We start from the raw sequence: 72,089 nt of genomic DNA, 5'->3' as shown, positions 1-72,089 counted from the left end.
CCCGTGTCTAGACTTTGGGGCCGCCTGCCCCGGGTCTAGCCCCGTTTCCGGTCTGTGGGGCACGCCCGCCCCAAGCTTGGACTGTGGGGCCCGTCCGTCCCAGGTCTAGCCCCGAGCCTGGACTGTGGGGCCCGGCCGCCCTATATCCGGACTACGGCCGCCCAGTGTCCGGACTATGGGCCCGTCCGCTCCGTGTCCGGACTGTGGGGCAACCTGCATCGGGTCTAGCCCCAGGTCTGGACTGTGGGGCCCCCCACCCGCCCCAGGTCCGGACGGTGGGGCCGCCCACCCCGAGTCTAGCCCCAGGTCTGGACTGTTGGGGCCCCCCGCCAGCCCCGGGTACGGACTGTGGGGGCCCCCGCCCACCCCGGGTACGGACTGTGGGGCCCCCCATTCGCCCCGAGTCTGGACTGTGGGGAAGCCTGCCCCGGGTCTGGACTGTGGGGCATGTCCGCCCCATGTCAGGACTGTGGGGCCCGTCCACCCCGTGTCTGGACTGTGGGGCCGCCTGCCCCTGGTCTAGCCTCAGGTCTGGACTGTGGGGCCGCCTGCCCTGGGACTAGCCCCGTGTCCGGACTGTGGGGCCCGTCCGCCCCGAGCCTGGACTGTGGGGCCCGTCCGCCCCGAGCCTGGACTGTGGGGCCCCCGCCCGCCCCGGGTACGGACTGTGGGGCCCCCCGCTCGCCCCGAGTCTGGACTGTGGGGCCGCCTGCCCCGGGTCTGGACTGTGGGGCATGTCCGCCCCATGTCAGGACTGTGGGGCCCGTCCACCCCGTGTCTGGACTGTGGGGCCGCCTGCCCCTGGTCTAGCCTCAGGTCTGGACTGTGGGGCCGCCTGCCCTGGGACTAGCCCCGCGTCCGGACTGTGGGGCCCGTCCGCCCCGAGCCTGGACTGTGGGGCCCGTCCGCCATATGTCCGGACTGTGGCTCCCCCCGTGTCCGGACTGTGGGGACCGTCCACCCCGTGTCCGGACTGTGGGCCGTCTGCCCCGAGTCTAGCCCCAGGTCTGGACTGTGGGGCCGCCTGCCCCGGGATTAGCCCTGTGTTCGGACTGTGGGGCCCGCCCGCCCCATGTCCTGACTGTGGAGCCCGCCCTCCCCGTGTCCTGACTGTGGGGCCCGCCCGCCCCGTGTCCTGACTGTGGGCCCGCCGGGGCCCGCCCGCCCCGTGTCCTGACTGTGGGTCCCGCCCGCCCCGTGTCCTGACTGTGGGTCCCGCCCGCCCCGAGTCCAGACTGTGGGTCCCGCCCGCCCCGAGTCCAGACTGTGGGTCCCGCCCGCCCCGAGTCCAGACTGTGGGGCCCATCCGCCCCGAGTCCAGACTGTGGGGCCCATCCGCCCCGTGTCCGCACTTGGGGCCGCCTGCCCCGGGTCTAGCCCCAGGTCTGGACTGTGGGGCCACCTGCCCCAGGACTAGCCCTGTGTCTGGACTGTGGGGCACGCCCGCCCCGAGCCTGAACTGTGGGACATGCCCGCCCCGAGTGGAAAAGGGGAGCCTGTCTGCCCCGGGCCTGGGCGGTGGGGCCCGTCCGCCCTGAGCCTGGACTGTGGGGCCCCCCGCCCGCCCCGGGTCTAGACTGTGGGGCCGGCTGCCCCCGGGTCTAGCCCCGAGCCTGGACTGTGGGGCTGCCTGCCCCGGGACTAGCCCCGCATCCGGACTGTGGGGCCCCCCGCCCGCCCCGTGTCCTGACTGTGGGGCCCCCCGCCCGCCCCGTGTCCTGACTGTGGGGCCCCCCGCCCGCCCCATGTCCTGACTGTGGGGCCAGCCTGTCCCGTGTCCTGACTGTGGGGCCCATCGGCCCCGTGTCCGGCCTTTGCGGCCGCCTGCCCCGGTTCTAGCTCCAGGTCTGGACAGTGGGGACCCACGCCTGCCCCGGGTCCGGACTGTGGGGCCCCCCACCCGCCCCGACTCCGGACTGTGGGGCCCCCCATCCGCCCCGATCCTGGACTTTGGGGCCTGTTCGCCCGAGCCTGGACCGTGCGGCCCGTCCTCCCCGAGCCTGGACCGTGGGACCCGTCCTCCCCGAGCCTGGACCGAGGGACCCGTCCTCCCCGAGCCTGGACCGAGGGGCCCGTCCGCCCCGAGCCTGGACCGTGGGGCCCGTCCAACCCGAGCCTGGACCGTGGGGCCCGTCCAACCCGAGCCTGGACTTTGGGGCCCGTCCGCCCTGTGTCTGGATTGTTAGGCCGCCTGTCCCGGATCTAGCCCCGGGTCCGGACTGTGGGGCCCGCCCGCCCTGGGTCCGGACTGTGGGGCCCGCCCGCCCTGGGTCCGGACTGTGGGGCCCGCCCGCCCCGGGTCCGGACTGTGGGGCCCGCCCGCCCGCCCCGGGCTACTTTCAGTAGTATGTCAGCCGATTGTGGTTTGTAGGCTTGTTTTCTTTACTGTCTCAATGCTTCATTAACTAGCAATTCTGCTGATATTGGTAAGAATGACTTCCGGGTGATAACGGCTGATCCTATCAAACAACAAGGAGGTGCCTTAATAAAGTACAGTCCTGAGGGTAGCTGGTGAGGTCAACAAATTTCCAGTCCATCCCTCATACTTAGATGTTAAAGGCAGACCTGTTCAATATGCTATCCATGTCCCAGTTTGGCGTCTTGTTGGTAGGAGGTGTAAATGGTTGCTTTAAACAGAATGAAGCTATTTTAAGTCTGATGTCGGGAGTCTCAGAATGGACTGGTCGACATTTTACTTAGCAAAATATTTATGTCCCAGTTATCCTTTTAGTTGAAGTTGGTCATGGTTGTGATTAGTAGGGGAGTAACGACTGCGGTCGCAGCAAGTCACAAAGGCCCGGAGGATCAGGGGCCCGCCGACACCAGCAGAACCTTTAATTAGATGTGTGTCCTCCTACGCACATCCAGTTGAAGTGTATTGCTGTGGACATACCTATTGGGTCCTTTAGCGACAATGCATTCTGTCGGCCAATCATAGGCCAGCACATGACGGGGCGCATGGCAGTAACGTCATGCACTCCCGTCACAGGCCGAAGTCAGCTGCCTGCTTCACAACAGGACTTGCGGAGCGGGAGTGAAGGGAAGGTGGGTAGAGTATTTAAATATTTATTTTAAATAAGTTGCCATACTACTATATGTAGCATCGGCGTCTCTGCCCCCTGCTAGGCAGAGACGCCGTCCCATTCACCTCCTCGCTCCCCGCTCTGCGTTCACCAGCGCTCCTCTTCCTGCAGCCGGCGCGCGCAGCTCCCCGGGCACTGTGCTTAGGGCGCGCTCGCTCCCTCCCTCTTAAAGGGGCCGCATGCGCCGTCCTAAGGAGTCCTCGGCCAATAGCCGAGGGTCCTCCCATATATAAGGCACCTCCTCCAAAATGGAGGTGCCCGAGCAAAAGTTGTTGCACAGTGTTTCTGACTTCTGCTTCAGTCCTCAGGTCCCGCTGCTAGCCTGACTACCAGTCTTGCCCACCAACCTGTTACCTGCCGTGCCTGCCAGCCCGCTCACCTGGGAGCACTTGCCTGTTGCCTGCCTGGTACCTGCCGTGCCTGTCAGCCCGCTCACCTGGGAGCACTTGCCTGTGACCTGCCTGTTACCTGCCGTGCCTTCCTGGAGGCTCCTGCCGTCACTTGCCGTGACCACTTGCCAGCCCACCTAGAGACTCCTGCCGTCACTTGCCGTGACCACCTAGAGACTTCTGCCGTCACTTGCCGTGACCACCTGCCAGCCCACCTAGAGACTCCTGCTCGCCAGCCTGCCTGCTGTGCCTACCTGCTATTCCGGTCAGTCCCTGCCATCTGTACCGTGAAGGTCACCTGCTCTCTTACAAGGTCATCCCCAGAGTAGCACCTGGTCCCTCGGCTCGGTCCCTCCCTGGTCATGGAGTCGTTAGCCGCCGTACGACCAGGGTCGGTCCGGGTTGATACTTAGTTACGCCCCTCTGGGTCCCTCCTTGCACCATAGCACAGAGGTTCCACCCCCCGGACCCGTAACACTATATATGACTATGAGGTGCTTTATACTACTATATATGACTACGGGGTGCATTATACTGCTATATGACTATGGGGTACATTATACTAGTATATATGAATATGGGGTATACTATACTACTATATATGGCTATAAGGGTGCATTATACTGCTATATATGACTATGATGTACATTATACTGCTATATATGACTATGGGGGTACATTATACTGCTATATATGACTGAAGTGCAATATAGTGCTATATATGACTATAGGGTGCATTTTACTACTATTTATGACTATGGTGGTGCATTATACTACTATTTATGACTATGGAGGTGCATTACACTACTATTTATGACTATGGGGGTTGTATTATACTACTACGGATGACTATTGGGGTTGTATTATACTACTACGGATGACTATAGGGGTGCATTATACTTCTATATATGACTATGAAGGTGTATTATACTACTATATATGACTATGTGGGTGCATTATACTACTATATATGACTATGGGGGTGCATTATACTGATATGACAGTTGGGTGCATTATACTACTATATATGACTATGGGGGGTACATTATACTACTATAAATGACTATGGGGTGCTTTATACTACTATAAATGACTATGGGGTGCTTTATACTACTATATATGACTATGGGGTGCTTTATACTACTATATATGACTATGGGAGGCTTTATACTAGTGTATATGACTATGGGGGTGCAGTATACTATTATATATGACTATGGGGGTACATTATACAACTATATATGACCAGGAGGTGCAATATACTGCTATATATGACTATGGGGTGCATTATATTACTATATAAACTATATGGGGGTACATTATACTGCCTTATATGACTATGGAGTGCATTATACTGCTTTATGTGACGATGGGGGTGCATTATACTTCTATAGATGACTATGAAGTGTATTATACTACTATATATGACTATGAGGATGCATTATACTACTGTACATGTCTATGGGGTGCATTATACTACTATATATGACTGGGGGTGCATTATACTGCTATATAGGACTATGGCTTGAATTATACTGCTATATATGACGATGGGGTGCATTATACTGCTATATATGATGATGGGGGTGCATTATACTGCTATATATGACTATGGAGGTGCATTATACTACTATATATGACTATGGGGTGCATTACACTACTTTATATGACTATGGAGGTACATTATATTACCATATATGACTATGGAGGTGAATTATACTGCTATATATTATGATGTGGTGCATTATACTACTATGTATGACTGTGGAGGTGCTTTATACTTTATTGAAAACTATGGGGTGCATTATACTACATGTATGACTAGGAGCTGTGCATTATACTTTATGGACGACTATGGGCTGTACAGTATATTATATAGAGGAGAATGGGATGCATTATACTATATGGAGGACTATGGGATGCATTATACTATATGAAGGACTATGGGGAGTGCGTTATACTTATGCTCTGGAGCCCCATGACTTGAATGTACACCCCTGGTGAGTATAATGGCTTAGTTTTTTTTTTATACAATAAAGAACAGCGGCAGAATAGGGGACATATTCGGGATATATATATTCAGACTCTAGTTAAGCCACTGGTCATAAGACACATGAAATCATTGTAAGTTCAATTAATATTCGGGGTCTGGAGTCATAAATTGGACTGGTTGGCGTTTAAGTTGGTTAACCATTTAGTTTCCAGGTTATCCTTTAAGTTGGATTTGTAAGTTGGGTATGGCTGAGCTGAGCAAAACCAGTGTAAGTCCAGCTGCTCCTCCTGGTCCGGTGTCATAGGATGGACTGCTCAGCATTTAAGCTGATAAACATCTACATTTCAGTTTACTCTCCTTGTTGGAGGTGCAAGCTGGACATGGCTGCAATAAGCTGAATAAAACCACTGTAAGTCCAGTTAAGGCTCCTAGTTGGAAGAGATGGCCTTGTGGACACAAAGTGATTAAACTGTAAATGCCCCAATCTACCCTCCTGGTATGGAGTGGTAAGATGAGCTTGATGGTGTCATGTTGGACAGCACTACAGTGGAGAAAATAAGTATTTGATACACTGCCGATTTTGCAAGTTTTCCTACCTACAAAGAGTGTAGAGGTCTGTCATTTTTATCGTAGGTCACTTCATCTGTGAGAGACAAAATCTAAAAATCAGAAAATCACATTATATGATTTTTAAATAATTAAATTGCATTTTATTGCATGAAATAAGTATTTGATCACCTACCAACCAGCAAGAATTCTGGCTCTCACATACTTGTTAGCTTTTCTTTAAGAAGCCCTCCTACTCTGCACTCATTACCTGTATTAATTGCACTTGTTTGAACTTATTACCTGTATAAAAGACACAAGGCTGGGATGGGCTACAGGACAATAAGCAAGCAGCTTCACGAGACGCCAACAACTGTTGGCGCAATTATTAGAAAATGGAAGAAACACAAGATGACTAAGTCTTCCTTGGTCTGGGGCTCCATGCAAGATCTCGCCTCGTGGGGTAAGGATGATTCTGAGAAACGTCAGGAATCAGCCCAGAACTACATGGGAGGACCTGGTCAATGACCTAAATAGAGCTGGCACCACAGTCTCAAACATTACCATTAGTTACACACTACGCTATCATGGATTAAAATCCTGCAGGGCACACAAGGTCCAGTGCTCACCCCAGCACATATCCAGGCCTGTTTGAAGTTGCCAATAACCATCTGGATGATCCAGAGGAGGCATGGGAGAAGGTCATGTGGTCAGATGAAATCAAAATAGAACTTTTTGGTGTCCACTCCACTCACCTTGTTTGGAGGAAGAACAAGGATGAGTACAACCCCAAGAACACTCTCCCAACCATGAAGCATGGCGGGGGAAACCTCATACTTCGGAGGTGCTTTTTTTTGCAAAGGGGACAGGACGACTGCAATGTATTGAAGGGAGGATGGATGGGGTCATGTATCTTCCTTCCCTCAGTAAGCACGTTGAAGATGGGTTGTGGTTGGGTCTTCCAGCATGACAATGATCCGAAACACACAGCCAGGGCAACCTAAGGCGTGGCTCGATAAGAAGCATTTCAAGGTCCTGTAGTGGTCTAGCCAGTCTCCAGACCTGATCCCAGTAGAAAAGCTTTGGAGGGAGCTGAAACTCAATATTGCCCAGCAACAGCCCCGAAACTTGAAAGATCTGGAGAAGATCCGTATGGAGGAGAGGGCCAAAATCCCTGCTTTATTATGTGCAAACTTGGTCAAGAACTACAGGAAACGTCTGACCTCTGTAATTGCAAACAAAGGTTTCTGTACCAAATATTAAGTTCTATTTTTCTATTGTATCAAATACTTATTTCATGCAATAAAATGCAAATGAATTATGTAATGTTAATCATACAATGTGATTTTTCTGGATTTTATTTTTAAACTTGGTCTCACACAGGTGAAGTGACCTACGATAAAAATTACAGACCTCTCCATTCATTGTAGGTGGGAAAACTTGCAAAATCGGCAGTGTATTAAATACTTCTTTTCCCCATCGTATACCAGTCTGCCCTCCTAATGGAAGTTGAATCTGGATTCGCCAGTGTGGGGCTGATAAACCATCAATGTCCCAGTCTATCCTCCTAACTGGAGGAGCATGATGGACGTAGTTATACCGGTTCTAGTGAAAATATTCCAAGACCAGCATATCCTCTTCGTTGAAGTTGGAAAATGGACATATTAGAAATTAAGTCGGTGGAGCCATTATACCCAATAAGTATTTCAGGATTGAAGTCCTAAAATTGCTAGATTGAACTAAGTGGTGAGTTGGTTAAATATCCGGTCAATGTGCTTTTTGGGTGATTAAAACGGCAATTCTGCAATAAATCTACAAGGGGAGGAATTGATGGATGAGATAAAATGTCCACTTACCTGTCAGACTCCTGTAGCAAAGGAGTAACCTCTCCGCTAGTCAAGACGAATGCCTTCTCACTGCGTTTCTTCAGACGACTTAACGTTCCGCCCTATGGGACAAACCAAAAAAAAAAAAGATTGGTGAAGTTTGATTGAAATAAGGTATTAAATATTCTGGTTTCTGGATCCCCTCTGGCATTCTGGGATGCTCAATCTACACTTTATAGCAAAAAGTGGGGTAGATATTTTTGAACCATTAGGTGGTCATTGACACTGGAAGGGTTTCTTACTGTCCAGACCTTCGCCTTAGGGGGGCCTTACTTCAATGGAAAATATCAACAATATTGTGTTTGTGATCCAATTCTCTCGCATGCGAGATTCGGATCACAGGTGTGGAGAAGATGGAGCATTTAATTTCTCCATCTTCTCAATTGTGTGAGTCAGCCGGCGTATATTGGACTGCACTCAGATGACATCTGAGTGCAGTCCGATGTTTTTCACGTATCCATAGACTTGTATGGGTGCGTCGTCTGATATACTCTGCCAATTGCAGCATGCAGCAATTTTTTTCTCATGCCGACTTGGCATGAGAAAATAAACACTAGTTGGCACTGCCCCATAGTATAACATTGGAGTGAGTGCTATACTCATCCGAGTTATATGCCGGCTACTCAGCAGTGTCAGCGATCCCTAAAGGCATCACCTTGACAATCACAGCAATAAGCACATGACACAGACATGTTGGCTCTGATTTTTTGGGGGGCAAAATGGTGCAGTGCTGAACTTCACCACAGACACCCCCAGCTACATGATGTGTAAACAGGACCCCAAGATTGTGTGAAGAGACGCTTACCTGGACCAGTCTCCTTCAAGCTGTCCGGGGTTAAAGACATAAAATGATTCAGGTTTAGCAATGTGCACATTCTATTTCATCTGTGATGTCATGGGATGTCGATGATGTCACGCGCCCGGTGATGTCATTAAAACTCTCACTGCTTTTTATGGATCCAGTTTACAACATCAACAAAAAATTAATTCAATAAAAAGACAAAACCCCGACCTCATTTTATAATTCTATGAGGCACATTTAATAGGAGCCTTTTATTTTATCTATATTACCTACTGCTCTATGTACTAAAATACCACCCAGGACCCCATACTGCCAGTCCTGACCCCAGTAACTACAACTCCAATGTCCCCCCCCCGAATTCAACAGGAACAAAAGAGCTGACAACAGAGAATGATGGCATACGCTACTAAATTTCTGTTACAAAGTGCTGTAATTCTACCACGTCAATGGCAAAACGATCCAAAAATGGAGCCCCATAAAGATGTCCCAACTTGAGCCCCCCCTATCTACATGCCTTACTAGAGCATAGGGGTGACATAGGGGGCGAGCGCCATTGTAGTCTGCCATAGTGGGGAGCCAGTGCAAAGAGCTGGAAGACCCCCAACAAATATGTATCATCACATTGTCATCCTCCTGCTATAGGGGGCATGGAAAACGCTGCTTCCCCAGCAATATAGCAGCTCATTGCTGGGGGTTTAGCTGCCATACTTGTTAATATCAACAGATCATCAGTGACTCCTCATTTAGGTAAGGGGTGGTCCTGAAAATGTCTTATTACAGAGTGTTTCTGGCGATCCATGATAAATCCGGGGGATACGCTATAAGTATACCAAAGCTTAAAAGTAATGTGCCCCCTACCTGGACTCGTCCCCTTCCAGCTGTCAGATCCTAGTGACACAAGATGGCTCTGGTGCAGAGCTTCATACATTCTACTCCAGCTGTCATGTCTATGATGTCATGTGCATTGTGATGTCATCATGGCTCTCACTGTTATTTCACATTTACAACCACAAGAAAAAGTTGATTTTAATTGTTTAATAAAACAAAACTAAAAAACATTGTGGGTAATTGCAGCCTGTGATTATTTTACACACTATCATTAATATTTGGGGGGATTAGTCATGTCCTTCGCCTTCCCCTCCTGCACTGCACTTTATATGTTGTATATTATAATAATGGACAATCCACAAGCCCTGCTTGTAGAATATGTAATATATATACAGTACAGACCAAAAGTTTGGACACACCTCATTTAAAGATTTTTCTGTATTTTCATGACTATGAAAATTGTACATTCACACTGAAGGTATCAAAACTATGAATTAACACAGGTGGAATTATATACTTAACAAAAAAGTGTGAAACAACTGAAAATATGTCTTATATTCTAGGTTCTTCAAAGTAGCCACCTTTTGCTTTGATGACTGCTTTGCACACTCTTGGCATTCTCTTGATGAGCTTCAAGAGGTAGTCACCGGAAATGGTCTTCACTTCACAGGTGTGCCCTGTCAGGTTTAATAAGTGGGATTTCTTGCCTTATAAATGGAGTTGGGACCATCAGTTGTGTTGTGCAGAAGTCAGGTGGATACACAGCTGATAGTCCTACTGAATAGACTGTTAGAATTTGTATTATGGCAAGAAAAAAGCAGCTAAGTAAAGAAAAACGAGTGGCCATCATTACATTAAGAAATGAAGGTCAGTCAGTCTGAAAAATTGGGAAAACTTTGAAAGTGTCCCCAAGTGCAGTTGCAAAAACCATCAAGCGCTACAAAGAAACTGGCTCACATGAGGACCGCCCCAGGAAAGGAAGACCAAGAGTCACCTCTGCTTCTGAGGATAAGTTTATCTGAGTCACCAGCCTCAGAAATCGCAGGTTAACAGCAGCTCAGATTAGAGACCAGGTCAATGCCACACAGAGTTCTAGCAGCAGACACATCTCTACAACAACTGTTAAGAGAAGACTTTGTGCAGCAGACTTTCATGGTAAAATAGCTGCTAGGAAACCACTGCTAAGGACAGGCAACAAGCAGAAGAGACTTGTTTGGGCTAAAGAACACAAGGAATGGACATTAGACCAGTGGAAATCTGTGCTTTGGTCTGATGAGTCCAAATTTGAGATCTTTGGTTCCAACCACCGTGTCTTTCTGCGACGCAGAAAAGGTGAACGGATGGACTCTACATGCCTGGTTCCCACCGTGAAGCATGGAGGAGGAGGTGTGATGGTGTGGGGGTGCTTTGCTGGTGACACTGTTGGGGATTTATTCATAATTGAAGGCATACTAAACCAGCATGACTACCACAGCATCTTGCAGCGGCATGCTATTCCATCCGGTTTTCGTTTAGTTGGACCATCATTTATTTTTCAACAGGACAATGACCCCAAACACACCTCCAGGCTGTGTAAGGGCTATTTGACCAAGAAGGAGAGTGATGGGGTGCTACGCCAGATGACCTGGCCTCCACAGTCACCAGACCTGAACCCAATCGAGATGGTTTGGGGTGAGCTGGACCGCAGAGTGAAGGCAAAAGGGCCAACAAGTGCTAAGCATCTCTGGGAACTCCTTCAAGATTGTTGGAAGACCATTTCCGATGACTACCTCTTGAAGCTCATCAAGAGAATGCCAGGAGTGTGCAAAGCAGTCATCAAAGCAAAAGGTGGCTACTTTGAAGAACCTAGAATATAAGACATATTTTCAGTTGTTTCACACTTTTTTGTTAAGTATATAATTCCACATGTGTTAATTCATAGTTTTGATGCCTTCAGTGTGAATGTACAATTTTCATAGTCATGAAAATACAGAAAAATCTTTAAATGAGAAGGTGTGTCCAAACTTTTGGTCTGTACTGTATATACTAGATGGAGGCCCGATGCTATCGCATCGGGAGGGTGGTAATGTCACGATGGGGGCAGGCTTTGCACAGTTGAGAATCTCTCCCCCCCATGTGCTCACCCACCTATCCACTCTCTTTCCCCCATGTGCTGACTTCTCCCGTCTGGGCTCTCTTCTTTGACCTATCTTCTCCATGTGCTCTCCCCCTTGTCTGCTGTCTCTCTCCTTCCTGTGCTGTGTTCTCCCTTCATGTGCTGTCCCGTTTGAGCTGTCTCCCCCCTGTGCTCTGTCTCTTTCCCCTCCGTGCACTTTCTCTCTCCCCCATCTGCTGTCTTCTCCTCTCATGTGATCTCTTCTTTGACCTGTCTTCTCCATGTGCTCTCCCCCTTGTCTGCTGTCTCTCTCCTTCCTGTGCTGTGTTCTCCCTTCATGTGCTGTCCCGTTTGAGCTGTCTCCCCCCTGTGCTCTGTCTCTTTCCCCTCTGTGTGCTTTCTCTCTCCCCCATCTGCTGTCTTCTCCTCTTTTGTGCTCTCTTCTTTGACCTGTGTACCCCATGTGCTATCCCCCTTGTCTGCTCTCTCTCTCCACCCCTGTGCTGTCTTCTTCCCTCATGTGTTCTCTCGTTTGAGCTGTCTCCCCACGCAGTAAATCAGATCGCCGCCATCTTTGTGCAGGCAGATAGCGGCGGTCACATTAAAACTGCACATGCGCTCCTCCTGTACAAAGATGGCGGCAGTCAGTGAATCATTCGGCTGATCCCGGCGGCGGCATGTTTGCGACAGTGTTCTGCTGGTGGTACCACGCAAGAGGCTGCGTACGGCGTATACCGTGTGTGTGGTGCGTACGGCGTATACAGAGTGTGTGTGTGTGGTGGTGCATATAGCGTATACAGAGTGTGTGTGTGTGTGGTGGTGCGTACGGCGTATACAGAGTGTGTGTGTGGTGCGTACGGCGTATACAGAGTGTGTGTGTGGTGGTGCATATAGCGTATACAGAGTGTGTGTGTGTGTGGTGGTGCGTACGGCATATACAGTGTGGTGTATACAGTGTGTGTGTTGTGCGTACGGCGTATACTGTGTGTGTGGTGTGTGCAGCGTATACAGTGTGTGTGTTGTGCGTATGGCGTATACAGTGTGTGTTGCATACGGCGTATACAGTGTGTGGTGCGTACGGCGTATACAGTGTGTGATGCATACGGCGTATATAGTGTGTGGTGCGTAATGCGTATACAGTGTGTGATGCGTACGGCGTATACAGTGTGTGTGGTGCGTACGGCGTATACAGTGTGTGTGTGTGGTGTGTATGGTGTATACAATGTGTGTGGTGCATATGCCGTATACATTGTGTGTGTGGTGCGTACAGCGTATACAGAGTGTGTGTGGTGGTGCGTACGGCGTATACAGAGCGTGTGTGGTGCATATAGTGTATACAGAGTGTGTGTGTGTGTGTGGTGGTGCGTACGGCATATACAGTGTGTGTGGTGTGTACAGCGTATACAATGTGTGTGTTGTGCGTACGGCGTATACTGTGTGTGTGGTGTGTGCAGCGTATACAGTGTGTGTGTTGTGCGTATGGCGTATACAGTGTGTGTTGCATACGGCGTATACAGTGTGTGGTGCGTACGGCGTATACAGTGTGTGGTGCGTACGGCGTATACAGTGTGTGATGCGTACGGCGTATACAGTGTGTGTAGTGCGTACGGCGTATACAGTGTGTGTGTGTGGTGTGTACGGTGTATACAATGTGTGTGGTGCATATGCCGTATACATTGTGTGTGTGGTGCGTACAGCGTATACGGAGTGTGTGTGGTGGTGCGTACAGCGTATACAGAGCGTGTGTGGTGCGTATGGCGTATACAGAGTGTGTGTGGTGGTGCATACAGCGTATACAGTGTGTGCGGGGGGGTGCGTACGGCGTATACAGTGTGTGTGTGGGGGGTGCGTATGGCGTATACAGTGTGTGTGGTGTTGCATACGGCGTATACAGGGTATGTGCGGTGAATACGGCGTATATAGTGTGTGTGTGGTGCTTACGGCATATACAGTGTGTGTGTGTGTGTGTGTGTGTGTGTGTGTGGTGTGCAGGGTGTATACAGAGTGCGTGTGTGTGGTGGTGCATACGGCGTATACACTGTGTGTGTGTGTGTGTGTGTGGTGCGTACGGCGTATATAGTGTGTGTGTGGTGCGCAGGGTGTATACAGAGTACGTGTGTGTGGTAGTGCGTACGGCATATACAGTGTGTGTGTGTGTGTGGTGCGCAGGGTGTATACAGAGTACGTGTGTGTGGTGCGTACGGCATATACAGTGTATGTGTGTGTGTGGTGTGTACGGCGTATACAGTGTGTGTGTGTGTGGTGGTGTATATGGCGTATACAGTGTATGTGGTATGTACGGCCAGGGGCATACATAGGAATCATGGGGCCCCATAGCAGAAGCTCTAATTGCCCCCCCCAAAAAAAAAATAAATAAATAATTGTCGGGGTCACCAAAGATCAAATCTCACAACTTTCCATCTTTACATAGTAATTTTCCTCCTGCTGACGTCCTAGATCTCTTTCATTGCCCCATAAAGTGTGATGCCAATAAAAGGGCCCCCCAAACACAGTATAATACCCCCATGGTGAATTCCGCCACATGCACAGTATAATGACCCTACTGTACCCCACCTCAACTCCCAGGGTAAAGTATGCTGACCCCAACACAGTATGATCCCCCAACTGTGAGCCGCTTGAGAGGATGGTACATAATAAGGGAGGGTGTTATACATAATAAAAGAGGAAACTATATAACTAAGGATGGCGCTATACATAATAAGTGAGTACACTATATACTAAGGGACTGTGCTATACATAATAAGGCTACATTCCTGCATCTGTGTGCAGTGTCGGTGTGCTGCCCTGCATTGAGCATGTCCTATTCTAATCCTCAATATTGGATCAGAACAGGACATTCTCTGACCCTCTTAGATCTCATTCTCAGATCCGTGATTTTCATGGATGTGTGAATGGATCTATAAAACTGTACGAGTCCGTGAACCATCCGATAAAAAGATCTGGCAGCACACGGACATTTCACACAAATGTGAGAGTACAGCCTAAGGGATTTTACAGATAACATTATCACTCCAAGTCACACAGTGCAGATATAGAATAATATTTACATCCAGGCACTTACCGCTGACGTCTCATCTGATCAGAGTCGGTTTCTGCTGCTTCTTCTCCATCTGGTCAGACCTTCATGTCGACATCTCCCAGCCACGACTCGTCTTGTCACGATGATCTCCAGCCTAGAAAATAACAAGGTCACATATTGTATGTATACATGTGTCTCCCCCGCTCTGCGTCCTCGAATACAGATATGTAACCCCCCCATTAATATACTATTAACCACCTAGTAATCAAAATATAAAGTGATAAGCAGCACTGTGCCCCCCATTAACTATAATCTGCACCGGCCAATAATATAAATTATTCAGTCTCTGTGACTCTCCCCAATTAACTGTAAGGCTATGTGCACACGGAAAACATACAAGGCTTAACAGTACAAGCAAAGTGAAACCCCCATAATTGCTCTCTCCCAGCACCCCCATCATTGCTCTCTCCCAGCACCCTCATCATTGCTCTCTCCCAGCACCCCCATCATTACTCTCTCCCAGCACCCCCATCATTACTCTCTCCCAGCACCCCCATCATTACTCTCTCCCAGCACCCCCATCATTACTCTCTCCCAGCACCCCCATAATTGCTCTGTCCCAGCACCCCCATCATTGCTCTGTCCCAGCACCTCCATCATTGCTTCTCCCAGCACCCCCATCATTACTCTCTCCCAGCACCCCCATCATTACTCTCTCCCAGCACCCCCATCATTACTCTCTCCCAGCACCCCCATCATTGCTCTCTCCCAGCACCCACGTCATTGCTCTGTCCCAGCACCCTCATCGTTGCTCTCTCCCAGCACCCCCATCTTTGCTCTCTCCCAACACCCCCATCATTGCTCTCTCTCTTAGCACCTGCATCATTGCTCTGTCCCACCACCCCCATCATTGCTCTCTCCCAACCCCCATCATTGCTCTGTCCAGCACCCCCATCATTGCGCTGTCTCAGCACCTCCATCATTGCTCTCTCCCAGCCCCCCATCATTGCTCTGTCCCAGCACCTCCATCATTGCTTCTCCCAGCACTCCCATCATTGCTCTCTCCCAGCACCCCCATCATTTCTCTGTCCCAGCACCTCCATCATTGCTCTCTCCCAGCCCCACATCATTGCTCTCTCCCAGCCCCCCACCATTGCTCTGTCCCAGCACCCCCACCATTGCTCTCTCCCAGCACCCCCATCATTGCTCTCTCCCAGCACCCCCATCATTGCTCTCTCCCAGCACCCCCATCATTGCTGTGTCCCAGCACCCTCATCGTTGCTCTGTCCCAGCACCCTCATCGTTGCTCTCTCCCAGCACCCCCATCTTTGCTCTCTCCCAGCACCCCCATCATTGCTCTGTCCCACCACCATCATTGCTCTCTCCCAACCCCCATCCTTGCTCTGTCCAGCACCCCCATCATTGCGCTGTCTCAGCACCTCCATCATTGCTCTCTCCCAGCCCCCCATCATTGCTCTGTCCCAGCACCTCCATCATTGCTTCTCCCAGCACTCCCATCATTTCTCTGTCACAGCACCTCCATCATTGCTCTCTCCCAGCCCCACATCATTGCTCTCTCCCAGCCCCCCACCATTGCTCTGTCCCAGCACCCCCACCATTGCTCTGTCCCAGCACCCCCACCATTGCTCTGTCCCAGCACCCCCACCATTGCTCTGTCCCAGCACCCCCACCATTGCTCTCTCCCAGCAACCCCATCATTGCTCTCTCCCAGCAACCCCATCATTGCTCTCTCCCAGCACCCCCATCTTTGCTCTCTCTCTTAGCACCTGCATCATTGCTCTCTCCCAACCCCCATCATTGCTCTGTCCAGCACCCCCATCATTGCGCTGTCCCAGCACCTCCATCATTGCTCTCTCCCAGCCCCCCATCGTTGCTCTGTCCCAGCACCTCCATCATTGCTTCTCCCAGCACTCCCATCATTGCTCTCTCCCAGCACCCCCATCATTTCCTCTCAGCACCCCCATCATTACTCTGTCCCAGCACCTCCATCATTGCTCTCTCCCAGCACCCCCATCATTGCTCTCTCCCAGCACCCCCATCATTGCTCTCTCCCAGCACCCCCATCATTGCTCTCCCCTTCCCCACCATCCCCATCATTGCTCTCCCCAGCTCTATCCGCCCCATTATTGCTCTTCCCAGACCCATCCCCTCCCCAGCATTTCAGTAAAAAAAAAAAAAAACTTACCTCAGCTCGCTCCCCTGCAGCAGCATCCTCCTGGTTGCCGGCAGCTTTCTTCCTGACCCAGGCGCGCGCTGCATGATGACGTCATCAAGCTGCGCGCGCCTGGGTCAGGGAGGAAGTAGAGGACGAACCCTGCATCTCCGCTGCTATTCTCCTCCTGACAGCAGCGGAGCTGTAGGGATCACTCCCTGACCGCCGCGTGCAGGGAGCAGCTGCACCTTGTGGGCCCCTTGGTGCAGCTGCATGGTGGGGACCCCGCGCAGCTGCACCGGTGGCGGTATATCCACCCCTGGACTGCTATGGGCCCCCTCGGCTCACGGGCCCCATAGCAGTCGCCTGGTCTGCCGCCATTGGCAGTACGCCACTGTGTACGGCATATACAGTGTGTGTGTGGTGTGTACGGTGTATACAGAGTGCGTGTGTATGGTGCGTACGGTGTATACAGAGTGCGTGTGTGTGTGGTGGTGTGTACGGTGTATACAGAGTGCGTGTGTGTGGTGCGTACGGCATATACAGTGTGTGTGTGGTATGTACAGCGTATACAGTGTGTGTGTGGTGTGCACGGCGTATACAGAGTGTGTGTGTGGTGAGTATGGCGTATACAGTGGATGTGTGGTGCGTACAGCGTATACAGTGTGTGTGGTGCGTACGGTGTATACAGAGTGCGTGTGTGTGGTGCGTACGGTGTATACAGAGTGCGTGTGTGTGTGGTGGTGCGTACAGCGTATACAGTGTGTGTGGTGTGTACGGCATATACAGTGTGTGTGTGGTATGTACAGCGTATACAGTGTGTGTGTGGTGTGTACGGCGTATACAGTGTGTGTGTGGTGTGTACGGCGTATACAGAGTGTGTGTGTGGTGAGTATGGCGTATACAGTGGATGTGTGGTGCGTACAGCGTATACAGTGTGTGTGGTGCGTACGGTGTATACAGAGTGCGTGTGTGTGGTGCATACGATGTATACAGACTGCGTGTGTGTGGTGGTGCGTACGGCGTATACAGTGTGTGTGTGGTGTGTACGGCGTATACAGTGTGTGTGGTGGTGCATATGGTGTATACAGTGTATGTGGTATGTACAGCGTATACAGTGTGTGTGTGGTGTGTACGGCGTATACAGTGTGTGTGGTGGTGCATATGGTGTATACAGTGTATGTGGTGTGTACAGTGTATATGTAGCACCCTGAGGATTCGGCTGCTACAGGGGTATTGCACCTCAACCCAGAGGTGTGATATTCCACTCCCGGGTAAGGATGGAGTGTGGAACTGAGCTCGGTAGGCTGCATGCACTACATACATCCCATTTCCGAGGAACAGACCAACGGTACTCCCACTTAGAAATGTGCAGGTACGACCGAGTCTGTTCCTGGCTGGAGTGGGAGGGGGGTGGTACATCCCATGTAGTGTAGGGGCAGATAGGGGGAGCAGTCTGGGTAGTGATAGGAGCTCATTGGGTGCTGGTCACCTGAGCTCACACATAGAGGGATATATAAGGTGGGCACCAACTAGAATCAGGGTCAGTTGTAGAGAACAAGTCAGTTGGAGAGGAGCCTGTCTGATGCAGAGAACAAATCGGCAGAGAGAAGGAAACAGCAGCCCTGGAGAGAGAGAGAGTGGAGCAGAGAAAGACCCAGAGGGGGAAGACTGAAGGGACCCAAGAACCCAAATTAGAGCACCGGGTGAGGAGTCAGCAAAAGGGTACCGGAACCCAAACTGGTGGGGGTAAAAACAATCCCCAGCCAGAGACCGGAGGCCGTGGGCAGCATCTGCCACGGCCACCCACCACATTCACCCCGAAGGCACACCACATGAAGGGTCAGGGAACCCAAGGCCAAGGGTGTCCCAACAGAAGGCCCGAGGGAGCTGGACCTAGGTGGATCACTGGTGGGGACGGCTGAAGAAAGGACAGAGGGAGAGCTCAGGGCCACGCTCCGGACTTGTTTGGGGGTTGGCTGGATCCAGGACCTGGTGGACGCAGCACGGCTCGGGTGGTCACTAGCAGCTGGAGTGACCAGTACAACATCTGCAGTAAGTAAACACCCTTAACTGCACAACCCGACTCTGTCTTCATTGCCGTCTGCACTGCACCACCACAACCCCCATCCTCTGCACCTGTCCTCCCTGAGGCTATACCCCTCCCGTTGGGGGTTATCCCACCAAGCTGCGCACCCACCATCAGCCTCAGCGGACCCTGCTGCAGCGGCGGCCACAGTGACCGCATCACAACGGGTGGCGTAGTCGACACAAAAGAACTCTTAATAACATCTGTAGGACTGCCACATAACACTGAGCTTGACGCCCTGGGCACGGGCCGGGTCACAGCCGCTCGGAGACTACAACCCCCCATCTGATCCGGTGCCGGGTATTCCCCTCAAAAAGGAATATGTCCCAGGGGGCGCGTCAACTTTGGCGTAGTCGGCAGGATTACGTGCCCGCAACACCCGGGTACTGCGTGCCTGAAGAAAAGTGCAAGTTTACCTCAGAAAGAAGTCTCCCGCCGGTTCCGGAGGGTCCACGCCATCGGACTCCATCACCAGTCGTTTCCCGCCGATTGTCCGCCATTTCCAACTTGTTCCCGCCATCTGCAGAGTTTCCCGCCACTGGGCGACGCTTCCCGCCAAAACCGCAGATTTCCCGCCTTGGAAGAGCAGCGGACGCCATTATGGGCGTGCCAAAGGAGGGCAAGAGGCCACCTCCCATCGTGGGCCAGGACAGAAAATGGCGCCAAAAGTGGAAACCGCCCCCACCAACAGAGACTGTGATGCTGGAGGTGTCTGTCAGCGTGAAAGAACTACCCCTGGAGCTGACAGTCACCGAGTTGCCCCGGGACCGCCCTCGAGGTGGGAGGAGACGAAAGAGAAGAGAAAAGATGGGTGCCGCTTGGAGGAGTCTGGAGCGAGCGCACCCGGAGGCAAGAGGTCTAACGAAGAATATCGGAGAAGCTCACCCGGAGATGGCGAGAGAGCAGAGCAGCACCGGCCCGCTGGCCAGGAGCCTGCTGGAAGAAGAGCAGAGCAGCACCGACCCGTTGGTCAGGAGCCTGCTAGAAACCACGACCCCACTAGGCCTAGTGGAGGTCCTTGCACAGCTCCCCCAAGACCGGGAGTGTGCACAGACTGCCCTGGAGGGCCTCGCACGGAGGATGGCCCGGGTACAGCGAGAGACATTGGCGGAGTGGAGCCGAGAGATGGCCCAGCAAACCAAGACCCGGAGCACGCCAGCCAAGATGAGGAGACAGACCGCCTCTGAGGACGGCGCGGGAGGACCCAAGGCCGGAGACGGCGCCGAGAAGGGAGCCGAACGCATGGAGGCAGGTAAAGGGGACGCCTATACCCCAAGCCGTGACACCGCTTACCTGCCCCAGCTCCCCGTCGCAGAGCCCGAAAGTCCCCCTGCTGTGCCCGAAAACGCCATGTCACCGACGCAGACTAGGCCCCAACCGGAAGCCGCCGCCGCGACCCCTGTGACGTCACACGCACCGACCCCGAGCGTGACCAAGCAGGAAGTACCACCAGCCTGGTCGCAGGGCCTAGAATTCCCGGGCGTCGCATCACCAACAGCGCCCCCTACCTCCGCGGAGCCTCCGGCCTGGCCGCAAGGCCAGGCAGCCCAGGGCGCCGCCGTATTAACGGTGCCCTTCACCTTCCAGGTGCCCCAGGCCTGGCCGCAAGGCCTGGGCAACCCGGGCGCCACCACCACAGCGCCCATAAGACCAAGAGTGCCGCATCTGGGAGGAGCAAGAGGACCCGGACGGGTCTGAAGCAACACCATATCACCAAGAAAAAGCAGGAGGGAGCCGTCGTTGAGGACGGGAGTAGAGACTGTATATAGTTGCCCGTCGGGGCACAGTGAACCGTTGCTGCTAAAATAGTCCCCGTTGGGACCAGTGAACTGTTTACCCGTTAACCCCTTCATCCTACAGGCTGAGGACTGTGAGCAGCCATTCCCTTTCCCTCCTTAACTGGCCGAGGACTGAGAGCGGCCATATTCCCTGTATATAGTTGCGCTTCCTAAAGCGCCCCCTACCGGTTTTATAGAAAACCAGTTTTTCTAAGAGACTGTCGCACTTTTCCCGGACACACGTTGCACAGTGTCCGGAGGAGGAACCTGAAACAAGAGACGACGAGAATGTTATATGAAAAGTTTTATATATATAATGTTTTATATGTTTTATTATGTTTATATGAAAAATTTTGTATGTTTTGGTGTTTTTGTCTTTACAGCCCGAGGACGTGCTGTGATTTACCAGGGGGGAATGTAGCACCCTGAGGATTCGGCTGCTACAGGGGTATTGCACCTCAACCCAGAGGTGTGATATTCCACTCCCGGGTAAGGATGGAGTGTGGAACTGAGCTCGGTAGGCTGCATGCACTACATACATCCCATTTCCGAGGAACAGACCAACGGTACTCCCACTTAGAAATGTGCAGGTACGACCGAGTCTGTTCCTGGCTGGAGTGGGAGGGGGGTGGTACATCCCATGTAGTGTAGGGGCAGATAGGGGGAGCAGTCTGGGTAGTGATAGGAGCTCATTGGGTGCTGGTCACCTGAGCTCACACATAGAGGGATATATAAGGTGGGCACCAACTAGAATCAGGGTCAGTTGTAGAGAACAAGTCAGTTGGAGAGGAGCCTGTCTGATGCAGAGAACAAATCGGCAGAGAGAAGGAAACAGCAGCCCTGGAGAGAGAGAGAGTGGAGCAGAGAAAGACCCAGAGGGGGAAGACTGAAGGGACCCAAGAACCCAAATTAGAGCACCGGGTGAGGAGTCAGCAAAAGGGTACCGGAACCCAAACTGGTGGGGGTAAAAACAATCCCCAGCCAGAGACCGGAGGCCGTGGGCAGCATCTGCCACGGCCACCCACCACATTCACCCCGAAGGCACACCACATGAAGGGTCAGGGAACCCAAGGCCAAGGGTGTCCCAACAGAAGGCCCGAGGGAGCTGGACCTAGGTGGATCACTGGTGGGGACGGCTGAAGAAAGGACAGAGGGAGAGCTCAGGGCCACGCTCCGGACTTGTTTGGGGGTTGGCTGGATCCAGGACCTGGTGGACGCAGCACGGCTCGGGTGGTCACTAGCAGCTGGAGTGACCAGTACAACATCTGCAGTAAGTAAACACCCTTAACTGCACAACCCGACTCTGTCTTCATTGCCGTCTGCACTGCACCACCACAACCCCCATCCTCTGCACCTGTCCTCCCTGAGGCTATACCCCTCCCGTTGGGGGTTATCCCACCAAGCTGCGCACCCACCATCAGCCTCAGCGGACCCTGCTGCAGCGGCGGCCACAGTGACCGCATCACAACGGGTGGCGTAGTCGACACAAAAGAACTCTTAATAACATCTGTAGGACTGCCACATAACACTGAGCTTGACGCCCTGGGCACGGGCCGGGTCACAGCCGCTCGGAGACTACAACCCCCCATCTGATCCGGTGCCGGGTATTCCCCTCAAAAAGGAATATGTCCCAGGGGGCGCGTCATATACAGTGTGTGTGTATGTGTGGTGCGTACAGCGTATACAGTGTGTGTGTGTGGTGTGTACGGCTTATACAGAGTGTGTGTGTGTGTGGTGTACGGCATATACAGTGTATGTGGTGTGTACGGCGTATACAGTGTGTGTGGTGTGTACGGCGTATACAGTGTGTGTGGTGTGTACGGCGTATACAGTGTGTGTGGTGTGTACGGCGTATACAGTGTGTGTGGTGTGTACGGCGTATACAGTGTGTGTGTGGTGTGTAAGGCGTATACAGTGTGTGTGTGGTGTGTAAGGCGTATACAGTGTGTGTGTGGTGTGTAAAGCGTATACAGTGCATGTGGTGCGTACGGTGTATACAGTGTGTGTGTGGTGTGTACGGCTTATACAGAGTGTGTGTGTGTGGTGTACGGCGTATACAGTGTATGTGGTGTGTACGGCGTATACAGTGTGTGTGGTGTGTACGGCGTATACAGTGTGTGTGGTGTGTACGGCGTATACAGTGTATGTGGTATGTACAGCGTATACAGTGTGTGTGTGGTGTGTACGGCGTATACAATGTGTGTGTGTGTGGTGCGTACGGCGTATACAGTGCATGTGGTATGTACGGTGTATACAGTGTGTGAGTGGTGCGTACGCCGTATACAGTGTGTGTGTGTGGTGTGTACAGCGTATACAGTGTATGTGGTGCGTACGCCGTATTCAGTGTGTGTGTGTGTTGCATATGGAGTATACAGTGTGTGTGTGTGTGGTGCGTACGGCGTATACAGTGTGTGTGTGTGTGGTGCGTACGCCGTATACAGTGTGTGTGTGTGGTGTGTACGGCGTATACAGTGTATGTGGTATGTACAGCGCATACAGTGTGTGTGTGTGTGTGTGTGTGGTGTACGGTGTATACAGTGTGTGTGTGTGTGGTGTGTACGGCTTATACAGAGTGTGTGTGTGTGGTGTACGGCGTATACAGTGTATGTGGTGTGTACGGCGTATACAGTGTGTGTGTGTGTGTGGTGTGTACGGCGTATACAGTGCGTGTGTGGTGTGTACGGCGTATACAGTGTGTGTGTGGTCATGCGTACGGCGTATACAGTGCATGTGGTATGTACGGTGTATACAGTGTGTGAGTGGTGCGTATGCCGTATACAGTGTGTGTGTGTGTGGTGTGTACAGCGTATACAGTGTATGTGGTGTGTACGGCGTATACAGTGTGTGTGGTGTGTACGGCGTATACAGTGTGTGTGGTGTGTACGGCGTATACAGTGTGTGTGGTGTGTACGGCGTATACAGTGTATGTGGTATGTACAGCGTATACAGTGTGTGTGTGGTGTGTACGGCGTATACAATGTGTGTGTGTGTGGTGCGTACGGCGTATACAGTGCATGTGGTATGTACGGTGTATACAGTGTGTGAGTGGTGCGTACGCCGTATACAGTGTGTGTGTGTGGTGTGTACAGCGTATACAGTGTATGTGGTGCGTACGCCGTATTCAGTGTGTGTGTGTGTTGCATATGGAGTATACAGTGTGTGTGGTGCGTACGGCGTATACAGTGTGTGTGTGTGTGGTGCGTACGCCGTATACAGTGTGTGTGTGTGGTGTGTACGGCGTATACAGTGTATGTGGTATGTACAGCGTATACAGTGTGTGTGTGTGGTGCGTACGGTGTATACAGTGTGTGTGTGTGTGGTGTGTACGGCTTATACAGAGTGTGTGTGTGTGGTGTACGGCGTATACAGTGTATGTGGTGTGTACGGCGTATACAGTGTGTGTGTGTGTGTGGTGTGTACGGCGTATACAGTGTGTGTGTGGTGTGTACGGCGTATACAGTGTGTGTGTGGTCATGCGTACGGCGTATACAGTGCATGTGGTATGTACGGTGTATACAGTGTGTGAGTGGTGCGTATGCCGTATACAGTGTGTGCGTGTGGTGTGTACAGCGTATACAGTGTATGTGGTGGTACGCCGTATTCAGTGTGTGTGTGTGTTGCATATGGAGTATAAAGTGTGTGTGTGGTGCATACGGCGTATACATTGTGTGTGTGGTGCGTACGCCGTATACAGTGTGTGTGTGTGGTGTGTACGGCGTATACAATGTGTGTGTGTGTGTGGTGCGTATGGCATATACAGTGCATGTGGTATGTACGGTGTATACAGTGTGTGTGTGTGGTGCGTACGGTGTATACAGTGTGTGTGTGTGTGTGGTGCGTACGGCGTATACAGTGTATGTGGTGTGTACGGTGTATACAGTGTGTGTGTGTGTGGTGTGTACGACGTATATAGTGTATGTGGTATGTACAGCGTATACAGTGTGTGTGTGTGGTGGTGCGTACGGCGTATACAGTGTGTGGTGTGTATGGCGTATACAGTGTATGTGTGTGTGTGTGTGTGGTGTGTACGGCGTATACAGTGCATGTGGTGCGTACGCCGTATTCAGTGTGTGTGTGTGTTGCATATGGAGTATAAAGTGTGTGTGTGGTGCATACGGCGTATACATTGTGTGTGTGGTGCGTACGCCGTATACAGTGTGTGTGTGTGGTGTGTACGGCGTATACAATGTGTGTGTGTGTGTGGTGCGTACGGCGTATACAGTGCATGTGGTATGTACGGTGTATACAGTGTGTGTGTGGTGCGTACGCCGTATACAGTGTGTGTGTGTGGTGTGTACGGCGTATACAGTGTGTGTGGTGCGTATGGAGTATAAAGTGTGTGTGGTGCGTACGGCGTATACAGTGTGTGTGGTGTGTACGGCGTATACAGTGCATGTGGTATGTACGGTGTATACAGTGTGTGTGTGGTGCGTACGCCGTATACAGTGTGTGTGTGTGGTGTGTACGCCGTATACAGTGTGTGTGGTGCGTATGGAGTATAAAGTGTGTGTGGTGCGTACGGCGTATACAGTGTATGTGTGGTGCGTACGCCGTATACACTGTGTGTGTGTGTGTGTGTGTGTGTGTGTAAATTAACCTTAAAGAGTAAATCAACTTTTGGGATGTTTTTAATGTGGTTTAGGGTCATTAATTCTGAGCAGATTTGTGGGGACCCCAATCCTTTGCTCCTTTGCTTAAAAGACCCCCTAGAAGAGCGCAGCTCAGTAGATAGGAGAGTACACTGAGCGGAGCAAATGCAGCAGAAAGTCATAGTCATGTCTCCTCACCTCTTCACTTCTAAGAGATCTTCTGAGTGATCAGGGTCTCAGATTCGCACTAATCTGCTCAAAATTATAGGACCTAAATCATGTAATATATATCCCAAAATGTAAGTTACTTTTTAAACGTTTAATAGTTCCACTGCTTGCATCTAATCAGTACATTGGTTCCTATATGGTCCACAGTCTGATGATGACTGGTAACAACTCCCAGTATCTCCTTACCATTGCTAAGGACATACTGGGAGTTGTAGTTAAGTCCTCCATTCTCTGGAATTCCTATTGTTAGCAATGCCCTTCCTCCACCAATTGCAAATACAAAGGATCCATCCATGGGGTGAGATCTTGGGAATAATTGAATCGTACCTACATTTAAAAAAAAAATAAATCTCCTATTCTTAATAATTACCGTATTTTTCGGACTATAAGATGCACTTTTTTCCTCCAAAATTTTGGAGGAAAGTGGGGGGTGCGTCTTATAGTCCGAATACTATATTATTGTATGGCCGCATGGTGGTGGGTGTGGGGGAGCCGCAGGGGTGGATTAAGAGTAGCAAGTGCCCCGGGCAGTTTAGAAGGCACGGCCCCCCACCCCACCACACACACACATACACACACATACACATACCTGTATGTATGACATGTCACATGATCCCCTGTGATAGATCATGTGATAGTTCACGTGAAATTAATTTGGCACAATATTAATTATAATCATTTTCTTTATGCTGTGTGCCCACTACGCGTTTTTTAAGCTTTTCCGCAGCGGCAATTCCACTGCAGAAACGCTTAAAAAACGCTTGGTAGAAGGTCTGCCATGTTCCCCAATGATAATCCGCATGTGCTGTGCACATGCTGCGGAAATTTCCGCTGCGGATTATCATTGCGGAAAAATCCGCAGCAATAACAATTATTTTGCGGAAGCGTGGGGCTTTCGCCGCCATTGACTTGCATTGGAACACATGGAATCCGCATCACTGCATCTGTACATGCAGATTCCATGCGTTTCAATGTGCGGATGGTACCCGGGTTTGGAGAAGAGGAGACTCTCCTCCGGACCCAGGTACCATAGAACCTGTAAAAAAAGAATAAAATAAAAAATAAATATTATACTTACCTTCTGATGGCCCCCGGTGTCTTTATCCGATGCGTCCTGGCTTGCCGGCAGCTCGCGATGGTCTGAAAAGGACCTGGCGTGATGTCATTTAGTCATGTGACGGATCACGCGACCGCTGACGTCGACAGGCCATCAGAAGGTAAGTATATATTTATTTTTTACCATTCTTTTACGGTCACACTATATACAGTTATATGAAAAAGTTTGGGCACCCCTATTAATCTTAAGCTTAATGTTTTATAAAAATTGGTGTTTTTGCAACAGCTATTTCAGTTTGATATATGTAATAACTGTTGGACACAGTAATGTTTCTGCCTTGAAATGAGGTTTATTGTACTAACAGAAAATGTGCAATCTGCATTCAAACAAAATTTGACAGGTGCATAAGTATGGGCACCCTTATCATTTTCTTGTTTTAAATACGACTACCTACTTTTTACTGACTTACTAAAGCACTTTTTTTGGTTTTGTCACCTCATTGAGCTTTGAACTTCAGAGCCAGGTGTATGAGAAAAGCTACTTAAAGTGGCCACTTGCAAGTTGTTCTCCTGTTTGAATCTCCTCTGAAGAGTGGCATCATGGGCTCCTCAAAACAACTGTCAAATGACCTGAAAACAAAGATTATTCAACATAGTTGTTCAGGGGAAGGATACAAAAAGCTGTCTCAGAGATTTAACCTGTCAGTTTCCACTGTGAGGAACATAGTAAGGAAATGGAAGAACACAGGGACAGTTCTTGTTAAGGCCAGAAGTGGCAGGCCAAGAAAAACATCAGAAAGGCAGAGAAGAAGAATGGTGAGATCAATCAGGGGCAATCCTCAGAACAACCCCAGAGAGCTGCAGCATCAACTTGCTACAGATGGTGTCACTGTGCATCGGTCAACTATACAACGCACTTTGCACAAGGAGAAGCTGTATGGGAGAGTGATGCGAAAGAAGCCGTTTCTGCAAGCACGCCACAAACAGAGTCGGCTGAGGTATGCAAAAGCACATTTGGAGAAGCCAATTTCTTTTTGGAAGAAGGTCCTGTGAACTGATGAAACCAAGATTGAGTTGTTTGGTCATACAAAATGGCGTTATGCATGGCGGCAAAAAAACACAGCATTCCAAGAAAAACACATGCTACCCACAGTAAAATTTGGTGGAGGTTCCATCATGCTTTGGGGCTGTGTGGCCAATGCCGGCACCGGGAATCTTGTTAAAGTTGAGGGACGCATGGATTCCACTCAGTATCAGCAGATTCTTGACAATAAAGTTCAAGAATCAGTGACAAAGTTGAAGTTACGCAGGGGATGGATCTTTCAGCAAGACAATGATCCAAAACACCGCTCCAAATCTACTCAGGCATTCATGCAGAGGAACAATTACAATGTCTGGAATGGCCATCCCAGTCCCCAGACCTGAATATCATTGACCATCTGTGGGATCATTTGAAGAGGGCTGTCCATGCGCGGCGACCATCAAACTTAACTGAACTGGAATTGTTTTGTAAAGAGGAATGGTCAAAAATACCTTCATCCAGGATCCAGGAACTCATTAAAAGCTACAGGAAGCGACTAGAGGCTGTTATTTTTGCAATAGGAGGATCTTCTAAATATTAATGTCACTTTTCTGGTGAGGTGCCCATACTTATGCACCTGTCAAATTTTGTTTGACTGCAGATTGCACATTTTCTGTTAGTACAATAAACCTCATTTCAAGGCAGAAACATTACTGTGTCCAACAGTTATTACATATATCAAACTGAAACAGCTGTTGCAAAAACACCAATTTTTATAAAACATTAAGCTTAAGATTAAAAGGGGTGCCCAAACTTTTTCATATAACTGTAAATCCATGCCGGTTGCATGGATTTATATAGTGTGACCAAGTTGTCAAGTACTTTCCAAGTGATGCTAAAATCGCTTGGAAAGCGCTTGTCAACCCGCATGCGGAAATGCATGTGAAGAACGCTTCACATCCGCATGTCCCTGGCAGGTAATTTTATGACTCAATATTGAGCACACGTAACCATCTATACACAGCAGGAGGCCGCACTGCGCCATCTATACACAGCGGGAGGCCACACGTAGCCATCTTTACACAGCAGGAGGCCGCACGTAGCCATCTATACACAGCGGGAGGCCACACGTAGCCATCTATACACGGCGGGAGGCCGCACGTAGCCATCTATACACAACGGGAGGCCACACGTAGCCATCTATACACAGCGGGAGGCCACACGTAGCCATCTATACAAAGCGGGAGGCCGCACGTAGCTATCTATACATAGCAGGGAGCCGCACGGTGCCAACTATACACAGTGGGAGGCCGCATGTAGCCATCTATACACAGCGGGAGGCCGCACGTAGCCATCTATACACATCGGGAGGCCGCAATTAGCTATCTATACACAGCAGGGAGCCGCACGGTGCCATCTATACACAGCGGGAGGCCGCACGGTGCCATCTATACACAGCGTGAGGCAGCACGGAGCCACCTATACACAGCGGGAGGCCGCACGGCCCCCCCCCAGAGAGAGCAGGAGGCCACGCAGTGCCATCTATACTCAGCAGGAGGCCGCACGCAGTCACGCACACACACATATACAGACATATACATACACGCATAAACACATTTGAAACACAAAAATACATATAAACCAACATCACACAATGATATCTGCCTGCACACACATACATACATACACATACACACAGACTCACACACTCAGACACACACTCACCATCCCCCGCCTCGGCTCCAGTCCTCCTGGCTCCTGCTCCTCTCCGGTGGTAAGTAGCAGTGCAGGCCGGGCACGCACTGCGTGACGTCACAGCTAGGAGACACGGCCGCGCACAGGGTCGTGTCTCCTAGCAGTGACGCGGCCGGGCCAGCACAGGGAAGTTAACTGCTGCAGTGCTGGCCCGGCCGAAGAAGAAGCAGCGGCTGTGCACCGCTGCTGGGGGAGTGGTCCGGGGCCTCCCCCTGCCACTGTCTGCCGGTATGTGCCGCGGTGCTGCACATATAATGAGGGCAATCCGGCCACAGAGACCCGAGGCCCCGGGCGGTAGCCCGGATTGCCCTCATTATAATCCACCTATGGGGAGCCGCAGCGGGGGATCAGCGGGGCGCAGGATTTTACAAATCGCAGAAAACCCTTTTGATGTTAATTGTTTGGGCTTTTCTCATGCGCCGAGCATCACTCACGAGGAAAACAAGCTTCAAAGAACAAATGAGAGGAGACAGTCCATGCATTATGTATCACGGTGGCTTGTCATTACCAACCCCCTTGCTGCAGCGCTCCCTAAATTCCTGACAATGTAGAAAAACCTTGTCCACACGTCACGGCTCTGAGCTGACTAGTCCTGGAGGATCGTGAGGTTCCTTCCTTACATCTCTCCTCAATTATCTCGGCTTCTGTAAAATAGGCCGAGTCTAATGGGATGAAAACTGCGGCTGCAGAATAAAGGTTCTCTGGCATTTATCTACTCTGTGATCACCGTTCCTAATCCAATCATGGAGGCGTTCCTGGCTGTTACAAGGAATTAGTAGGATTTCTAAAGTGTGACAGGCGAGGGTACAGCGCCTGTGCCGGTCATGGATTCTCAATAGAGGTGGCTGGGAATGGTCGCTGTCCACTGAAATGATCGGGAGGTGCACATACTTCCCACAAGAAAGCACTTGAATTGTCAAGGTCAATCTATGCTATAGCTGTAACTTTAGCCTTAAAGGAATTGATACAGTGGGTTACATCTGGTGCCCGGGGGGCAGTGTTTGGTATACTCTGTGACCCTCTGAAGAAGCTAAAAAAGTGAAACGCGTGTTTAGGAGAGTGGCAGGCACATAATGGGTAAGGATCTCCTCATTACTGGTACTCAGGCGCAAAATACGTAGAATTTACACTACACTAGGGATGAGCGAACCCCGTGGATGTTCGGTTTCGACCAAACTTTAGTCCAAAGTTTGGTTCGGGTACCAGAACTTGAACCCGAACCCCATAGAAGTCAATGGAGACACAAACTTTGATGCTGTAAAATGGTCGTAGTAAGGGCTAGGAGGTCTCTCACTCTTAAAACGGACTTGTCAGTGTTCGGAGTTCAGCATTGGACACTAGGTGTCCGGTATGAACCCCAAACTTTACAGTTCGGGTTCGCTCATCTCTACACAACACTCGTTATACTGTTGTACTGATACATTACACGTCTAGTCCTTGTGATTGACTATATATTCATTGCTGAGGACGCTCTTGCAGATGGGTCTAATCTCTGATGTCACGCCATCTGGAGGCTGAATCTTGAACTAAGTGCTCTTGTAATACAGGTTTTAATATTACGCTAATAAAATATATACTGTACAATAGCTTTCCGACCCCGTTACACAGTTTTTGAGCACTTGAGCTGAAGTTGTTAAAGCTCAATTGGTGTTTTGCATAGTCTGAGGGGGCTATAGGTGTAATTCTGCTGAGATTTTGACTTCGATGCGTGTTGCAGTTACATTGGCATAATACTCTGTTCCATGTACAATATTATGTAGAACAGAGTTTTGATTCTAAATGGACTGTAGATAAAACAGTATGTCCTGGAACAGTACCAATACACATGCTCTGTAACTTGCCATCCACTCTTTTGGAGTGGACGATTGCTCTTTATCAGCATTCTGTCAGCACTATAGGTCCTGGGACATCCCTTCTCTCATTACTCAGCACGTATTGCTTCCGCCATTGCTTAATGAAATGCCTGCAATTAACTGAAAGACTGAATCTCTGTTAAGCCTGCATATACAGTTTGACAGGCAGGAGCAAAGAGACGAAGGCCAAGCCCCACTTCCGGTAATCCATATAGGGGAGTTTCTGCTGCTAGAGACAAATTACACTTAGACAGAAGGGAGACCCTACCGGCCGACACTTTTAGGTTATCTAACCCCTGAAAAGTAACTCCAACTTAATTGAACTTTATAAAGGGATTTTGCACATTATCTATCAAATGAGATCAAGTACAGGGACCATTTAATTTGTATTAAGGTTCAACTCACCTGCAAACACCATGGGTTTCGCAGGCTTAAAGCCGGGCAGAGCCACTGGCTGCTTCAGTAAATGCAGAGTGTCTCCTATTTGTGCTTCCTGTACGTCCTTCATCCCAGCCATTAGATAACCTACTTGCCCAGCATATCTACGAAACAATGAGAGTAATATATATTCACAATTAGTGCAGATTCATCAAATTCTACATTGAATATCGGGTACAAATCAGCCATAAAAGAAGGTAGCAACGGCTCTGAGACCCAGCACTGCATGAGTTCACTACAGCTATATACAGCTGGCACTAGAGGGCGCTCACTGGAGACAGACTTCTACTGCTGCGGTTGGGTACAATACTAGCTGTACATAATCACATGTCAACAGCTCCCCCTGGTGGTGGCTGCATGCAGCAAAAATAGTATTTCATCTAGTTACATTCATTTAAGTCAGAAATGCTGTGACATTAGTCAGCACTGAATTTTGGATGTAAAACTATTTTGGATTTATCAACATATATGTTATAACTTCCCAGAGCCTAAATACCACATCAGAGAGCTCTGCTAATCGCACTGTAACCAGCTGAGAACCATCATGCGGCCACAACAGATTTGTATTGAATGGCAATAAAAACACAAAATTGTATTTTAATTTGCAGAACTTTCCATAACACAATATTGACATTTTATTTGCTTTAATAACAGAATCCCCTTTCAGCTCTGCTCTCTCCTGGGCATCAAACATCCATGTATATTCATAGAAAGCAGCAGACAGGAGCATCAGTACTGCATGCAGGATTAGAGCGCCATCTAGTGGCACTATAAGAATATTCCTAGTGTGCTAAAATGTCGCTCTATTATATCCTGCACAGGGTCGTACACTATTTTAAATGCTTTGGATATCGGAAAAAATGACTTTAAAAAAATGATGGAAAAACCCTTTTAAAAAGACACAGAAAGCAATAAGGAAAAAGAAGAAACAAAAGAAGTGGTGCTGAGATGGGCGGCTGCAGTTTATGCAGATCCTTGGGTGACAAAGTGCATGTGGGATAATCTTCACTTTTACAATTTGTTTTTATCCTTGCCTTCTAAAAGCTATAAAACTTTTTTTTCCAGTAGATTCGTTGTATCTGGGCTTTTTTTCCAGTAGATTCGTTGTATCTGGGCTTTTTTCCAGTAGATTCGTTGTATCTGGGCTTTTTTTCCAGTAGATTCGTTGTATCTGGGCTTTTTTCCAGTAGATTCGTTGTATCTGGGCTTTTTTTCCCAGTAGATTCGTTGTATCTGGGCTTTTTTTCCCAGTAGATTCGTTGTATCTGGGCTTTTTTTCCCAGTAGATTCGTTGTATCTGGGCTTTTTTTCCAGTAGATTCGTTGTATCTGGGCTTTTTTTCCAGTAGATTCGTTGTATCTGGGCTTTTTTTTCCAGTAGATTCGTTGTATCTGGGCTTTTTTTGCAGTAGATTCGTTGTATCTGGGCTTTTTTTCCAGTAGATTCGTTGTATCTGGGCTTTTTTTCCCAGTAGATTCGTTGTATCTGGGCTTTTTTTCCCAGTAGATTCGTTGTATCTGGGCTTTTTTTCCAGTAGATTCATTGTATCTGGGCTTTTTTCCCAGTAGATTCGTTGTATCTGGGCTTTTTTCCAGTAGATTCGTTGTATCTGGGCTTTTTTCCAGTAGATTCGTTGTATCTGGGCTTTTTTTCAGTAGATTCATTGTATCTGGGCTTTTTCCCAGTAGATTCGTTGTATCTGGGCTTTTTTTCCCAGTAGATTCGTTGTATCTGGGCTTTTTTCCAGTAGATTCGTTGTATCTGGGCTTTTTTTCCAGTAGATTCGTTGTATCTGGGCTTTTTTTCCAGTAGATTCGTTGTATCTGGGCTTTTTTCCCAGTAGATTCGTTGTATCTGGGCTTTTTTTCCAGTAGATTCGTTGTATCTGGGCTTTTTTCCAGTAGATTCGTTGTATCTGGGCTTTTTTTCCAGTAGATTCGTTGTATCTGGGCTTTTTTTCCCAGTAGATTCGTTGTATCTGGGCTTTTTTTCCCAGTAGATTCGTTGTATCTGGGCTTTTTTTGCAGTAGATTCGTTGTATCTGGGCTTTTTTTCCAGTAGATTCGTTGTATCTGGGCTTTTTTTCCCAGTAGATTCGTTGTATCTGGGCTTTTTTTCCCAGTAGATTCGTTGTATCTGGGCTTTTTTTCCAGTAGATTCATTGTATCTGGGCTTTTTTCCCAGTAGATTCGTTGTATCTGGGCTTTTTTCCAGTAGATTCGTTGTATCTGGGCTTTTTTCCAGTAGATTCGTTGTATCTGGGCTTTTTTTCAGTAGATTCGTTGTATCTGGGCTTTTTTCCAGTAGATTCGTTGTATCTGGGCTTTTTTCCCAGTAGATTCATTGTATCTGGGCTTTTTCCCAGTAGATTCGTTGTATCTGGGCTTTTTTTCCCAGTAGATTCGTTGTATCTGGGCTTTTTTCCAGTAGATTCGTTGTATCTGGGCTTTTTTTCCAGTAGATTCGTTGTATCTGGGCTTTTTTTCCAGTAGATTCGTTGTATCTGGGCTTTTTTCCCAGTAGATTCGTTGTATCTGGGCTTTTTTTCCCAGTAGATTCGTTGTATCTGGGCTTTTTTTCCCAGTAGATTCGTTGTATCTGGGCTTTTTTTCCAGTAGATTCGTTGTATCTGGGCTTTTTTTCCCAGTAGATTCGTTGTATCTGGGCTTTTTTTCCAGTAGATTCGTTGTATCTGGGCTTTTTTTTCCAGTAGATTCGTTGTATCTGGGCTTTTTTTCCCAGTAGATTCGTTGTATCTGGGCTTTTTTTCCCAGTAGATTCGTTGTATCTGGGCTTTTTTTCCCAGTAGATTCGTTGTATCTGGGCTTTTTTTCCCAGTAGATTCGTTGTATCTGGGCTTTTTTTTCCAGTAGATTCGTTGTATCTGGGCTTTTTTTCCAGTAGATTCGTTGTATCTGGGCTTTTTTTCCCAGTAGATTCGTTGTATCTGGGCTTTTTTTCCCAGTAGATTCGTTGTATCTGGGCTTTTTTCCAGTAGATTCGTTGTATCTGGGCTTTTTTTCCCAGTAGATTCGTTGTATCTGGGCTTTTTTTTCCAGTAGATTCGTTGTATCTGGGCTTTTTTTCCCAGTAGATTCGTTGTATCTGGGCTTTTTTTCCAGTAGATTCGTTGTATCTGGGCTTTTTTTTCCAGTAGATTCGTTGTATCTGGGCTTTTTTTCCCAGTAGATTCGTTGTATCTGGGCTTTTTTTCCAGTAGATTCGTTGTATCTGGGCTTTTTTCCCAGTAGATTCGTTGTATCTGGGCTTTTTTTCCCAGTAGATTCGTTGTATCTGGGCTTTTTTTTCCAGTAGATTCGTTGTATCTGGGCTTTTTTTGCAGTTAGAGTTGTAGTTTTTATAAATATTTTCTGATCTTTTTATTACTTTTCTTGGTGAGGCAAAGTGAACAAAATCCAGAGATTCTGCCGTTTCATCTTTTTTCTTCTTTTTCATTCCATCATCCTCCCGATAGGATTTCTATAAGGTATTTTTTTTAGTTTTAACACGAACAGATGTGGTGAAGCCAAAAATGATGTAACGGGAGAATTTAACTTTTCAGGCTCAGGTCACCGAAAACATCCAATGGCTTTACCGCTACAGTGTAGAGTAAAATGACCAATCTCATATTAATCCCAGTTATGGGATGGGCTTCATAGTTGTACAATCATGGAAGACATGGAGGCCTTCAGTAGGATCCTTGGCTGTCAAGACAATGCCATTGCCACATAACACTCATATGATTGATGACATGACATGGCTTTATAACTGATGGGGGGCCGTACCCCTTCAAGCCCACTGATTCTCAGAAAGAGGGGGATGTTGTCTTTGCCTGCACAGCGGCACTCTAAGGCTATGTGCCCACGATGCAGAAATGCTCCGTTTTTTTCCTGAACGTTTCTGTATCTCCCTGGCATGCGGATTTTACATGCGTTTTTTTCAGCCAGGGACAAGCGTTTGTCACGCGTTTTGCACATGCGATTTCGCATGCGGGTTGTCAAGCGCTTTCCAAGCGATTTTAGCATCACATGGAAAAGTGCTTGACAACTTGGTCACACTATATAAATCCATGCAACCGGATTAGCAGGATCCCCCAACAATTTCTTAAGCAATGAGAAAATGCAGTCCCTAATGATGTCCTCTGACAATAAGCGGATCATGGACAGCAGATGCATTGGGTTCTGCATTTCTTGGAGAATGGGATGGGGCAGCTTCTGTCTTCTCAGTGATACAATCAGGAAGGAGATGCAGCGTGAGACAATCCCTGTCTAGATCTTTGATCTGATCATCAATACAGAGGGCTGATTGGTGAAGACAGAGGGAAAGGCTAATAAAATTATTAAAAAAAACCTTAGTTTTTCGGCTGCCACTTCCTCTGGGGACAGTATGCCAACCTCATTGACTTCATAGCACTTGCCAGAGTGGGCAGACACGATTTTATTGCCTTTACACACGTCACCTCCACACAGGGCGATGCTGCTACGACGCCTCTGTAGTGATCAAACGTTGAGTCAAACAGCAGGGCTTTAAGAGAGCTGCCCTTTTCAATCTTGGGACTAAAACACAAAAATAAGACATCCTGTTAAGGGGGATAAAGGTAAGTAACAGCGTTCAGTCCAGAGTGATGAATTCCAAAAGACAAAGTTTATTCCGCCATCACATAATGTTTCGACCTGTTATAGGTCTTTATCAAGTATATACAAAGACATACAGGGATACTGATCCCCTTTAAGGAAAATCAGTGGCCAGAACCCTTTAAATTCCCCTTAAATGGTCCAAAACTGAAACTGTGGGAACAATATAATCCACTTAGGGTTCAGCAAACTTACAGTCAAGGGTTTGATAAAATTATCTACACCCTTGTGTCTCCAGAAAGCATAGCGGACGTTCACGTGCTGAAAATGCCGACCAGTGCTGGAGTGAGCAGAGGTCCGCAGCTTGTGACACTCCTGCTGTAGTGAAACTACAGGTCCCAGCAGACTGACGGTCTCTCATCAAGTTATGCTGGGAGCCGCAGGTGCACAAATAGCGCTAGAGGATCCATGTCAGAAATATGAGGCTGCCACTAGGGTTTCTCCCACAAATATGTAATCGGACGTGGAGCAGATCCGCACGTGGATGAGCCATATTCTCTATCTGTGAACATACTACTCCTTCACTCAGATTCTAAGTGGTTCTGCAGCGCATCTGTGCAGAGCAAGCTGTCAATCAAAATCCGGGCCGGGTTTACAGCCGTCGCCCCTGATATAGCGAGCGGTGCTGTGATCCAAGACTGTAGCCGCTCCGTGCACAACGATGAGTGAAGGCCGGCGGCTGCAGGGAGGAAAGAAGTTAATTTTCTCCCGATACCTACACTATCAATAAGGCAGCCGGGCAGCACTGTAACAATATTTATCTGCAGATTAACCCTATACCTGCAGGTACATAGCATTTTCCAAGGTGACAGGTTCCCTTTAATAAAGAGAAGATGGATAGAGCCGCATTAGTCCGTACTCACGGTGGAAGCCTCCTGACAACTTCTTGAAGAACACTTTCCACATTTGTTCCAAGCTTCCCCGACATCTAATAGAAATAAACAGAGAAATGAATTTCTTAATACAGTTTAGAACTCGGCTACAACGAATCAGAAGAAATGAAACCTGTTTGAAGCTGACAAGCAATCAAGCCCCTCCGTAAGCCACACAGAACATGGCTACTTATGTCATCTGCAGGTGATTAAAGGAACCTGTCATGCTGAAATGGTATAAGATCTGTAGGGGGATGTTGTAGAGCAGAGAAGTTGATCAGACTGATAGACAAATCTGTGGGAAGAGAGTCAGCAAAACTGGCATTTTATGCAGTGAAAAGTCCTGCCGTATGTACACTAGTCCAGTGGGCGGTCCTACTATGTGATTGACAGTTCCCTGTATGACCATGCAGGCAAAGATAGCTGTCAATCACTAGTAGGACCGCCCACTGGACTCATCTGTACAAACAGCAGGATTCCACTGAATAAATTGATACAGGAAAAACATCTATCTTTGTACCGTATTAGCCAGTAGATAGAAGAGTATTTAGATTTGAGAGTCCTCAGTGGTTGATACCATCTTTTCCGTTAGCCATTAAAAGGTAACAAATTGCAAGCTTTCCAGACTACTCAGGTCTCAGGTCTGCCTGATGAAGAAGCCGGAGCAGTCTGGAAAGCTGGCAATTTGTTACCATCTTTTCAGTTAGCCATTAAAGGTATCAACCACTGAGGACTCTCAAATCTAATGAATAAATTACAATTTATACTGAATCTTCTCCCACAAACCTATATATCATTCTGCTCAGTTTCTCATGGATAAAACCTGTACATCTGAATGGGGCTTTAATGTTGTTATTACAATCATGTAAACCCAGATCACAAAATCTTTCATACGATCATTTTTTTAACACGTAAAACCCCAATGGGTCGTTCTTAGACCTGTGTAGCTTACCAAGCCCAATTTCTAAAAGTTGCAAGAGTGCTGTAAAATAGGAAGCTGCACATTTTTGCACAAAAATGATGCATCACAAAAGTTGTTTTTTTTTTTTTTTTTTAACACCAAAAATTGATGTAAATTCCTCGCTACATTGCTCCTTTTCCAGCCACATTTTGTAGAAAAAAATAAAAAGACAAGGTACAGACAGCGGAGTTAAATTTGCCTACAGGAATGATTTTGATCTGGAGCGCATCGTACCCGGATACAGTCACTAGCGGGAACGTCAAACATCTTCTCAATTTGTTTCTCCACCCTTTCCGGATCTGCGTTCTTCAAGTCTATCTAAAAGCAAAAGTATAAATACTAATTATTTATCAAAGCTGGACAACATCTAGAAACCATAGAATAAAACTGGCTTAAAATATAGTGTGAACAAGAGTTTAGGGAGAGATGTACAACTGGCACTGGCCTTTAAAAGGGATTGTGTAATCGTACAAAACTAGCAAAAATGTAAAGTGCCCGGAAAACAAGGAACGTGCAATTTACCTCTTAGTAAAATCCTATGCTTTCTCAAGAACAGAGGAATTTTAATTTCATTTTTTTTTTTAATCAAATCATTTTTATTGAAAAACTCCAAATACAAATATTCCATCTTTCAAGTAACATACATGACATAGTAATTCCATAGTAAAAATATGAACAAAGTATCTGAACTTCAATTCCCATAACCCACCCTAAACCCAAATCCCAACACTCCAGAGAGAACCATTTTCAGAGCAGTTCTAGAATAACGGACTATAGCATTCGTAGAAGGGGAAGAAGATAAAAAAGTGACTAACAAAGGGGTAGCAGCGTTTTAATGTTATCATTTACTGCTTGATGCCTGAGCCGGGGAGTGCACGCTGAAAACTGTTGCAGGCTGCTGTAATCACAGGACACAAGCAAACAGCATGGCATTTCCTATCAGCAGGGAGGAAGTAAAGGGAACAGTAATGAAAGTCTCCTCCTACTCCGCTCCATATTGAAATGAATAGTGTGCATCCTACAAATGAGATGCATACAGCAAACAATTGATTTTCCATACATAGGTTTTGAGTTGACCACTGGATATACACATGTGTATCACTAATTACCAGAACTGGAAATCGAAAAAAAAGAAGAGCAAGTTTGGGGTGAATCCAGCCTTCATTACTGCACAGCCGCTCAGAGGGATCGGTACTAGAAACAGCAGGAGTGCCGGCGATGTTCACAGATTTACCTGCTGCGGGACTGAAGGAGTCTGATCGCGCTCGGCTCGAAGCTTTTTACCTGGTTTACGACAGGAATAATTGAAAGCTGTGCTTCAAAGGCGAGGAAGAAGTTTGCCACCGTCTATTAGAAAATAGACAAACTTAGGATAGAAACAATATGAACATATACCCTGCTATAAGTAAGTAAAAAGCAATAGGAAATATATATAATATAGGGTACTTAGTAAACATGTTTATTGATTAAAAAAAAAAAGCCATCCTACCAGCACCAAGGTGTACCCAGTCAGTTATGTGAAGTATATAATAAAATACACTTTAGTACAATATTAGTATCTTGTCCCTTTAAATCTGCAGCTACTTCTGTCACCATGGTAACTGCATTCATACTCAGCCAATAGGATTGCTCGGTTTGAATTAGAAGAAAAAAAAAAAAAGTCCTATATGGTCAGTTTGTTCCATCTCATGTGAGTGTGAAGACAGACACCTGCGATCAGCGAGATTATAGGTATAAGACGTGATATAATATAACGGACGGAGCCACATCCCATCACACGCACTCAGCGACCACAACTGACAGGAATCAGCACATTTATCAGAGGAGAAGTCATTATTCCCCAACACATGATAAGTGACAACTTCTAGATCTGCTGGGAACCCAACTAATCCCTGCTAGACCCTCCCCGGACCACCGCTCCATTCATTCTCTATGCAGGAGAAAGCTGAGTACAGCGCCCCCCATAGAGAATGAACGGACCGGCGGTTGAACATTTGCACTTCGCTCACTTCTATCTATAAGTGCTGTTCTGCTGATTGGGTCATAGCGGCCAAACCCACCGATCTAAGAGTCATCACCTATCCAGAGATCAGTGAGAACTTCTTCCAACTAGACATCCCCTTTAATGGAAGAGATCACATATCTAACAGCCAATCCTATTCATTCCCAATCTTCCCTGTGCCCAGTAATGTCCCTGGGTATATCGCCGATATGAGCCAATCACCAAACCCTCTGCTGACTGTTCCCCATGTTTTATAGATTTTGGATCCGTTTCTACAAGAGAAGATCTCAGCGGCCACCATGGGGATGGGTTACTCTGCCAGCGATGGAGCAGGTAGTATCCACCAGCCTGTGATATCTCACCTTCCTCCATATTCTGCTGTTACATGCGTTTCTTCAGCTTTACCCCTTCCCAACAGAACCAATTGATGTTTTTTTCTGTTTTTTCCTTGGCTTTTTCCAAGGGCTATAACTTTTTCATGTCTGTCCACATAGTGTGAGGTCTTGTTATTTTGTAGGATGAGCGGTACTTATAAATCCCACCATTCATTTACCACATAGTACTAGAAAACGGGAAAAACATTCCAAGTGCAGTAAAAGTGCGAGGAAAAAAAAAGCCTGACCCTGTTTTTCTGGGAACGGTTTTAACGGCGCACATAGTGTGGTGAAAATGACCTGGTAATAGGATCCTACTCCTCAGTGTGATCACAGCAAAACCAAACTTCTCCAATAGTTTTGAGAAAAGAAAAAACTTTTTTTTATGGTGTCACCATTTTTTCTGAGACTCGTAACATTTTCATTTTTCGGGTTGATGGAGCTGTGTGGAGCTTATTTTTTGAAGGGCAAGAGGACTTTATTGATAACATTTTGGGACACATATGACACGGTCATCGCTTCTTACAGGGTTTTCTGTAGTATTGTGGCGAACGAAAAAAATGTAATTTTGTCTTTTTGAATTTTTTTCTGTGTTCACTGATAGTTTATTTTTTTTTATATTTGGATAGATTGTATTTCTCTGAAAGAGACCATACCACAAATGTGTATATTTTTATTATCTTTATTTTTAGTGGGAGGTGAGTTGAACGTGTGGGGTTTTAATATTTTACACTTTTTTTTTTTTTAATTTTCACTGTATTTGTATACATTATCTGATTGCTTGTGCTATATACAGCGATACCACAGTAAAGCTCCATATAGCAAAATCACGGTCTTCTTTACAGCCCAAATGAAGCTTTATGATGACAGGCACGGAGGCTTCAGCAGACCCCCGGATGTCATAGCAGTCCATCTGCGCCCTGTGATCGCGTCACAGGAGCGCCGGTGAGCGCATGGAACGATGCGTCCCAATGCCGGCGCGCTGTTAATGCTGCTGTTAGAGATTGACAGCAGCACTGAACAGGTTAACAGCGGTGCGCAGATCTTCGCTCCACTCGCAGCTCTTAGCGGCAGGTCCTGGTTGTTTGTCACAGCCATTATCTGCCATGTACGGGGCGAGCTGACTCTGCTCCATACACCCGCTACTGACTTATACCAGACATGTACGGCAGATGTTGGTAAGGAGTTAAAGCGGTTGTCCAGCTTTGGGGCCATTTGTTTTTTTTACTTTAATGCAAGTATTTGGGGCTAAAATTGATTTCTGTCATTGAGTTTCATTAAAAATGTTGCGTTCTGTAGCATCTGTGCTGCACTGTCTATTCCTGGCTGCAAAATGAGCTAACTGAGAATCTATCAGTGAGCTCCTCCTGACAGTCTTAAGGGAGAGTGTGTAGATCTTTCATCTGTTTTTTTTTCCTGAGTGCCTTTTAGCTGATCTATGCCCAAAGAAAACATGAAACTTGAATGTGCAGGGAAGCAATAAGTCTGTAATAACCAATGAAAAATGAAATCTAAATGTAAAAAATTACTTTTAGTAGTAAATACATGGACATAAGAAAATACACACTGCTCAAAAAAATAAAGGGAACACTTAAACAACAGAATATAGCTCCAAGTAAATCAAACTTCTGTGAAATCAAACTGTCCACTTAGGAAACAACACTGATTGACAATCAATTTCACATACTGTTGTGCAAATGGAATAGAGAATAGATGGAAATTATTGGCAATTATCAAGACACACTCAAAGGAGTGGTTCTGCAGGTGGGAACCACAGACCACATCTCAGTACCAGTGCTTTCTGGCTGATGTTTTGGTCAATTTTGAATGTTGGTTGTGCTTTCACACTCGTGGTAGCATGAGACGGACTCTACAACCCACAGAAGTTGCTCAGGTAGTGCAGCTCATCCAGGATGGCACATCAATGTGAGCTGTGGCAAGAAGGTTTGCTGTGTCTGTCAGCGTAGTGTCCAGAGGCTGGAGGCGCTACCAGGAGACAGGCCAGTACACCAGGAGACGTGGAGGGGGCCGTAGGATGGCAACAACCCAGCAGCAGGACCTCTACCTCCGCCTTTGTGCAAGAAGGAACAAGAGGAGCACTGCCAGAGCCCTGCAAAATGACCTCCAACAGACCACAAATGTGCATGTGTCTGCACAAACGGTTAGAAACTGACTCCATGAGGGTGGTATGAGGGCCCAACGTCCACAGATGGGGGTTGTGCTCACAACCCAACACCGTGCAGGACGCTTGGCATTTGCCACAGAACACCAGGATTGGCAAAGTCGCCACTGGCTCCCTGTGCTCTTTACAGATGAAAGCAGGGTCACACTGAGCACATGTGACAGACGTGACAGAGTCTGGAGACGCCGTGGAGAGCGATCTCCTGCCTGCAACATCCTTCAGCATGACCGGTTTGGCAGTGGGTTAGTAATAGTTTGAGGTGGCATTTCTTTGGAGGGCCGCACAGCCCTCCATCTGCTCGCCGGAGGTAGCCTGACTGCCATTAGGTACAGAGATGAAATCCTCAGGCCCCTTGTGAGACCATATGCTGGTGCGGTTGGCACTGGGTTCATCCTAATGCAGAACAATGCCAGACCTCATGTGGCTGGAGTGTGTCAGCGTCATTTTGACTTGTTTTAAGGACATTACATCAAAGTTGGATCAGCCTGTAGTGTGTTTTCCACTTTAATTTTGGGGGTGACTCCAAATCCAGGCCTCCATTGGTTAATAAATTTGATTTCCATTGATGATTTTGTATGAACATTTGCTAAAGAAGAACTGCGCCCAGCGGAGTCAAGCTGAAGGAAGAGAATGGACTTGATCTGTCTTCAGACATTTTTTCAAGTTTCCCCTCAGGAGGGGGCCAGTTCACTTTTTAGCTGGGTTAAAATACACTGCTCAAAAAAATAAAGGGAACACTCAAATAACACATCCTAGATCTGAATGAATGAAATATTCTCATCGAATACTTTGTTCTGTACAAAGTTGAATGTGCTGACAACAAAATCACACAAAAATCATCAATGGAAATCAAATTTATTAACCAATGGAGGCCTGGATTTGGAGTCACCCCCAAAATTAAAGTGGAAAAACACACTACAGGCTGATCCAACATTGATGTAATGTCCTTAAAACAAGTCAAAATGAGGCTCAGTATTGTGTGGCCTCCACGTGCCTGTATGACCTCCCTACACCGCCTGGGCATGCTCCTGATGAGGTTGCGGACGGTCTCCTGTGGCATCTCCTCCCAGACCTGGGCTAAAGCATCCGCCAACTCCTGGACAGTCTGTGGTGCAATGTGATGTTGGTGGATGGAGCGAGACATGATGTCCCAGATGTGCTCAATCGGATTCAGCTCTGGGGAACAGGCGGGCCAGTCCATAGCTTCAAAGCCTTCATCTTGCAGGAACTGCTGACACACTCCAGCCACATGAGGTCTGGCATTGTCCTGCATTAGGAGGAACCCAGGGCCCACTGCACCAGCATATTGTCTCACAAGGGGCCTGAGGATCTCATCTCGGTACTTAATGGCAGTCAGGCTACCTCTGGCGAGGACATGGAGGGCTGTGCAGCCCTCCAAAGAAATGCCACTCCACACCATTACTGACCCACTGCCAAACCGGTCGTGCTGAAGGATGTTGCAGGCAGCAGATCACTCTCCACGGTGTCTCCAGACTCCGTCACGTCTGTCACATGTGCTCAGTGTGAACCTGCTTTCATCTGTGAAGAGCACAGGGAGCCAGTGGTGAGTTTGCCAATTCTGGTGTTCTGTGGCAAATGCCAAGCGTCCTGCACAGTGTTGGGCTGTGAGCACAACCCCCATCTGTGGATGTCGGGCCCTCATACCACCCTCATGGAGTCAATTCTAACCGTTTGTGCAGACACATGCACAGTTGTGGCCTGCTGGAGGTCATTATGCAGGGCTCTGGCAGTGCTCCTCCTGTTGCTTCTTGCACAAAAGCGGAGGTAGCGGTCCTGCTGCTGGGTTGTTGCCCTCCTACGGCCCCCTCCACGTCTCCTGGTGTACTGGCCTGTCTCCTGGTAGCGTCTCCAGCCTCTGGACACTACGCTGACAGACACAGCAAACCTCCTTGCCACAGCTCTCACAGATGTGCCATCCTGGATGAGCTGCACTACCTGAGCATCTTCTGTGGGTTGTAGAGTCCGTCTCATGCTACCACGAGTGTGAAAGCACAACCAACATTGAAAAGTGACCAAAACATCAGCCAGAAAGCACTGGTACTGAGATGTGGTCTGTGATCCCCACCTGCAGAACCACTCCTTTATTGACGATGTCTTGATAATTGCCAATAATTTCCATTTATTGTCTATTCCATTTGCACAACAGCATGTGAAATTGATTGTCAATCAGTGTTGCTTCCTAAGTGGACAGTTTGATTTCAGAGAAGTTTGATTTACTTGGAGTTATATTCTGTTGTTTATGTGATCCCTTTATTTTTTTGAGCAGTGTATAAAAAAAAAAAAATTACTGCAGCTTTAATGCTATTTATTACGTCTCACCAGTAAGAACATGGCATAAGCGTAATTTAAAGGAAGAGGAGGACATTATTCACTCCAGTTTCCTGCGGCCCCTCGGGAGTATAGGTTGCTGCACAGTAGTCCGCATTCTGCGTAAAACAGGAAAAAACACTTTTACTTAGTGGGATGAGGGCAGCACGGTGGTCAGTAGTGGCACTCTGTCAGTTGAGCATTGCTCCTAATATCTGGTTGTGTTTCCTGAGAAGAGGGGACCCACCAAAGAGGGGACCCACCAAAGAGGAGTTCCACCGAAGAGGAGTTCCACCAAAGAGGAGTTCCACCAAAGAGGAGTCCCACCGAAGAGGAGTCCCACCGAAGAGGAGACCCACCGAAGAGGAGACCCACCGAAGAGGAGACCCACCGAAGAGAGACGAAGAGGAGTCCCACCGAAGAGGAGACCCACCGAAGAGGAGTCCCACCGAAGAGGAGTCACACCGAAGAGGAGACCGACCGAAGAGGAGACCCACCGAAGAGGAGTCCCACCAAAGAGGAAACCCACCGAAGAGGAGTCCCACCGAAGAGGAGTCCCACCGAAGAGGAGTCCCACCGAAGAGGAGACCCACCGAAGAGGAGATCCACCGAAGAGGAGTCCCACCGAAGAGGAGACCCACCGAAGAGGAGACCGAAGAGAAGTCCCACCGAAGAGGAGACCCACCGAAGAGGAGTCCCACCGAAGAGGAGTCCCACCGAAGAGGAGACCCACCGAAGAGGAGTCCCACCGAAGAGGAGTCCCACCGAAGAGGAGACCCACCGAAGAGGAGACCCACCGAAGAGGAGACCGAAGAGGAGTCCCACCGAAGAGGAGTCCCACCGAAGAGGAGTCCCACCGAAGAGGAGTCCCACCGAAGAGGAGACCCACCGAAGAGGAGTCCCACCGAAGAGGAGACCGAAGAGGAGTCCCACCGAAGAGGAGTCCCACCGAAGAGGACTCCCACCGAAGAGGAGACCCACCGAAGAGGAGACCCACCGAAGAGGAGTCCCACCGAAGAGGAGACCCACCGAAGAGAGACGAAGAGGAGTCCCACCGAAGAGGAGACCCACCGAAGAGGAGACCCACCGAAGAGGAGTCCCACCGAAGAGGAGACCCACCGAAGAGGAGACTCACCGAAGAGGAGTCCCACCGAAGAAGAGTCCCACCGAAGAGGAGACCCACCGAAGAGGAGACCCACCGAAGAGGAGTCCCACCGAAGAGGAAACCCACCGAAGAGGAGACCCACCGAAGATGAGTCCCACCGAAGAGGAGACCCACCAAAGAGGAGACCCACCGAAGAGGAGTCCCACCGAAGAGGAGACCCACCGAAGAGGAGACCCACCGAAGAGGAGTCCCACCGAAGAGGAGTCCCACCGAAGAGGAGACCCACCGAAGAGGAGTCCCACCGAAGAGGAGTCCCACCGAAGAGGAGTCCCACCGAAGAGGAGTCCCACCGAAGAGGAGACCCACCGAAGAGGAGACCGAAGAGAAGTCCCACCGAAGAGGAGACCCACCGAAGAGGAGTCCCACCGAAGAGGAGACCCACCGAAGAGGAGACCCACCGAAGAGGAGTCCCACCGAAGAGGAGTCCCACCGAAGAGGAGACCGAAGAGGAATCCCACCGAAGAGGAGTCCCACCGAAGAGGAGTCCCACCGAAGAGGAGACCCACCGAAGAGGAGTCCCACCGAAGAGGAGACCCACCGAAGAGGAGACCCACCGAAGAGGAGTCCCACCGAAGAGGAGTCCCACCGAAGAGGAGACCGAAGAGGAATCCCACCGAAGAGGAGTCCCAAAGAAGAGGAGTCCCACCGAAGAGGAGACCCACCGAAGAGGAGTCCCACCAAAGAGGAGACCCACCGAAGAGGAGTCCCACCGAAGAGGAGTCCCATCGAAGAGGAGACCGAAGAGGAGTCCCACCGAAGAGGAGACCCACCGAAGAGGAGACCGAAGAGGAGTCCCACCGAAGAGGAGTCCCACCGAAGAGGAGACCCACCGAAGAGGAGTCCCACCGAAGAGGAGACCCACCGAAGAGGAGTCCCACCGAAGAGGAGTCCCACCGAAGAGGAGACCCACCGAAGAGGAGTCCCACCGAAGAGGAGACCCACCGAAGAGGAGTCCCACCGAAGAGTCCCACCGAAGAGGAGTCCCACCGAAGAGGAGACCCACCGAAGAGGAGACTGAAGAGGAGTCCCACCGAAGAGGAGTCCCACCGAAGAGGAGTCCCACCGAAGAGGAGACCCACCGAAGAGGAGACCGAAGAGGAGTCCCACCGAAGAGGAGACCCACCGAAGAGGAGACCGAAGAGGAGGCCCACCGAAGAGGAGACCGAAGAGGAGTCCCACCGAAGAGGAGTCCCACCGAAGAGGAGACCCACCGAAGAGGAGTCCCAACGAAGAGGAGACCGAAGAGGAGTCCCACAGAAGAGGAGACCCACCGAAGAGGAGTTCCACCGAAGAGGAGACCCACCGAAGAGGAGACCCACCGAAGAGGAGTCCCACCGAAGAGGAGTCCCACCGAAGAGGAGACCGAAGAGGAGTCCCACAGAAGAGGAGACCCACCGAAGAGGAGACCCACCGAAAAGGAGTCCCACCGAAGAGGAGTCCCACCGAAGAGGAGACCCACCGAAGAGGAGTCCCACCGAAGAGGAGTCCCACCGAAGAGGAGACCCACCGAAGAGGAGTCCCACCGAAGAGGAGTCCCACCGAAGAGGAGACCCACCGAAGAGGAGTCCCACCGAAGAGGAGACCCACCGAAGAGGAGACCCACCGAAGAGGAGACCGAAGAGGAGACCCACCGAAGAGGAGTCCCACCGAAGAGGAGTCCCACCGAAGAGGAGTCCCACCGAAGAGGAGACCCACCGAAGAGGAGTCCCACCGAAGAGGAGTCCCACCGAAGAGGAGACCCACCGAAGAGGAGACCCACCGAAGAGGAGACCCACCGAAGAGGAGACTGAAGAGGAGACCCACCGAAGAGGAGACCCACCGAAGAGGAGACCGAAGAGGAGGCCCACCGAAGAGGAGTCCCACCGAAGAGGAGACCCACTGAAGAGGAGACCGAAGAGGAGTCCCACCGAAGAGGAGACCCACCGAAGAGGAGTCCCACCGAAGAGGAGTCCCACCAAAGAGGAGACCCACTGAAGAGGAGACCCACCGAAGAGGAGACCGAAGAGGAGACCCACCAAAGAGGAGTCCCACCGAAGAGGAGTCCCACCGAAGAGGAGTCCCACCGAAGAGGAGACCCACCGAAGAGGAGTCCCACCGAAGAGGAGTCCCACCGAAGAGGAGTCCCACCGAAGAGGAGACCCACCGAAGAGGAGACCCACCGAAGAGGAGACTGAAGAGGAGACCCACCGAAGAGGAGACCCACCGAAGAGGAGACCGAAGAGGAGGCCCACCGAAGAGGAGTCCCACCGAAGAGGAGACCCACTGAAGAGGAGACCGAAGAGGAGTCCCACCGAAGAGGAGACCCACCGAAGAGGAGACCGAAGAGGAGGCCCACCGAAGAGGAGACCGAAGAGGAGTCCCACCGAAGAGGAGTCCCACCGAAGAGGAGTCCCACCGAAGAGGAGTCCCACAGAAGAGGAGACCCATCGAAGAGGAGTCCCATCGAAGAGGAGACCCACCGAAGAGGAGACCCACCGAAGAGGAGTCCCACCGAAGAGAAGTCCCACCGAAGAGGAGACCGAAGAGGAGTCCCACCGAAGAGGAGACCCACCGAAGAGGAGACCCACCGAAGAGGAGTCCCACCGAAGAGGAGTCCCACCGAAGAGGAGACCCACCGAAGAGGAGATCGAAGTGGAGTCCCACCAAAGAGGAAACCCACCGAAGAGGAGTCCCACCGAAGAGGAGTCCCACCGAAGAGGAGTCCCAACGAAGAGGAGACCCACCGAAGAGGAGATCCACCGAAGAGGAGTCCCACCGAAGAGGAGACCCACCGAAGAGGAGACCGAAGAGAAGTCCCACCGAAGAGGAGACCCACCGAAGAGGAGTCCCACCGAAGAGGAGTCCCACCGAAGAGGAGACCCACTGAAGAGGAGTCCCACCGAAGAGGAGTCCCACCGAAGAGGAGACCCACCGAAGAGGAGACCCACCGAAGAGGAGACCGAAGAGGAGTCCCACCGAAGAGGAGACCCACCGAAGAGGAGTCCCACCGAAGAGGAGTCCCACCGAAGAGGAGTCCCACCGAAGAGGAGACCCACCGAAGAGGAGTCCCACCGAAGAGGAGACCGAAGAGGAGTCCCACCGAAGAGGAGTCCCACCGAAGAGGACTCCCACCGAAGAGGAGACCCACCGAAGAGGAGACCCACCGAAGAGGAGTCCCACCGAAGAGGAGACCCACCGAAGAGAGACGAAGAGGAGTCCCACCGAAGAGGAGACCCACCGAAGAGGAGACCCACCGAAGAGGAGTCCCACCGAAGAGGAGACCCACCGAAGAGGAGACTCACCGAAGAGGAGTCCCACCGAAGAGGAGTCCCACCGAAGAGGAGACCCACCGAAGAGGAGACCCACCGAAGAGGAGTCCCACCGAAGAGGAAACCCACCGAAGAGGAGACCCACCGAAGATGAGTCCCACCGAAGAGGAGACCCACCAAAGAGGAGACCCACCGAAGAGGAGTCCCACCGAAGAGGAGACCCACCGAAGAGGAGACCCACCGAAGAGGAGTCCCACCGAAGAGGAGTCCCACCGAAGAGGAGACCCACCGAAGAGGAGTCCCACCGAAGAGGAGTCCCACCGAAGAGGAGTCCCACCGAAGAGGAGTCCCACCGAAGAGGAGACCCACCGAAGAGGAGACCGAAGAGAAGTCCCACCGAAGAGGAGACCCACCGAAGAGGAGTCCCACCGAAGAGGAGACCCACCGAAGAGGAGACCCACCGAAGAGGAGTCCCACCGAAGAGGAGTCCCACCGAAGAGGAGACCGAAGAGGAATCCCACCGAAGAGGAGTCCCACCGAAGAGGAGTCCCACCGAAGAGGAGACCCACCGAAGAGGAGTCCCACCGAAGAGGAGACCCACCGAAGAGGAGACCCACCGAAGAGGAGTCCCACCGAAGAGGAGTCCCACCGAAGAGGAGACCGAAGAGGAATCCCACCGAAGAGGAGTCCCAAAGAAGAGGAGTCCCACCGAAGAGGAGACCCACCGAAGAGGAGTCCCACCGAAGAGGAGACCCACCGAAGAGGAGTCCCACCGAAGAGGAGTCCCATCGAAGAGGAGACCGAAGAGGAGTCCCACCGAAGAGGAGACCCACCGAAGAGGAGACCGAAGAGGAGTCCCACCGAAGAGGAGTCCCACCGAAGAGGAGACCCACCGAAGAGGAGTCCCACCGAAGAGGAGACCCACCGAAGAGGAGTCCCACCGAAGAGGAGTCCCACCGAAGAGGAGACCCACCGAAGAGGAGTCCCACCGAAGAGGAGACCCACCGAAGAGGAGTCCCACCGAAGAGTCCCACCGAAGAGGAGTCCCACCGAAGAGGAGACCCACCGAAGAGGAGACTGAAGAGGAGTCCCACCGAAGAGGAGTCCCACCGAAGAGGAGTCCCACCGAAGAGGAGACCCACCGAAGAGGAGACCGAAGAGGAGTCCCACCGAAGAGGAGACCCACCGAAGAGGAGACCGAAGAGGAGGCCCACCGAAGAGGAGACCGAAGAGGAGTCCCACCGAAGAGGAGTCCCACCGAAGAGGAGACCCACCGAAGAGGAGTCCCAACGAAGAGGAGACCGAAGAGGAGTCCCACAGAAGAGGAGACCCACCGAAGAGGAGTCCCACCGAAGAGGAGACCCACCGAAGAGGAGACCCACCGAAGAGGAGTCCCACCGAAGAGGAGTCCCACCGAAGAGGAGACCGAAGAGGAGTCCCACAGAAGAGGAGACCCACCGAAGAGGAGACCCACCGAAAAGGAGTCCCACCGAAGAGGAGTCCCACCGAAGAGGAGACCCACCGAAGAGGAGTCCCACCGAAGAGGAGTCCCACCGAAGAGGAGACCCACCGAAGAGGAGACCTACCGAAGAGGAGTCCCACCGAAGAGGAGTCCCACCGAAGAGGAGACCCACCGAAGAGGAGTCCCACCGAAGAGGAGACCCACCGAAGAGGAGACCCACCGAAGAGGAGACCGAAGAGGAGACCCACCGAAGAGGAGTCCCACCGAAGAGGAGTCCCACCGAAGAGGAGACCCACCGAAGAGGAGTCCCACCGAAGAGGAGTCCCACCGAAGAGGAGACCCACCGAAGAGGAGACCCACCGAAGAGGAGACCCACCGAAGAGGAGACTGAAGAGGAGACCCACCGAAGAGGAGACCCACCGAAGAGGAGACCGAAGAGGAGGCCCACCGAAGAGGAGTCCCACCGAAGAGGAGACCCACTGAAGAGGAGACCGAAGAGGAGTCCCACCGAAGAGGAGACCCACCGAAGAGGAGTCCCACCGAAGAGGAGTCCCACCAAAGAGGAGACCCACTGAAGAGGAGACCCACCGAAGAGGAGACCGAAGAGGAGACCTACCAAAGAGGAGTCCCACCGAAGAGGAGTCCCACCGAAGAGGAGTCCCACCGAAGAGGAGACCCACCGAAGAGGAGTCCCACCGAAGAGGAGTCCCACCGAAGAGGAGACCCACCGAAGAGGAGACCCACCGAAGAGGAGACTGAAGAGGAGACCCACCGAAGAGGAGACCCACCGAAGAGGAGACCGAAGAGGAGGCCCACCGAAGAGGAGTCCCACCGAAGAGGAGACCCACTGAAGAGGAGACCGAAGAGGAGTCCCACCGAAGAGGAGACCCACCGAAGAGGAGACCGAAGAGGAGGCCCACCGAAGAGGAGACCGAAGAGGAGTCCCACCGAAGAGGAGTCCCACCGAAGAGGAGTCCCACAGAAGAGGAGACCCATCGAAGAGGAGTCCCATCGAAGAGGAGACCCACCGAAGAGGAGACCCACCGAAGAGGAGTCCCACCGAAGAGGAGTCCCACCGAAGAGGAGACCGAAGAGGAGTCCCACCGAAGAGGAGACCCACCGAAGAGGAGACCCACCGAAGAGGAGTCCCACCGAAGAGGAGTCCCACCGAAGAGGAGACCCACCGAAGAGGAGACCGAAGTGGAGTCCCACCGAAGAGGAGACCCACCGAAGAGGAGACCCACCGAAGAGGAGACCGAAGAGGAGTCCCACCGAAGAGGAGTCCCACCGAAGAGGAGACCCACCGAAGAGGAGTCCCACCGAAGAGGAGTCCCACCGAAGAGGAGACCCACCGAAGAGGAGACCCACCGAAGAGGAGTCCCACCGAAGAGGAGTCCCACCGAAGAGGAGACCGAAGAGGACAGAACTGCACCTTAAGATCCCTAGGGGGAAAGGGATGGCCAAAGGCCAGAAAAGACAACAATCGATCCTACAACAAAAAGGAAGAAGCAGAACCAGAACAACGTCCGCCATTACATCAACCGGTATTTGAGAGGAAAAAGGAACATCATGTGGACCATCCTGCTGGGACCTCTCTGCCGATAACATCATACGGCAATACCGGCTGGTAAGTATAAATCCACCAAAGTAATAATAGTAGGATAGTAGTTATATAGTGGTAGTATATGAGTATTAGTGTAATTTGAGTAATAATACTAGTGATAATAGTAAGAAAGTAATAAAATAACAATAGTAATAGTAGTAGGTAGAATAGCAGTGTGATCCAGGGTTCTAGGACTGATCGCCTTTTCCTGGGGTCAAGAAGGAATTTTTCCGCTGTGACACAAATTGGCTGAAGGTGTCCTGAGGTTTTTGCCTTCTTTTGGATCAACACTCTAGGTATAGGGTAGTATTAGTAGCAATAGGAAAGAAGAATAATACCGTAATAAGACATCAGGTTATTATTATTAATAAATATAAACTAGTTATATCTATAGAAAGAACAAAGAGTAAATAAAAATAATTATAGACGTAGTTCAATCAATACTGTAATATTAAATAGTTATAGAAAAGTTAGAGTAGTACTTTAATAAGAAAGCAGGACATAAGACAAAATATATAAAAAACTATATTAAAAACAACTGTAGTAGTACATTTAGTACAGTAATAGTAATTACATAACTAGTAACATAATTAGGTTTGATCCGGGGTCCTAGGACTGATCGTCTTTTCTCAGGGTCAAGAAGGAAATTTTTCCCTGTGACACAAATTGGCTGAAGGTGTCCTGGGGTTTCTGCCTTCTTCTGGATCAACACTGTAGGTATAGGGCAGTATTAGTAGTGATAGGAAAGAAGAATAATACTGTAATAAGATAGCACAATGTTAATAATAACCATATCAAATAGTTAGATTTATAAAAACAAATTAAAATAACTCCAGTAGTACAATAATTAGTGTAATATATAACTTGTAATAACATTATTAGGTTTGATCCAGGGTCCTAGGACTGATCGCCTTTTCCCGGGGTCAAGAAGGAATTTTTCCCGTGACACAAATTGGCGGTAGGTGTCCTGGGGTTTTTGCCTTCTTCTGGATCAACAGCTTTAGGCATAGGGATTTTAGTAATACCATTATTAGAATCACAAGAATAATAAAAAAATTTGAATTAAATTTTTTAATTAGTTTTATAACAGTTACAATTAATTGGATTAATGCAATAATAATAAATAGTAAAAATGGTGGTAATAACAATAAAAAAAACTAGTCCCAGTTACTAAGTTAGTGTAGTGTTAGTGTAGGGACCCATCTGAAGAGGTCGCCTTGACGTTGGCAGATGGGCTCGCACAATTTGCTCAAAATGTGTGCTAAGAACCTCATATTTCTATGTACAGGAGATCTAGCAGTAATTCCATTCAGGAGATAGATATCTGTGTACACACACACTTTGTTATATACTTTTGTGCAGCACACAGGGCAGGTATACAGGTACAGGGCGAGAGTGTTACAGTGATATTATAACTCGGCCTTAAGGATAAAATGCTGACAACTACAGAACCTGGAAACACATCCGAAACTAGACCTTGTAAGTAGCTGGTTCTCAGCTAGTGGTGAATATGTACAGGGCAGTCCGGTACCAGGACCCGCTCTATAGGACACATTATCATCAGGCAGGTCCTGTCAGGGCTCTTACAAGATCTGCGGCAGAAGTGTGGCTGTATAACACATTCCTGCTCCTGCCTCAGCCTCCGACAGTGGAGCCAACCCTGACCCTGGCAGTTTAATCCACTGTATGACACAGTAGGGGGCTTCCACAGCATTTAGGCACTTTAGACAGGAGAGGGAGGCGCGATCATGGTGCCGATGAGTTTCTATGGCAGCCGAGATCTAACAATAGACCCCATGACGGCCATCTTACTGCTCCTATTAGACCCCGGCTGAGCAAAGGTCTATGAGGATGCCGGTGAGACTTATGTCGCCTGCTCTGCACATATTAGAAATGCCTAGGGCTGATTAGTTTTCCATTTGTAAATCTGATCCAGCAGCGCTGGGCTACCACTGACGTGATCAGGGCTATTGAGCTCCTAGATTGGGCAGAGGAGCTCAGTCTTCAGCAGGAGCTGGCCGAGGAGAGCGGAGCAACTTGCATGGGGCAGCTGCACAAGAAGTAACTCAAAAGGTGGAGATTTACCCGGAGACGTGGTGCCCGGGCTGTGATCTGCTGTGCAGGCTGCATAGTCGATGCCTCCTAGGACCCGAACTTCTGACTCGCCCCCTGGGCCGTGGGGCACGCGGAACCGGGCAATAGGGAGACTCTGGGAGTAGTAGTGGTGGCCCGGTCCCGCGGCTCAGGGTGGTCAGACCAATGGTAGTCTGCTGCTGTACTTTAGATAATGTCCGACTACGCCACCCGTGGATTGCGGTTATTAGGAACCGCCGCTGCAAGGCAGTCTGCTGGGGCTGATGTTACTCCCCACGGGAAGAGTGCGGCCCCAGGGCAGTGTAGTGGATGGTGGGAGTAATGGTAGTGAGAGTCCCAGTACCGGTAGTGCTGGAGGAGCGAAAGAGCACACAAACAACGTCCAATGTCTTTTACTCACAGCAACCAATGGGCTCCTACCTACACTCAGGAACCAACCCCTATCTGCCCCTACAGCACTGGGTGTTCCACCGCCCTCCCCACTCCAGGCAGGGACATAATCGGTCGTGCCTGCACTACTGTCTAGTGGGAGCACCGTTGAGCTGTCCCTCGGAAATGGGGTGTGTGTGCTGCATGCAGCTAACTGAGCCCTGGTCCACACTCCATCCTTACCCGGGAGTGGAATATCACACCTCTGGCAGAGGTGCAATACCCCTGTAGCGGCCGAACCCTCGGGGCGCTACACTTCACCCCTAACAGGCACAGCAGAGCTCGGACGGCTGCAAGTGAACGGAGAACGGCTGATTAGTAACTGCTGCGTCTCCTGCAGCTCAGATAAGAGCCGTACAGAGCGAGGGCTCAGTAATGATGAATACGGGAAGTGTCCGTCCCTCACATATCCTATATGCGGCCTCCAGAGGTAAAGTCTCCCCTGTAACCAGCGCCTTCTCCCACCTTCTCTGCTGGCATGCTCCATTGCTTAAAGGGGATGTCTGAAGAAAACAAGTTATCACTTATCCACAGGCTCGGTGATCACTTACTGATCGTGGGGGTCTGACCGCTGCGAACCATCGTCTGATCGGGAAGGAGTGGAAAGTCAGGATTCAACTGCAGCTCCATTCATTCTCTATGGGGCTCCAGAAAAGCCGAGCTCAGGGCTTGAATGCCACATAGGGAAGGAATGGAGCGGATCCTGGAGTAATAACATGTCCTCCTCTCCTCAGCTTTCTGTCTGTGTAAGTGGCTCAGCCCTTGTCTCCCCTTCTGCACCGGCTTCTGTACTGGTCCCTGTAGACTTTCTCCTATGAGGAAGAGGAACCCCTCTGCCCTTCTGTTCTCAGTCCTCTGCGGCTTTTCCCCATCGCTCAGTGCAGCCATTATATATAATAAGGATCATTCTTGTCCGGCTTTCATCCCGCCCAGCTGACAAGGTAATAAACATGTGAGGTGGAAGGTTCACAATTATTAGATGTGTTGTGAAAAGTCTCCACAGCAAATTCAGAGAAAACTGCAGGGTGACCGCTTGTGAAACCAGCACAAAATCCAGCGGACAGCGCCTCCCTGCCCCCCGCCGGTCTCTGTATCCTGGCATTCAGCTATTCCATTTGGTGCTTATTCAGGGAGGAAAATAAAAATGTGATGTTCTTACACAGACGCCTGAAGACGCGACGTTCGCTGCGGTGACACCCAGCTGCGCTTGGTATCACAGATCCTAGAAGTGTGCATTGATGGATTCCTCCACAAGAGGCCCTCATAAGCATTCACACACCTCCACCTTCCACCTCAGACCACCAGAGGGAGACCGTTAGGGATATATAAAGGGAAGGTGGAGCCAGGCAGCCCAGAAAGTGATTCAGCAGTTTCCTGCTCAGACACAGAAGGACTCAGTTCAGTCGAGCCAGAGCCTAGCAGTTCCTGCAGAAAGAGTTCAGTACAGTCTGTAGAGTGATTCCAGACTAGAACTCACAGAGCTCAGGATAGAGAGCTAGGAGTGTGCCGACGCTCTGAGAGCGGCGAAGAAGAGCAGTGTCCCGGCTGCAGTGTGTGTAGCCTAGTGAGGGCCCCGAGAGGGGCCGAAGGCGAGTGGAGAGTGAGTACATAGGGGGCAGAGGAGCTTAATTAGCTCACCCTGAAGCATTTACCGGACACTGGGTCCGAAGCTTACCGGGATCTCTACGACCCAGTAAAGCATAACCGGAATCCCTGGAGAACTACAGGTCCCAGGATCGCTAGAGTGCTGATACGTAACAGAGCCAGGAGACACATAGGCCTCGCAAGCTGAGGAGCGTGTACTCCAAGAAAAGGCCCTACCACAAGGTCAGCCAGCGCAGGACAGAGACAAAGTTAGGCCTAGCTCCAGGCAGGTCAGAAACTTACTACGCAGAGGCAAGAAACAGGAGGCCCTACACCCGCTCATTGGGGAGGATCCTGATATTCACCCTTCACCCTACAGTGCTCCAGGATGTGCCTGACTTTCCATCAGTAAAAGGTACTGAAGTGACTACCGTGTCCGTCCCCGTTCTTGCTCTGACCCGGCTGGGTCTCGCCTGTCCTGCATTCCCCTTGCATACGCTGCCCTGAGGCCTAGCTCCGCCTGTGGGGAGCTATACCATCGAGCTGCCTCATCACCGGCCTCAGTGGACTGCCGCAGCGCTGGTGATTATCATCAGAAACCACAGGTGGCGTCACGAACTTTCATAAAATGAACAAACAACCACCCTTTTAAAGAGTGACCCCAGGGTACGGGCCCAGGAGCCGACCACCGCGACATCCCCAAGGCCAGGCAAAGGCCCGGGTACCGAGTCATCCCCATCCCCTGGGCTGGTCACTGCTTTTCATCATCCATGTTGGGCAGTTGTACGACGTGTGGACTACTCTGCTTGTTGGATTCTTGCATTACCACAAACACTGCCTTTATTTTGTGATTTCTGTGCCGCTTCCCATTTCTATTGGCAGCGTGATATACCAGCACGTGAGTGCTGCCACAATCATGTGTCAATAGGTTATTGATGGAGGCCGTGATACAGAGACCGTCCTGGACCAGGGAGGAGTTGGTACAGAAGCACCTAGAGAGGGGGGTACAGGGACTTCATTTCAATTTTAAAACTTAGCTGGATTGTGTTTAGCTACAAGACTGGAAAGAAAAATAGAAAAAAAAAATTAAGATTTTATTATTTGGCAAAATCGTCCATCAGAGGTTTGGCCACTACCAAAAAGTTTTTGATGAACTTACAGTAGCAGCTGGCGAAACCCAAAAAACTTTGTAATGCCTTTAAGTCCTGAATATAATACCAATCCAGTACCGTCCGGACTTTTGCCAGATCCATGCAAAAACAGTGAATGATAAGAAATAACCCAAAAAAGGGACCTCCTGAATGGAGAACATAAATTATTTGTCAAACCAGAGAAATGTATTATCTTTGAGTATCTGTAAGACCTGCCTGACATGTACCTGATGTGATACGAGGTGAATAAATTAGACTGTGGGGACCCCCAACCAAACCCCGACGCTCAGCCCCCCTACCGCCACCCCTTCCTTAACAATACAATAATGTAACTCTTACAACTGGATGGGTGAGGATCGGTCACAGCTTTATTAACTCTTTAACTCATTCCATTAGAAAGGCATTTTATTTCCAAAAATAATTCCGCTTGTTGCAGCATGCCCTGTGTCTCCACACCGGCAAGTTGGCCAACAAGAGTAACTTTCCAACATGTCCTTTCTATTTCAGGCCAAGGAGGATCCTGCGTACTCGTATGCAGGACTCAGACCCCCACCCATCATCATTAACGCTTGCTCCACTCCGTCCTGGAGTCCTGACAGGAATATGTCCAGTCCAATATCCGTTAAATGAACACCGTCGGGCCATATGAGGCCAGCTTTATTTCCTTCCAGTTCTCGGTGTCTTATCACTACACCACCTCTTTCCTTTAAAAATCTTGCCATCCGAATATTTATTAGCCGCCTTGTCCGTTCGATGGCTGCACTGTCTCGCGCACCTCGCCATACCGTTCTCGGCACAATCTCTGACCATATTATAGTTAGTTTACTAAAAAATGCTCTGAAGCGCTCAGTGTCTAGCTTCATTATTGCCATTAGTTCTGCGCTCTTGTAATGACCGAAGTCGTTTCCCCCAGCGTGTATAACTAAGATAACCGGACCTGTTGCTTCTCTCCCTATGTTGATTACCTCCATTAGTACCTGTGGCCATCGCAGGCCTCTAATACCTCTCCAGTTGAAATATGTGTCATGAAACCCCATATTCCTCCCGCCTGGGCGGACTGTCGCCCTTTTTTCTGCCCAGTATATGTACGAGTGGCCTATCACCCACACTGTTGGCTTATCGTCACCTATAAAAGAAACAAACCACGTTAGGATAACAAGTCCTGTCTTATATATCTCGCAAAACACGCGGATCGCCATCTGCCTATCCTCTGCACTTCCGTTTCTGACAGTCCTGCTCTAGCTGCTTCCGTGGCCGCGCCTATGCGGAATGAGTGTGTCCCGTAATCTTTGGGGTGGTTCCCTGCTGATGTTAGGCATTTATTAAATATAAATTGGAACTGGCATCTTGATAATGGAGTTCCATCAATGTGTGATAGGAAGAAATTACTTTGTGGCCTGATGGCTGCATATGTTTTTTCTATTGTTACCGGACACAGTGTACTGTTTGTGGGTTTTAGAAGCACCCAAGTGCCCTTGCCCGCTGGGTCTGTTTTGGATTTGCGTATGCGTAGGCGTATTGCATTATTGGCTATGACTACGTCCTGGTGTAATAAGCCTCCACTGGTGGTGATTTTGGATCGAGGGACTAATTCGCTTATGCGTAGCGCCCTGAAAAAGGCGATCACAAATGCAGTAGACAGTAGTGTTGCTTCAAATTGTGAGTGGCATGTTAATGGTGTTAGGGATATGATTTTTGAGAGCAGATTTAGTGACACAGGACGTCTGCACTCCTGACTTGGCTGACCTCTTTTCCACCCTTTTAAGGCTTGACTGATGATGAATCTTTTTGTCACATCTCCCCAATTCAGTAGTTGGAAATGAAATGCTACTCCGGTCCGCCACCGCTGCGCTGACGCCCCTGATATGCCCCTCATCATTAGCTGGTGGAGAAATTCTATGGTTACATCTAGTCTGGCTTGTTCACATTGGTTAACCCGTCTGCCTGCTACTAGTCGTATCCAGTCTTCCCATGCCTTACCGTATGCTTTCCATGTTGACGGGGCGACTGACGCTCTGATTAATGGCATCAGCTGTTCGCCACTAGATCCCATAGGGAGGGTGGGCAACTGGTGCCCAACGGGTGGGCGTTGGGGAGGAGCTCTCTGAAAACCTGCCAATTGAATTGTGATAAAGCGTTAGCAGCAGCGTTAGATCCCCCCTCCACATTGTGGCTAGCGCGGACCCATACATTGTGTTTTAGGCACAGGAATGCTAGCCGGCGTAGTAGGCCTAGCACTGGGAGAAACGATGATGCCATCTTATTAATGCAGTGCGCTAGGCTGGTGTTATTTGTTATGAAGCGTATATTTTTGTTCGCTAGGTACGTGCCCCATATTTCTATGGCTACCACTATTGGGAAGAGTTCCAGGAGTGTCTGTTTTTTTGTTAACCCTTGTTCAGACCAATACGGAGGCCATAAGCCTGTGCACCACTAGTTATCTAGTATCGCTGCATATCCGCCCGCCTCTGCTGCCCCGGTGAATAATTTTAGTTCAATGTTGGACTGTTCTGCTGACATAAATAACGTGTAACCATTGAATGATTGTAAGAAGGTTTTCCACACCTCTAAGTCCGCCCGAAGCTGCCTGCTGATTCTGATTCTATGACTCGGTTTTAATGCACGTTTTGTTGCAAGGGATAAACGACGAGAGAAAACCCTTCCGACTGGCATCACCCGGCTCGCGAACACGAGGAGACCTAGTAACACTTGCATCTGTTGTAGTGTTACTTTCCGTACTGTGCAAAATCCCTCGATGAGGTGTAGTGTTTTTTGTATTTTTTCTGTTGGGAGGTGGAATAACCTTGCTGTGGTGTCGATTTCGATGCCTAAGAACGATAGCTTTGTTGTGGGGCCTATGTTTTTTGTAGGGCACAATGGGACTCCAAACCATTGAAAGATGTTTGTGAATTCGTTAAGTAATGATTGGCATTGATTTGAGTCTTTGGGTTCGACGAATAGGAAGTCATCTAGGTAATGTGTGACGGACCTATTGCCGGTTTTGTACCTCAACACCCATTCTAGGAAGGAACTGAATAGTTCGAAGTAATAACAGATATTGAACAACCCATTGGGAGGCAAGTGTCGTAGAAGTATTCATTGTCCACTTGGCATCCCAGCAGGTGGTAGCAATTTGGGTGCACCGGTAGTAGGCGAAAGGCGGATTCTATGTCGGATTTAGCGAGCAGCACTCCGGGCCCCGCATCGCGTACTAACATTACTGCTCTGTCGAAAGACGCGTAGGAGACCGAGGCGTCTTCAGACGAAATACCGTCATTTACAGACTCTCCTTTTGGGTAAGATAAATGATGGATAAGCCGGAATGAACCTGGCTCTTTTTTGGGGATTATTCCCAGAGGGGAAACTCTTATGTTACTGAATGGTGGGGTTGGGAAAGGGCCCGCCACTCTGCCTAGAGCTACTTCTTTTTGTATTTTTTGCCTAAGTATTTCAGGGTGCTCTTTTGCAGATTTAAGGTTATTTGCAAAGGTGGGTGATTTATTAAGTTTGAAAGGGAGGAAAACACTGTATGTGAAACCAAAACGTAACTGCCCCGCTGCGTCTTTCTTAGGATATTGGTCTAGCCAGGGGCCCATCGCGTTTACACTCACCGGGGTCCTTGGATTCTGACTGTGGGAGTTTAATTGATAATTTGCTTGCGGGATGAGAACATCTTGCCGCGGGGTGGGCTGCACCCCAGGCTGAGCATTCATGTTTGTATCTGCATAAGGCGTAGAAACGACAGCGTCCCTCATTGTACTGCCAGCAGGCCCCTGGTCTACGTACTACCACTGAATTTTGGCCTGCTGTTGCCTGTTGTCCAGTAGCCGTTGTTGGAAAGGGATGGTGTTTCTGTAACAGCATTAATCGCAACCATATGTCTGTAGCTTTTACCCCCCAGCCTAGCTGTGGTTGCAGGGCCAACCGCCTCCGGAACTCTTCATCGTAGCGCCACCATGCTGAACCGCCGTGGGCTTTGTACGAGTTATACACCGTATCCTGGTATATGAATAGTTCTGAGCAGCGTTCCGGATGCTTTTGGCCCATGATGCAACCCAGCACTGAAAACGCCTGTAACCAGTTACTCATTGTCTTCGCGACCTTTTGTCTATTTCTGTTGAATGGTCTGTCGACTATCCTTTTCTCCTTGTCTATAGTATGTTGGTCAGCGGTTACAAGTGCCCAAATGTCGATGTAGTCATTATTCCATATTTTAATTCTGGTTTCCTTGTCTATGTGTGAGCCCAATGGGCTTATCCTGCAAAAGAATGCGTCCTTGTGTACGCTGGCTAATGGTGGAGTTGTTTTAGTAGAATTATGTATAGCGCCTGGTGGCACAGATAGTTGTTCGACTATGGCCTTAAGGGCCGCTATTAAGTTGGTGTTACTATTTCCCATTTCAGTTATACTTATATTGCACGCACCCATTCCTGCGGCTGGAGGAGGGACTCCGATGTGTGGAGGGACTCTGACACCAGTCTCGCTCGGGGTGAGCGGCGTGCCTCTGCTCTTAGACCTGCGTGAAATCGTTGTATCGTGCAGACTGTAAGCTCTGGAGGGTGCCATTGTATCGTTTCTGTCCCCCGGAGGACGGGATCGTTGGGGCTCGACATCTCTGATGCAGAGGATGGTGAGCGCCACCTTGAGGGCCGCGACCTGTGACCCCTCCTGTGGGATGCCGATCTCCACTTTGCTTGTGACGACCTCTTCCTTCGCCGGTGACTTGTGTGCGATGGCGTAGATCTGTCGTCGGAGGAACTACAGCGAGTTCACCTAGAGTGAGTACGCCTGGAGTCTCTGTGTCCCTAAGGGTGTATGGGGGGTTCTGCGCAGTTTACATGTGTCCCGCCGGGACATGTCGGTGCTATTTGTGGCCAGGGCGATGCTATAACGGAGTCAAGCACGTGCGTCGCTGCGCTATTATAGGGGTATATGGGGGAGGCGAGGATGGTCGCTGAAGTGTTTAGGCTCCGCATCGTGTCCATCAGGGGGGTATTGATACTGTGACTGGGCGCTGGATGGGCTGCGGTGATTACAGGGGCCGCAATGTCCCCAGGATGTGTAGTGTCACGTGTTCTGTTTTGGGAACTTTTTCTTTTATTTTTAATAGGAGTTTTTCTGTGGGGGATTGTTTGGGGGGGAGGCAGAGCACAGCCCCCGGCAGAGGATTCCTGTCTGGAGCTCTGCTCTGCCACAGCCCCTGCTGTGTGTTGAGGGGGCGGGGAATGGTTACTAAGTGGCCCGCAGCTTCTTCTGTGAGGCTTCGGGGTGCTGTGCCTAAAGCGCTCTGGAGGACGGGAGTGCCTGCTGGACCTCCGCCCTCCAGGGCGCTCCTCGGCAGGATGCGGGACAGGAGTGTTAACGGGGGTGGGGAACAACAGGCTGTGTGCTGTGTCCAGCGCCGGTGGCAGGCAGGAGACCTGAATCCCCTCTGTGCCCGCCGCCGACATGGAAGACAGCCCGCACTCATTTATTAGTGCAGAGGAGCCCTGCGCCCGCAGTAAGTGAGGCGCAGGGTCCACCGCCGCACTAGCTTCAGCTTCCTGCTCCGCCCCGCAGCATTCTGAACTGGGGGGCGTGACCTGTGGGGTCACGTGGGGCGGACACGCGCCCTGTACATGCGCATCGAGCGCTTCCTGCCCTCCAGCTCCGCCTCCCCCAACATGCCTCTCCAGCCTAGTGGAGTCACGCGCCCGCTTCCCTGCTCCGGCGCGCGACCGCAGAGAGGAACCCCCCAACCCCACGCCGGCGCGCGCCCGCCGCCCTGCTGTCGCTGCGCGCCCTTCCCCACTGGCGTGCAGCCACCGGACCGCCACGGCTGCCCGCTTCCCCGAGTCAGCGAGCGCCCGCAGCACTACCGCAGCCGCCTACCGCCCCGGGTTGAGTGGCCCGATGAACACTGTAAAGTTGTGCGGATGCGGCGATCGGGTGAGGAAGGGGATCGGGACCAAGCCGCGGAAGTAATGCAGCCCCCCGTTCCACATGACCCGACCGCCGTGGAGGGGAACGTTGTACCGTGGGCAATTGGAGTGGGTGAGTAGGCCCAAGTGGTGAGGGGACTGGGACTGGGGAATATGATGTTCCCATAAGGGGTTGAGGGCCAGGGGCAGGGTGATCTGGGGATTTAGAGGTGGGGCCAGGGGGATGAGCGCTGAGCCCCGACATGAGAGCCTGTAACCAGTGCTCGCCCCCCTGTGCAAACCCAGCCTGGAGGGCCTCAGCAATCTGACCTGATCCTGAAATCTCCATGACGTTCGACTCCGGGACCAGCAAAGAAAGGAAGTAACGTGGGATGTCCCGGTGTTTATGTATCCATGGGACGGCTTGTAGCAGCCGTCCCTTTCGCTTCATTGGATCCTTCTGGGGGCTTCAGGATCACTGGTCAGTAAGGGGCAGCGAAGGGGGGGGTCACCAATCGCCATGGCCCGGGGAGGGGCCACCACAGTCAGTGACTCCCTCCTTATTTAGTATGGAGTCTACCATTATGTCATCAAGATGGGTTTGTTGTGATCTACATGCCAGATGAGTAAAAATGGGAGCATTAGTCAACCCAAATGCCATCACAAGGTTTTCATAGTGCCCCTCAGGAGTATTGAAGGCCGTCTTCCACTCATCTCCTCAATGTGAATGAGATTATAAGCCCCCCTGAGGTCTAGTTTAATCAAATTGTAGGAGCCAAATGGTTTTCTAAAGAGGTCTGGGATGAGAGGGAGAGGATATGCATCCCAGACCGTGATCTGATTAAACTCACAAAAATCAAGGCAGGGGCGCAACCCCTAGTCTTTTTTTTTTTTTTGACAAAGAAAAACCCCACTGCAACGGGAGATGAAGAACGTCTTATATGGCCCTTTGGTAGACTTTCAGTGATCTAGTTTTTCATGGCCTGCCTCTCTGAACCAGAGATATTATATAACCTGCTTTTTTGGCAGCTTGGCCCCAGGAATAATATTACCGACGCAATCATAAGGATGATGGGGAGGAAGTTCTTGACTCCCCTGTTCAGAAAACACATTCCTGAAATCAGACCCACCATGGCTATCCGAGTGACCAAGCAGTGTTCTTGGCAATACTCGCTCCATTTTACCACCTCCCGAGTCTGCCAGTCTACGGCTAAGTGCCCACGATGCAGAAATGCTCTGGATTTTTCCTGAGCGTTTCTGCATCTCCCTGGCAGAAAAAATGCATGCGGATTTTACATGCGTTTTTCCTGCCAGGGACAAGCGTAAGTGAAGCGTTCTTCACATGCATTTCCGCATGCGGGTTGTCAAGCGGTTTCCAAGCGATTTTAGCATCACTTGGAAAGTGCTTGACAACTTGGTCACACTATATAAATCCATGCAACCGGCAACCGGCATGGATTTATATAGTGTGACCAAGTTAATAGTTGAAGAAAAAAGATTAAAAATGGTACAAAAAAAAAAAAAAAAAAAAGCATTTTACTTACCTTCTGATGGCCCCTGGTCTCTTGTATGGCTCACGGTGGTGTGAAAGGACCTTCCATGACGTCATTTAGTCATGTGACAGGTCACGCGACCGCCGACGAGCCGTACAAGAGACTCGACTCAGCGGAGAAAAGACCGGGGGCCATCACAAGGTAAGTATAATGTATTTTTTTCTTGTCTTTTTTTTTTTTTTTTTTTTTTACAGGTACCATGGTACCCGAGTCTGGAGGAGAGTCTCCTCTTCTCCAGACCCGGGTACCATCCGCACGTTGAATCGCTTAATATCCGCATGTGCACATGTAGTCATGCGGATATTAAGCGATTCAATGCAAGTCAATGGAGGTAAAACGTCGCGATTACGCAAAATAACTGGTAGTGCTGCGGATTTTTACGCACGGATAATGCGCAGCGGAAATTTCCGCAGCATGTGCACAGCACATGCGGATTATCATTGGGGAACATTGCAGACCTTGTACCAAGCGTTTAAGCGTTTCTGCAATGGAATTGCCGCTGCAGAAACGCTGAAAAGATAAAGTGGGCACACAACCTACCACAGGATTGTGCAGCGTAAACCAAGGTAGTCTAAGGACCACAGGAGAGGGCATGCCCTCTAGCACATAACAGTCAATAAATTTTGAGTGCAAGGCCCCTACCTGCAGATGTAGCACACGAGCGACAAGAGTAAAGTACCCCTAGCTCAAGGGTGCAGAGTCAATGGCGATTATGGGTGTTGAGCCAGAAAATTTATGAGGTTTGAGGTCCTGATCGAACCTAGCGTCGATCAAAATAAACCCCGCCCCACTGTCCAGAAAGGCAGAAATTACCACCATACTTTTGCCAAGATGGATCTTGGACGGTAAAAAAAAAAAAATTGTGACCTACCCACAGAGGAAATAAGTACACCCCCGAGTTGCCAATTCACCCCGCAACTCGGGCGCCTTAGTTTTCTGGTGGGTGTTTAGGAATTTAGGAAAGACACACACACACACACACTCCCCCTTTCCGCCAAACTACAGTTGGACCAACAGAACAAGTCGCCACACCCAACAGCATGGGTTCCTCAGTTAACTCAAACCTAGGGGCCCTTGACCCCAGGCCCCCTGCAAATTGGAGTGTCTCCTTATGTCTCTGGCAATGACAGCGGTTAACACACAAACGCCTCTTCAAAACAACCAACACCTCTGACTCCAGAACTAGGCAGCATAAACCTAACACTGGCAATCCAAGATTGCCAGAGGCGAGTATATATAGGAGAGGCGAGAGGCCAACACTGAACAGCTGAGACCATCAATGCTGGAAAGCTCTAGCAGCTCTCAACTGAACAGATTAACCTTTGCACTGCTAGCAGAAACCTTCACGGTTTAATATGATAGTGAAGTGCTTCTAATCAGTGCAGGAGCTCAGACGTCGCAGTCTTCTGGCCCCTCTAGTTACGGTAAACCCGTGGTTCCTGGATTCCAGCGATGTGTCACTTACTGAGCTGCTTGATGCAGTGTTGATAAATTCCCTTTATTAGCTGCAGATGTTCTGCCTATGCACAGGGTACACAGAAAGCTGTCAATCAGTGGTGCGGGTGGGGCTATATATAGAGCTCATGAATGTGGAGGACTACATGGTAGCAGGTTTACTAGTCCTTGAGTGATAAAACTAAAACAAGCAGCCAGTTATTGACACATGGCTGGAATCAGAGTCTCTGTCTTTATATAATCAGAATCTAATAAGAGTATAGATGCAAGTGTACAATAAATCTGGAAGAATAAAGAAGTAATCAGTATATCATAAATTATATCTACCCTACAGGTAGCATATGCATTATAATTACATACAACGTCACTAAGGAAAAGTACCTCATTTGCGTCGACCACCAATAATACACCTTGGCAAGCAGAAAGGGACCTTGAAACTTCGTAGCTAAAATCAACATGACCCTACAAAAGTACAAAAACGTTAAAAGGGAAAACATGTTGGACAAATATGGATTGATGGATACAAGGCGCATTCTTAAATAACCATGTATAAATGTGAGGGGAGTCATTTCGTATGTAGATGGACAAAGAATGCTGAGCGTTGGAAACATGTTGCTATGTTGCAAAAATGTTTCACTTGAACCTTGTGGATTAATGGACTTTTAAAGATGAAATAATAAAGATGGATTTTATGGAGCTGGAGTTCCTTTTCTTTTTCCTGTGATTTACTCACGTGTGGCCACACGATCTCCAGGCTTCAGCACGCCGAGAGCCGCTGTGGGTGAGCTGGTGGTTTTTTTTCGATAGCATTTTTAAATAGGCTGTGCCAAGATCGCAACTTTTTGGCTATTCTGTGGGGGGTTGACAAGCGGGACCTCCAATGATCAGAAGAACAGATGTCTCACATCCCCTTTTTTAATGGAGTGGTGCCATTGTCTACGGGACTGATGGAGATAGCTGAGCTCTGAATTCGGCCATCTCCGGCAGCCCATTACACTTTGAGTGGAGCATTAGTGCACACGCTCATCGGCCAATCCATTGGCGTAATATGGCTCGTGCACCTGATTTCCTGTGATTGGGGTCCCAGAGATGGGTCCCCCAGCTATTAGCAAGCAATCTGTTCTGTAGAAAAGTGATAAGTTGTAATCTGAGAGCAAACTCTTTCAATTTTAAAATATTGGATAGCTCTTATGGGCGTCTATAAAAAAAACAAAACAGTGTTAGATCTACAGGGTCGGCCATTTATATGGATACACCTAAATTAAATGGGAATGGTTGGTGATATCAACCTGAAACAACGGATACTGGAAGCCTGTGCTAGCATTTCTTCTGCGGTGTTGCTATCAGTGTGTCAAGAGTGGGAGAAGAGGGTTGCATTGACAATCCAACACAATGGGCAGCACTTTGAACACATTTTATAAGTGGTTATAAACTTGTACAAAACTCATGAAAGAATAAAGTTACGTTAAAACAAAGCACACCATTGTTTTCCTTATGAAATTCTCAATAAGTTTGATGTGTCACATGACCCTCTTCCCATTGAAAAAATAAAGTTGGATCCAAAATGGCCGCCATGGTCACCACCCATCTGGAAAAGTTTTCCCCCTCCCATAAACCAATGTGCCACAAACAGGAAGATGATATCACCAACCATTCCCATTTAATTTAGGTGTATCCATATAAATGGCCCACGCTGTAAAATAATAAATTATTATTATTATTATTGCAGCTGCTGCATTTTGTATAACTCATTCAGTATCTGAACATCTGCAACAAGAGCACAGAGAAACAAATCAAGAAGAAACGTCACACTCACCGGAGTGTGGATCAGGTTCAGGAGATACTTCTTTCCCTCGTAAGTGTAAACAGAGACGCAGTCTGGGCCTTCACCGTAATCCGGGCTCCCTCTCCACCTGCAGCTCGTCCAGAACTTGCTTATTGGAGGCGGCTTTTGGAATACACCCTGAGGGAAGGCGCGAGACCCCAGAATCCACACTGTTAGCTCGTGGTGGCAGTGTCCCCCTCCATACTAGTCTGTCAAGGTTAGCTTGTTTCTGTGTTTTATATATGTATTTTATGTGTGTAAACCCTCTTCATGTGTACAGCAGCCTGGAATGAACGCTGCTTAAGAAATAAATAATAGAGTAAGGCCTCATTCAGACCACAGTGATTTCTCTTGTAGGTAAAAAAAAAAAAAGACCGATTTTCATCAGCTTTGTTTTGCATCCGAGAAGTTCTAAACTTTGATTTGGATCAAAATCCGACAGGTCAACGTGTTTCGGTGAAAAATACGCGATCCGCAGAAATATGTGAACAGCCCTAGACTATAATAGATATGAGTTCTGTGAAAAACAAGGATCGAGCTCGTACGAGATCCAACATTTCATTCTAGAAATCTACATAAATAATTAAGTAACGTGCCAAATTGCTTTTTTTTGTGTATGTTTTGCGTGTACGGAGGGAAAGTTCCCAGTGCTAGTGTCTATGGTGCTCCATTAGGCTAGGGCTACCTTGTGACTGTGTGTGGCGCTACTGATTGAGCAATAGCTCCAGTTCAAAGCAATACACTAATTTTAAAAGGAAATCTGTTTGACCTCAGATGTGGGCATGCAGGCCTTTGACATGTAAATCTAAACCAATGGACACTTTTATATCTTCTACCTGTTGCTGCACTCCTAAGTAATTAGAATTTTGGTTCACATGCAAATGAGGAGTTAAGTCTCTGTCTCCTGAGATTATCTCCGACAGCAAGCATCCGTTCTCTTTAGGCTACGTTCCCTTCACTTTTGATGAGTTTTCGATGTTGCAGATTTTCTACAGCATTCCTGCACCTATTAAGTAAAATAGGTTACTTGTTTTTTTTTCTTTAAATCTGTAACATCAGAAGCTCACTGAAAGCTCGTGGTGGGAACTTAGCCTCAGTGTCAATGATAGCTCACAGTTTTTTGGGATGTCAGGCACCAAGCAAGGAAAATCAGAAAGTAAGCTATAACTCAAGATAAAGAGGCTGGTGCTGGGCAGGGAAGCAACCTTGGAAGGCTGAGGCTCGGTAAGTGCTCCGTTACACCCAGAGCACTCAGAAATGCAGCAACAGATAAAAGATATAGAGGTGTCTATGGATTTAGCTTTCCAAATCCTGCATGGTCATGAATGGGAATTGGAGGGAGGGGTATATCTGATGGATTCCCTTAAATTATTAAATGGCAATTGCAGTTCACATAGTTGCATACTACTTAATCTTTAGCGCTACAAAAATTTGTACTTCAAGCACCAGTAAAAAAGATTCCTTAGAGGTATCTGGTCACTATTAGTGATGATCGAGTGTGTTCTATCAACCCCTTCGGCGAGCACGCTCGGGTGCTCGCTGAGTATTTTGGCATGCTCGGCATTTCTTTTAATGTCGCCGTGCCTGCAAGGGTCACGGCTGTTAGACAGCGTGCTCGCCGAAGGGGTTCATAGAACACGCTCGATCATCACTAGTCACTATACATGAGTATACCATAAAAAATAACATATTATATAGTGAATAACACAGACACTATTCAATACAGCAGGGTTGAGGTGTATTTTGTGGTACAAAATTACAGTATTTTTGAATGACACCATTCACTTTACTGTGCAAGATATAGAAAAAAAGGGTAATGAACTCCAAATAAAGTGAAATGGTGCAGAAGAGAAAAAAACAAAAACATTTCACTGCTTTTAAAAAATTCTAAACTTTGCAAACAAATTGTTTGGCTCGTGTTTCAATTTTCTAAGACCGTTTTTAATACTTACCATTTTGGGGTACAACTTTTTGATTGCTCCATCAAATGAATAGTCATAAGTTACTTACCGGTAACGGGATTTTTCAGAGACCATAACAGCACCACGAGAGAGGGGATCCGCCCACCAAGGAGAGGAAACCTACAGGCTTAAAAGGGCGCCGCCTCTCTCCCGCCTCAGTTTGGATTACAGAGCACTGAGAGGACCGCCAGGTTAATGAACACAGCAAACAACCACAAAGTTGCCATACCACACGACACCTATTGAGTGTGAGATTATAATTTATAAAAGGGGAGTGCTCCCACAAAGGTGAAAGGAGGGAATGTAAGGGTGCTGTCATGGTCTCCGAAAAATCCCATTACCGGTAAGTAACTTAAGATTTTATCGGTCGACCATGACAGCACCACGAGAGAATTACAGGGATGAAGTAATCTATTGAAGGACCACAGCCTGGAACACTCTTCTCCCAAAGGTGAGGTCAGCCGATACTATATAGGTTAGATATGGGTGTGTCTATGGAATGTAGAGGGACAGGACCAGGTAGCAGCCTTACATATGTCTTCTAATCAAGACACCTGTCTTCTCAGCCCAGGAGGTTGCCACAGCCCGGGTGGACTGAGCCTTCAACCCTCCTGGCACTTCCTTGCCGCTAGATGTATATGCTAGAGAAATGGCCGTAACGGAACGCTTCAAGCATTACCTGGCCTCCGCAAAGTTCACTGTGTACACGGACAACAACCCGTTGACACACCTAGACAATGCAAGACTTGGTGCCCTGGAACAGCGGTGGATGGCCCGGCTATCAAATTATGACTTCACAATCAAATACCGGGCAGGCAGAACCAACGCCAACGCAGATGCCCTATCAAGAATCCCTGCTCCACTTCTCTATGGCCCTTTTCATACCGACCCAGTAGAACCGCTCTCTCAGTAGGAACTCCAGTTTCTTCCACCCGAAGTGCCCCGCTCTGTCATGGTAGGCCTCCAGGACCATTGCTGCATCTCGTCTTGGGACCACCACCTGCCAGGTCAGCTCGTGCGTCCGGTGGTTGACAAGCCTTCTGCACAGCTTACCTTCATAGAGGAATAGCCTGCTTTTCTCCTTCCATAACTGCTTGGCTTCCTCTGGAGCGTCCGGGCCAGGGCTAGAGTCCTCCTGGGTTAACATGTCTTGCACCAGGCGAATTGCAGGGTCACTAGCTTGCGTTTCAGCCCAGGCGTGGTGGGGTAAGGGATTGAACATGATGGTGGTTAGGTCTTTGTCTCTTACCCGGTGAGAATACTGAGTGGCCCCATACCGGTGGAATGCAGGGAGCTCTACTTCCTCCAGCTCTTCTGAGTCTTCTTCTCCTTCAGGCAAGTGGGTCATCCTTGGTGAAGGCGGTCTTCTCCTTGTCAGCCTCTGCCACAGGAACCTGCCAGTACCCGCTAGTAAGGTCCAAAGTAGGAAAGAAGTTAGCTGATTTTAGGGCTGCTAAAGACTCCTCTACCCTAGGTAACAGGTACGCGTCTTTATGGGTGATACGATTGACCTTTCTATAGTCCACGCACATTCTCATGGTACCGTCTTTCTTTTTTACCAAAACTAAGGGAGCTGCCCAGGGGCTACAGCTATCTCTAATGACCCCAGCTTCTTTCATTTCTCTCAGCATGCCCTTTGCGTTCTGATAATGTGCAGGAGGTAC

This window comes from Phyllobates terribilis, unplaced genomic scaffold (genome assembly GCF_046119375.1).
Source record: "Phyllobates terribilis strain yellow unplaced genomic scaffold, ASM4611937v1 Scaffold_216__1_contigs__length_3321164, whole genome shotgun sequence".
Classification (NCBI taxonomy): Eukaryota; Metazoa; Chordata; class Amphibia; order Anura; family Dendrobatidae; genus Phyllobates; species Phyllobates terribilis.
Note: the sequence above shows the minus strand (reverse complement) of the source record.